General features: G+C 40.0%; 1 long non-coding RNA gene across 1 annotated transcript; it reads right to left on the bottom strand.

The window, feature by feature from the left end:
- Window positions 1–13,961: 13,961 nt before the first annotated feature.
- On the bottom strand, window positions 13,962–48,927 carry LOC136874868 (uncharacterized). Its single transcript, XR_010860314.2, has 3 exons — window positions 48,884–48,927; window positions 30,187–30,336; window positions 13,962–14,164 (listed from the first exon to the last, which is right to left on the bottom strand). It is a non-coding gene; the product is annotated as an uncharacterized lncRNA (long non-coding RNA).
- Between the last annotated feature and the right edge of the window lie 23,162 nt (window positions 48,928–72,089).

Below are 72,089 nucleotides of genomic sequence, written 5' to 3'. Positions count from 1 at the left end.
GTTAGAAATGTTTCATTTTCCTACTTCTTAAGGTGTCATGGTAGACTAGGTACGTGTGAATGAGATTTTGAAATCTATTAGAGTAGACATGTAGGTTGTCTTTGACTGACTTCCCATGCTTAAGGAGCTTAAGTTTAATAATCACTGACCACACGATAAATCTGCTTTATTTGTAATATTGAAAGTTACCGGACGGAAAATTTTGCGTGTACATTTTGAGTGAATAGGGTCGAACCTAGTGTCTTTTAAAATCACTTGTTGTTTTTATGATGAAGTCATCTAATTTTACGACATTCCAGGAGAATCAGTAGATGTAATAATCACTTAAATAATAATAATGTTGATTAAAGATCGGGTAAAACAGAAGTAAACGCTCGTGAGCCATAAAACTACTGTAGAATTCCTAAATGTGAGATAGAATGTGCTCTGTTCATGAAGGGTCTGGAATATGGCCTATCCTGAGGGATATTTGTTGCATAATTGAGTAAATGATGAATTAGTGGTGATATTGATTTATTCTTGTGTATTTGGAGTGCAAGATAGATTATAATTAGTGGAGCACGTGTTTGTGAGTGTATTTCACAGGTAGGAAGTAAAAATAATGCGAGTAAGGCTCACGCTTGCGGAAAATTCAACCTGTAGCCCACATGATGGTAGTGCTTATGGATTTTACTAGAATCTTCCATTATAATCTCATGAATTAGATGAACTTGCGCTGATATGTGAAATGTATTTCTATCAAGTGATACTCATGACTTCGATCACTAGCCACCGTTAATGTAAGAGAATTTCTGTACACGGATTATTTCTGCGAGACATTATGCGTCCCGACCATCGATAAAAATCACAACTAAAATTGCCAAGTCAGGATTCGTTGTAAATAGTGTACATAAAACGTGTTTCCCTAGTGTGAATGTGTGTGTAAATGTGTATATTTCTCTTGTGCCATGTTTATTTCATTTAATTCTGATCTGGTCGCGCACTCGCCGTGACGCGGATCACATTCATCGTTGTGTGTTGCCTTAAGAAATAATTTCATGCCCTTAAGGGAAAGTTTAATTAAATTAAGTCAAGGAAGACTAGGAAGGAATTTAATTTTTATTTTGCGAGATTTAAAAGGAAAGATCATCTCGTTACTTTGTAAAGGCACTCGATTTGTAACAAAATTTATTTAACTAGCTCACACGTTGGTAATGTAAATTTCTAAAAATCTGAAATACTTTAAGATTAATCTGAATAGAAATGAAATGCAAAGATTAAAGGTAGAAATTTTATCAGCCGCATGATTGCTTTGAAACATTGTAAAAATAAGTCATTAATAATTAATCAAAAATCATTACTCTGAAATATTCATGATGAACATTAGATAAATGATGCGGTGGAGAATTGATAAGAACACGATCGTGTTACAATGAAACAGGTTAATTGAATGATAATAATAATAATAATAATAATAATCAAGATAATAATTAATTAATTTGAGAATTTTAGAAACAGTTTTTCTTTGCTACTGAAGTTCACGTTAGTGTCATTAACCATTATTAAATATTGTAAATGACTAATTCAGCTGCGTACATAGTAAATACCACGTGTTGAGGCAACTTTAAATTGGTGAAACTTTGAACACATGTTTATTTAGTTCTTTCAGTCAAATGTTTGGTTTAAAAAGGCAAGTGGCCTAATTACTTCTTTGGTTTCATTTACAGCACAGTAGAGCTGGAGATATGAACACAAGTCGCTCTAAATCGAGGAAGAAACCCGATATTATGAAAGCTCTGTTATGTAAAAAGGAAATATTAGCAAGAATATTTTGTTGTTTAATTGCTTATGTGAATAAATGTCAGAGTGTTGTTTTAATATTTCTTTTTATCCTGCTTGGTCATCAATCCTTACAACCCTTAAATGCCTCTAGAAAGTGATAGCCAACGATCGAACGGTCCACCTTGGGACTCATCGCTCGATGGCTGGGCTTAGCTCGGGAAAAATGGGGGCATTTAAGATGGCTTAATCCAAGCGTGGGGCTCGAGATTGGCTTATCCAAGCTCGAAAATGATCTTGTGCTGTCCAGTGTTTATGACATTGACAAGATCAGATGACCAATTAAATTAGGCTGACTCTGACACATTTATTCGCCCAAATTCTTGTGGCTAACATAAGCACATGTTAAATGTAACTTGTATGAATATTGTTAAAAACAAATTCTTGCTGGTAATTAGAAATTTGAATTTGCTGCGATGATAATTAATTAAAGTTAGACTCATAATTGCGACCGACATTGGTGAAAATTTGGAACTTTCATGATATCGACAAATCGGTGCCTTCACAAATTTGATGGAGTTCGATTCCCAATATTTCAGTAGTCCGGTTAGAATTCTTCCAATACCAGAATAGCCATTTAATGAATAATTGTAACTATGGAGGACTTAAGGCAGATGTTGTTGGCAATGGAGGAGAGGATCAATGCTAACTTAGAGAAAAGCTTAGAGAAGAAACTTAATGAAAATCAGGCTCACTTAGAGGAAAAACTTAGCGGAAATCAGGCCAGCCTAGAGAAAAACTTAGAGAAAGGACTCTTTGAACTCAATAATAGTCAAGCTAACCTAGAGAAAGGACTCTTTGAACTCAATCATAGTCAAGCTAACTTAGAGAAAAACCTAGAGAGAAAACTTAGTGACACTCAGGTACACTTAGAAAAAGGACTTAGTGATCTCAGTGACGCACAAATAAACCTCGAAAAATCTCTCGGGGAAGCTATTGAAGAAAAGTTGACGGACATTAAAAACCAAACTGAAGAAGGTTTAGGAAAAATATGTTCGGACATTAAACTTTTTAACGGCAAGCTAGCCTCAATGCAGAGCGAGCTCGTAATAGTCAAAAATGATTTCGCTACTATGAAAAAGGAGGTAAACGAAAACATTGCCAAGTCTATGGCGGGCATGTCCAATGAATTCAGTGAACGACTGGCGAACGTTCAGCAGGACATATTAACTGGAATCGACAAATACAAGGGCGAAGTTGAACAATCATTCCTGAATATTGAGGAAAAGATTGACACAAATTCAGAGGACCTTAAGGTTACGAAAACGGCTTGGGCGAAGAAATTCATTGGATTAAACGAGAAACTACAACAAGTCGAAAAGGGCATTCTCGACAAAATCGAGACATCCCAAGTCGATACCTCGGAACGGATGGATTATATCCACGAGTCGCTTGAGGATAGTTGGGGCGAAATAAAAACCATCAAAACCACCCTGATGAATGCCATACATAAGGTCACGACTGAGTCAAAAACTGAAACCGAAGGGATTCGAAAGGAGTACACGGATGGAATTAAGGAGCTTGTACATGAGATGCATCTCCTGAAAATCCAGAACGAGAACACTAGCAAGGTCACCAACTCATTGCTAGAGAAGCAGGCATTACTGGAGCAACGTGTAACCGGCACGGGTCTGACGTCAACTCCACTTGCAACTGCAGGGACAGGCGCTGCGAATACAATTGACATTTCTTCAGAGCCGACAGTAAATGCGTCTCAAATGAATACAACCGGCCAGACGCAAATAGTAAATATAATTCGTCTTCACGAAGACCAACCCAAGAAGTTCAATAACGTTAGAGGAAACGTGACTCCGAAAGGCTTTATTCGGGAACTGCAGGATTACTTTCGCGATGCGAAAATTCCACCAGAAAGGCAGTTAAGAGTCACCGAAAAATTCCTGGAAGACTCAGTTCATACCTGGTTTGTCGCATTTCGATTTTCGTTTGACGATTTCGAAAGCTTCAAGAAAGCATTCCTGGAGAAGTACTGGAATAGCGACGTCCAATACAACCTTAGGACGGAGTTATACGCCAGGAAATATGCATCATCTACGCCCACGAGATATGCGGACTTCCTGTCCAGCCAATTAAGAAAATTAAGGGAACTAGACTCACCGCCATCAGAACCTGAGTTGGTTAAGTTGATCACCCGACAGTTACCACCAGATGTGCAGAGGATCATGATAGCCTCAAATACACAATCTGCAATTCAGGCTGAGGCGTTGTTAAGACAATTAGACATGACATCCAAGGAACCAGTTCGTCAGGGACGAAACTCGGAACCTCAGATCCATCAGGTAACTACGAATAAGGAGGAAGAATCGAAATCAGTCAACCAAGGGAGAACGTGGAAACGTAACCCTGGAGGGCAAGATTCACCTCGTGATCGATCGCCCGTACGCAGAAATAGACCCATTAGAAACTGGGAATATTCCAGACGTAACGAGAGGAAGCGTCCATACTCAGATTACCGAAGGAGCTGGAACCGAAACCAGGACTTCCGCCACTCAAGAGGAAGGAGAGACTGGCGAGAAGAAGAAAAGGAAAAATATCTGAAAGACCTTCAAAACTCGACGCAGGAAAACGAACGATGGCGAAGAGCAATCCAAACCCAGGATACCAACCCTGATATCGTGGGAGCGGAAAGCCTTCAATACCAAGAGGCCAAGGCTCGGGGAAGCCAACATAACAACTCGAGTCAGGAGCACAGCCAAGGTGCCATTAAGAAAAGACCTCATCTCCAGTAAGAGGAGATAGCCTGAATCCTGAAGGCAAAATCACTAAACTTCAAGAAGGAAGTGCGATACAGGTCGACGCATGGACTCTACCGAACACCTACACCACTAGCTGACACCGTGTAACCATCTGTTAAAAGGGAAAAATAAGTTACTGAAGATGGAAATAAAACTTGAGGAACACCCTGTATGGAGAGACTAGGCTACTGGATGCCAGGAGCGGAACGAGGAACTCCGAGTCTCACACCTATCGCGAGCTCAACTAAGTTACTACCAGGTGATTCAACAACCAATTTTCCGGAACAATAGTAATGGACACTGTTATGTAATAATTTCATCTACAAATGAAATTATACTCCAACCAAGGGAGAGATGTCCCCGTGAAAATTGGCGATCTTATGAATATTCTAACAAGTGGAAAGCAAAGATTTTATTGTCTGCTTGAAGCTGCAACACATCACTTGGGAACTTGTGGCGAGCCGTGAACGAGTTTTTTTTTTGTCGTTCAGAGGGGTGCGATACGTCACCGGCAGGACTGTGTCAAGGTTATAGCTAACCACGTGACTACCTTCGCACGCGCGACTCAGCCTGTTTCTGGAATAGTCTGCGCAAATTAAAGGTGATCATCAGCCAATTACCGTACTCGCTGAAGAACACGCCTCCCTGGGCTAATTATATAAGGCCTTGCTTCGAGTGAATCGCTCTCTTCTCTTAATGCTTAATGCTCTTCGCTTTACGCTCTTCTTAATGCTTGTTTGCTGTGAGAGACATCACATCATCGGACCACGTGGAAGGAGAAATTTCAAGACAAGTCGACGCCCGTTCTACCAGAATTTAGTCTGACAATTAGTGAATTCTGTGGAATAAAAACGTCTAGGAGCCAAGTTAAGTGTGACAGTGTAGACGAGCTGTTTATATTCTGCGTGTGCTTGTGCAAAATACTTAATTTTGTCATCTCAGTTACAGCTTGTGACCAGCGATCAACGAAGACGTCTTGGAATTGAAGATCTCAAGATGAAGAATTCCGCAACTACCAACATCATTTCATCGAGGGACATCCATCGCAGAGCCTCCATGGAGCTGTAAAAATGTAAGGCGTCTCTGGTAATTGGAAGAAGACTGGCCGGAGTATGCTGAAATAACTGACTGTCGACGGGAATCGAACTCTACAAAAACTTGAGTACCTTTTTAATTTAATTTATCTGTCCTATCTTCTGTACAACTAGAGATCTTTCTTCTTAAGTCGTAGATCTATCAGTTTGCTGTAGTTAGAAATGTTTCATTTTCCTACTTCTTAAGGTGTCATGGTAGACTAGGTACGTGTGAATGAGATTTTGAAATCTATTAGAGTAGACATGTAGGTTGTCTTTGACTGACTTCCCATGCTTAAGGAGCTTAAGTTTAATAATCACTGACCACACGATAAATCTGCTTTATTTGTAATATTGAAAGTTACCGGACGGAAAATTTTGCGTGTACATTTTGAGTGAATAGGGTCGAACCTAGTGTCTTTTAAAATCACTTGTTGTTTTTATGATGAAGTCATCTAATTTTACGACATTCCAGGAGAATCAGTAGATGTAATAATCACTTAAATAATAATAATGTTGATTAAAGATCGGGTAAAACAGAAGTAAACGCTCGTGAGCCATAAAACTACTGTAGAATTCCTAAATGTGAGATAGAATGTGCTCTGTTCATGAAGGGTCTGGAATATGGCCTATCCTGAGGGATATTTGTTGCATAATTGAGTAAATGATGAATTAGTGGTGATATTGATTTATTCTTGTGTATTTGGAGTGCAAGATAGATTATAATTAGTGGAGCACGTGTTTGTGAGTGTATTTCACAGGTAGGAAGTAAAAATAATGCGAGTAAGGCTCACGCTTGCGGAAAATTCAACCTGTAGCCCACATGATGGTAGTGCTTATGGATTTTACTAGAATCTTCCATTATAATCTCATGAATTAGATGAACTTGCGCTGATATGTGAAATGTATTTCTATCAAGTGATACTCATGACTTCGATCACTAGCCACCGTTAATGTAAGAGAATTTCTGTACACGGATTATTTCTGCGAGACATTATGCGTCCCGACCATCGATAAAAATCACAACTAAAATTGCCAAGTCAGGATTCGTTGTAAATAGTGTACATAAAACGTGTTTCCCTAGTGTGAATGTGTGTGTAAATGTGTATATTTCTCTTGTGCCATGTTTATTTCATTTAATTCTGATCTGGTCGCGCACTCGCCGTGACGCGGATCACATTCATCGTTGTGTGTTGCCTTAAGAAATAATTTCATGCCCTTAAGGGAAAGTTTAATTAAATTAAGTCAAGGAAGACTAGGAAGGAATTTAATTTTTATTTTGCGAGATTTAAAAGGAAAGATCATCTCGTTACTTTGTAAAGGCACTCGATTTGTAACAAAATTTATTTAACTAGCTCACACGTTGGTAATGTAAATTTCTAAAAATCTGAAATACTTTAAGATTAATCTGAATAGAAATGAAATGCAAAGATTAAAGGTAGAAATTTTATCAGCCGCATGATTGCTTTGAAACATTGTAAAAATAAGTCATTAATAATTAATCAAAAATCATTACTCTGAAATATTCATGATGAACATTAGATAAATGATGCGGTGGAGAATTGATAAGAACACGATCGTGTTACAATGAAACAGGTTAATTGAATGATAATAATAATAATAATAATCAAGATAATAATTAATTAATTTGAGAATTTTAGAAACAGTTTTTCTTTGCTACTGAAGTTCACGTTAGTGTCATTAACCATTATTAAATATTGTAAATGACTAATTCAGCTGCGTACATAGTAAATACCACGTGTTGAGGCAACTTTAAATTGGTGAAACTTTGAACACATGTTTATTTAGTTCTTTCAGTCAAATGTTTGGTTTAAAAAGGCAAGTGGCCTAATTACTTCTTTGGTTTCATTTACAGCACAGTAGAGCTGGAGATATGAACACAAGTCGCTCTAAATCGAGGAAGAAACCCGATATTATGAAAGCTCTGTTATGTAAAAAGGAAATATTAGCAAGAATATTTTGTTGTTTAATTGCTTATGTGAATAAATGTCAGAGTGTTGTTTTAATATTTCTTTTTATCCTGCTTGGTCATCAATCCTTACAACCCTTAAATGCCTCTAGAAAGTGATAGCCAACGATCGAACGGTCCACCTTGGGACTCATCGCTCGATGGCTGGGCTTAGCTCGGGAAAAATGGGGGCAATACGTTATTAAATCACACGTGGAAAGAGATCGATTTTTCCTTCACTGAGAGCTCTTCTACTGAATTCTACATAGGCCTATCCGTTTTTATTGTTGAGGTAACATTTGTGGCTCAAGCGGCAGAAGAACCACCCAACAATAGCCGAGAAAGCAGTGAACTTCATTTAGAACAACTTATTTATGTGTAAGTAGGTTCTCATATTTGAGCAGTGTGTGTTCAAAAGGTGGTATTTCCACTTCCAAAAAATAAATTAGTATTTCATCCACATGCATTACAATAGTTGAATATTATCGACTGCCATGACCAATACAGACCGGGAAGATGTCATTCCTTAAAATTTGTGCCAAACCCAATCATGGGTTCATCCTTTTATTTTACGTTTCTTACGCATTTCTTACAACTTTCTTAACCTGGAAATAGCACCTTTCGAACAGACTCTGCTCATTTTAAGGGAGGCTGGGACTGAGTTTTCGGTGAAAAAAGTAAAAATTATCGATTTTTCAATTTGTGCATATTTTTGTACGCCGGACTCCTGCGGATCATTTGGCGGTGGTATTTTTCCGGTTCCGCCATTTTTAAAGTACTAGCGTGACATTTAAATGTCCGGTTGAGTCCCCATCCACTAGCTTTTACTTACGAAACTGTGTTTTTTTCATATATACATTTTCAGGTATTTAAAATGTTCCAGCTGAACCAATTTGGTTTCAAATTCCATGAGAATTTCATGGGTTGTTAACACCTGTATTGTCTTGATATTATCAGAAGGAATTTTTTATAATGTTGATACTTTAAAAGATAGTAGCCTTCAAAGCGGTATTTTTTAAGCTTAATTTGAGAAAAACCTGAACACATAAAACACATTTTTTCCTCACATTCATGGACTACATATGCCGGCTTTCTCTCTGTTAAAATTCTTTCCATACCTTGAAGTGCCTCTACACCAGTTTTCAATGTGATATTTGAAGTAACTGTTCAGCTGGAGCTATTTTATGCTTATCGATTTAAAAAAAATTTAAATTGTAAGTGTTAATTTCTCATAAAGTTCTGTTGCTATTTTCCTGAAAATTGGTATATGGCCTTCTTTCACTATTAGGAGACCACAAACCAAATTTTATTTAATTATATCAATAATTACTATTTTTTATAAATTCAGTCCTAACTTCCCTTAAGTACCGGTATTTGAAGTATAAATGTAGAAACTGGCTTTATGGTGAGCCTGACTTTCAGGAACCGGTCTAGATATCAGAAGTCTGATAACAAAGAAGTCGGCTCACCAGCTCATACGTCATGAGTAAAGCCCGGATTTCCATGCAAATGCATGTTTTTAAATAAGCTGGTTACAATTCTCAAACTGTGCAAATATTCGTTTTATAGCCTAACGATTCTCTTTCCGTGCATGTTTGCATGTTTTGGCCTTTTTAGAACAAAATTCATGCATAATGCATATTTTGAAGATTTTGGATTTAATAGCGAATATTTGGACGTTTAATATTGCATAATATGACTTTTCTTGTGACTTTGGCGCATATATAATGCTAACTTACATGATAATGCCTTTTAGGAATGTTGGTTTGCAAAATTTGGGGCCTTTTTTTACGTTATACAGAATGTCTATTACTGAGAAACGGAGAGAATTTATCCCTGGCATCCTACATGACAACCAAAATTAGTACATAATCCAATTAACCAAACACTTTCTTATCTGCTGCTTGAATAAACATTGACGTAAGCCGGAAGGCCCCACGTCGATCTGTGTAAATCTTGCGATTAAATTGTCCCAGTTATACATCGTTATAAATCGAACCATAAATTGTGCATTAATTGACGGCTCATACTTTCGTCTGTGTTAGACGAACAAAATAAAACTTGTATCGCATTTCTGTGATGCCGTGTTACTAAGCTAGCAGCTGGTTTTGCACTGAACCCTCTTCCGTTGTTATCCTGAATTTTCCTACCGGGAACTCTCAGTCGTCACTTTGTTATCGCAGCAGGCAATTGAGGAGATTCAAATGTGTCTGCCATCATCGCGCGAAGTATAGCAGCGGCAGCTAGATATAAGTTGAAAAAAGTGATCGGTTCAAATTCTAAGTTTGATTCGTCAATAAGACGTATTGTAGTGAAAATGCAAAAGACGTACAATTTGACCTCACTTTGTCCCAAATGTCTTCAATTAATTATGCACTGTCACTTCTTGTGACGTAGAGCTTCTGTGCTTAAGAATGTGGTGACAGATAAACGGACGAGCTTAAATCAGGGCAATTTGGAGAAATTAGTTTTTGTACGAATGTTTCAAAAGGAAGTGAATTTTGATTGTGCATATTTCCAGTTTAACGTGCATGTTTTGCTACATGATAGTGCATGAATGCATGCATATTTTGAGATTTGATAGTGCATGGAAATCCGGGCTCTAGTTATGAGATATTTGAACATAGAAACATACCTGAAAGCAAAATTTAAGCTTTAAATTGTTGTATTTTAATACGGTGAAATTAATACAAAATGTAAATTTCATGTTTCCATATTGACAGCTAAACTAATATTCTTTAAATCACTATAACAACGATTTATTGTAGAACAGTATCCTCCTTATTCAGTACCTTATGGTTAATGTGAATTTAAAAAACTTATATTTCAGATTTGTTAATGTTTCTTCTACATAATTATTCTTACTGTTTCATTTGATCTTGGAGGATGGTTGTCGAGTTGTACTTCCTCTTAAAGCAATAATTAATTGTCATTAATCACGAGTCCAGCTTGCTTTCTTAATAAGACTTTTAGCATTCACAATATCATTCTTACTTCAATTTTAAATGTTTCAAACTACACTACGTAATGTCAATTTTAACAATCTACTGAAGATGAACCGATTAGGATCGAAACATGTATAGATGTGACAAATGTGAAGTTTTAAATAAGGAAGATACTTTACAACAATAAATCATTGTTATAGTGGTTTAAAGAATATTAATACGGTGAAATTATGTTAACGTTTACATTTGAAAGAAATGCTTTCATTCCCTACTTCAGAAAATGATAGAAAATCTAAATGAGCACAGAAAGCAAGATGGATTCTTTATTAATGAAACAATAATTACCTATTGTTTTAAGAGGAAGTACATCTCGACAATCATCCATTAAGATCAATGGAAACAGTATAGAATATGTAGAAGACTATTTATATCCCCTTCGTATACATTGATTCCTTACCAGGCAAGACAAAGTGATCCGATAATAATTTCGTGTGGCTATTTCTAACCGAGTGCAGGCCTTGTAAGGCAGACCCTCCGATGAAGGTGGGCGGCATCTGCCATGTGTAGGACCGCATGTTGTTGTGGTGGAGGATAGTGTTATGTGCGGTGTGTGAGTTTCAGGGATGTTGGGAACAGCACAATTACCCAGCCCCCGGGCCGGTGGAATTAACCAATAAAGGTTAAAACCCCCGACCCGCCCTGGAATCGAATCCGGGACCCTCTGTACCTAAGGCCAGTACGCTGACCATTCAGCCAACGAGTCGGTCAGTGATCAGATGGAAAATGGGAAATGCTTGGCGCCAGTATTTGTCACTAATTTGTATCCTTAAAGATGATTTTTCCCATGAACATCAAATGGGGCGTATTCAGCATGTAGTCCTATGTACTGTCTGTTCTTGTATACGGTGCTTAGCCTTGGTCTCTAACGAACAGTTGACTGTCAGAGAAGAATGGAAAGAAATGTCACTGAAGGGCCGTCTACGAAACACTAAAATCAGGCCCAAGACCGGAGCTAACGACGTTGGGAGAGAAATCCGGGCTCAAAAATAGAGTTGGGCAGAACTATAGCAAGATTGAATCCCTTGAAGTGTACACGGGTAATAACTTAATGATAACTCAGGGATGGATAGCGAGGCAGAGGACGCCCTTCAGCTATACTGAAATTCAAGTCAAGAGCTTAGGAAAAGTATCCTTCCGCATGTGAGCACGTCCCCTGTTCCCCCTTCCCGTCTCGTCGCGGTTCTCCATCTCCGCCACAACTAGCTTGTCATTAACGCCGTGCGTCCATCTGACAAGTACAGTAGGGCCTACCTCATTCTGAAATAGTGAAGCATCAAACGAAATCACTACCTTTCACATAGCTGTACTTTGATTACGTACCATACCTATTTATTCCTTTATTGACCATGTAAAACCTAGATTACTGACGAATACCAAGGCAAGAGAAGCAAGGTTTACTTTTACTTCATAATGCAATTTGTGTGAGGCACATGGGGAATTACAACATAAGTATACGATTCCGCTCTCGTCCAACGACTGTCAGTGGCAATTTCTCACAGTTAAAAAAACTGAAAAACCCCCTCGTGAGTGGGATTGCAAAATACAATGCTTCCAGGAATGTTGTAAATATTGTAGTCTCGTCATTCGGAAGGTAAAAACGAACTCATGATCCTCATGACAACATTTCTGCAGGTAGAGGACGGTTACGAATATAAAGTAAAGTACACATTATTATTATTATTATTATTATCATCATCATCATCATCATCGAATACGCCAAGGATCCTGTTCCCATACCGTGTTAAAGCTCTTCCTGTTTTATTTACGGCGAGTGCTGAGGGGACACATCGATCTTTCGCTGGAGATTTGAATTTTCCGTGGAGTTTAAATTCCAAGCGAGCGGCGTAAACACTGAACACAGAAACGCCGATCAGCTGCGCGGTCTTTTTCACGTCTTCCACAGTCCACAATGGATTCTAATCTCGTAGGCTACTGTAAACGTTTAAAACAATTTGGTTTAGATTTCCTACTTAAGTTTTCTCCACTTTTATTAGCTTTAAAGTATTTCACAGGGGACTCAAGCGTCACAGCATCACACACGTCTTGCTCATAGCTGGCAGCCATTATAAACACTGAAGATACTCTTGCAGCCAGTATTGCCAACAGTTTTCTTGGATCCATCTTCAACGTCGCACATATTATACGAACTTACCAACAGCGGAATGAACTCGAACAAACTTACTAAGTACACAGTGCAATAAGATATCAATATCATATTAAATAATTATTATTTTGCTACATACACCACTGAGGACAATAACTATTCATAGCCATCTACGTATGAAATATAAGAGTTGGTAACGAATCCGAATAACATACACCCTGTGATATATTTTCCATATTTAATTCATCAAGTCAGTTCACCAGAACATCTAACCAAACTGAAAAAAGATCCTGACTTCAGGAATAAGTAACAAACCTAGGGAACTATTTGGCGCTGCGGAAGCCTTTTCAACGACCAGAAGTCTGACTAACATCAAAGAGGCCGCTAAGGTCTTGAGTTGACTTTCAGTATAGATGATCGGATGTCTTGAAACAGGTTGTGGGACCAATCTGGATGAGGACTGCACGTGATAGAGATAAATGGAATAAAGTGAGGGAGGCCTTGAAACCAGGAGGGAATTTAATGGACAAAACCAGCTCAGAACTGAGCAGAACAGGTGGTACTTCTGCTTTTAGGGCACTTGTTCAGTGGAACTCAAGGAAAAAAAAGTTTGAAAAACGGTAACTAGACAATACAGAAAGCTACATACGAATATAATATACCCCCTAACTTTAAGGTACACGGGTCGATAATAAAGTAATCCAGGCAACAAGAAGCAATGAGGAGCCTTCTTCGTATTATTAATATTCTTCTTCTATTACTACTACGACCTCTTCTTTACCTGTCTTCTTAAAAATAAACCCAAACGGTAAAATAGAACTTTTTCTCCTAAATAGTTTAAATTCCCTTTCTAAATATACAGAAACCAGTCCAGTTCAAATTTCCTCTCCAGAGATGTTTTTGGTTAATAATTTAATGGCGTATGGCCTCCGGAGAGGTCTGGTGCGGGTCTTTCTCTCGTAGGCGGCCAATTAGGCGACCTGCATGTCTGTGAAGATGAGGGCCCTACCGAAGATGACTTCTAACACTTAATACGCCACACACATCCAGCCCCCGAGCCATTAGAATTAACCAATTAAGGTTAAAATCCCTGACACGGCCGGGAATCGAACCCGGGACCCTCTGAACCGAAGGCCAGTACGCTGACCATTCACCCAACGAGTATGTTTTTGGTGATCAGGAATCAGGGACAAAATAACCAGTGGTAAAGGAAAAATGTGGTTTTATTTCAGATAAATATTGTATTTTTAACAATGAAGTGGTTCACATATTTGTTTATAATGTACAAGTAAATTAATTTCCAGTACTTGGAGATCACTTTTCATTTTTAGCTACCAAATTAGTTAAAGTTATCAGTTCTTTCTTCAAAGAAAAATGTCCAAAGTTGATTTGTGGTTAAACCAGGAGCTGCTAGCAATTTCCTTTTCTCAATAAGATATATCCTGTAAGAAGAAAAGAAATAAATTAGGACATGTTTCAGAATAAACTGTTGGGCAAGACATTTTACCTCCCATCACCCAGAGAAGATATATAGGTAAACAAAATTGTATTTTTGTCTGTAGCCTTCCAAATTTTACCTCATTCTCCGTTCCTTTGAGTACCACCATCTGAAGTACATTCATTTCAATTCTCGTCTTTGTTTTTGTGTGTTTGTTTTTTGTTTGTTACATCACGGGAAAATGGCTTACTCGTAAGAGAATTTCTCACAACTCAATATTTAAGTTCATCGATAGTCTGGCCGTGGATTAAGCTATGTATTATTTAATTAGCATAGGCCTACAGTAGCACAAGAATATGAACGGGTGCAATAAAACATATCAGATTTCCCCGTCAATATTACCTATATCGAAACAGTACATAATGAAAGTTGAATATAATATAATACTAGCAAATGTACCCGTGCTTCGCTACGGTATTCTACATTGGATACGGATATCGACGTAAATACTGTGCGTGCAGCAAATGAGATTGTTTTAAAATTGCATGTCTCTTAGCCTTATCCGAGAAATAGCATGGGGAGATCCACATACGTTGTTTCCAATGTAAAGTGAGGGTTGCGGAGTTGTGATGATAACGCCAGGCTCACTTGCCTACTGCCATTCACAATCGAGTTGGCAAGTTTACATTATAATTGCAGGCCCCAATGCCTACTGCGCGGTCACAATCGATTTGGGGAGTTTTAGTTACAATGGCAGACCCATTTCCTACTTTCAGACAGGTTACAGTTGAGGAGTTTTTATTATAATACCAGGCAACTTCCCTACCACCAGTCAAAATTGAGTTGTGCAGTTATCATTATAATGACAGTCCCTTTTTACTGCTGCTAGCCAGCTTACTGCTAGTCACACAGAATTAGTGAGTTTCCATGAAAATAGCAGGCCACTATGCCTAATGCTAGTCAAATTTTAGATTGGAACATTTGTTTATAATGGCGGGCACCCTGGCCTAGAGCCAAACACAATAGAGTAGGGGACTTTCGAACAAAACTGCATGATCCCTTGCCTTCTGCAAGACAAATCGAAAAGTGAATTATTCATTAAAATGGTAGGCCCTCCTTACTAATGCCAGTTACACAGGAGTTGGAGAAGGTCCCCATTTCTACTGCCAGCAGTCAAAGTCGGTGTAGGGAGTACTGATTACAATAGCAGACACATCCTTTCTCGATCGCTACAAATCGACATCAATGAATATATACAGATGGACATACGAAAGTATATGCATGTTTACAATATTGCAGACCTTCATTTACAGATTAACTGCTGCTAAACGGTACGTCATATCGACAAAGGAATGTACCGTAAGGCGCAGTATTTAGCGATCTAAATGGCTGGTCCTATGATATTTTCTCGCATCTAATCTATTCATGGGTCAGATTGAATCAGAAACGTTAAATAGGTTGAAATTTGTGTAAGAATATCTTACATTGAATTACTTTTCGGATAATTATGTGACATAGCATTTGGCTCACATATGGGTACTGGGTGGGCCAATGTCCATGTAGAGTTTGATCATACTATCTTTCCTGTAAGTGATTGAAATGATGCACATGAGAAGAAAAGGTTTAGAAATTAATTTCCATTAAGGCAGGTAGATTTCCATTAAGTTTGGTTGTGTGTATTTTGAGGGAGTGCAAAATCACGGTTTCGGTTTCGTATAAACCCCCAATTAGTTCAGGGATTTAGAAACAATATTTGCCCTAAAACCTCCCCAAAGGATAGGTGGATTCTAAATATGAAGTTTGGTGGAAATATATCCAGTAGTTTTCAAGTTAGAGAAAGACAAACAGACCAAACAAACAAACAAACAAACAAACAAACAAACAAAGAAACAAACAAAGCAACAAACAAACAAACAAACTAACTAACTAACTAACTAACAGACACCAAGGAAACCTACCCTTGGACAGATGGATGCTATATATAAAATTTGGTTCAAATATCTTGTTAGTTTTCAAGTTGTAAGAAGTACGCTTTACACGCACCCGCTCTTGCGTGAAGTCCGCTGGGATTTGTACCGAAAAACGGTCCGTTAATGATATCTCCCTTACTAAATCCTGTTATCGAAATGATGCACATGAGAAAAAACGGTTTAGAAATTAATTTTCATTAAGGCAGGTTGATTTCCATTAAGTTCGGTTGTGTATACTTTGAGGGAGTGCAAAATAACGGTTTCGGTTTCGTAAAAATCCCCACTCAGTTCAGGGATTTAGAAACGATATTTGCGCTAAAACCTACCCAAGGAGAGGTGGATTCTAAATATGAAGTTTGGTGGAAATACATATTTAGTAGTTTTCAAGTTATAGAATGACAGACAAACAGACAAACAGACAAACAGACAGACAAACAGACACCTAAGCTAAAAATGATGCAGATGGTCATTATTACACCTGAAACGGATAACTGTACGGAAATTTCGCCAAAATAATCAATGTACAGACACACGGTCGTTACGATTTTATTTATATAGATGACGGATAAGCATGAGCACGTTGAAAAGTGCAGACTTCCACTTCGAGATTCATATCTCCTAAACGGTTTATGCTATTAAGAAACGGTTTACGCCATCAGACGCCCCATTTATCGCTCTACATGTATATTTCTAAACCATATCCACGTATCTCCCATATTAAGGGGGTAAATTGAGTTCAAATTTTGAATAGGGTGAAATTTGGGTGCATTTTTTACAATTTACATTACGTTTTGCCTACTTATGTATAAGCTAGAATTATGAAATTTGGTACACATATGTCCCTTAATCGTGCCAATGTGCGCACCTAACGCGATGATCCTATCATTCTTATAAGTGTGTCAAACAATGAAATATACTTGTAAAAATCACCAAATTTACGAACAATCCAGAAATACGGCCAAATTTAACGTATAAGGGAGAGAGATGCAACAAAATGTCACAGGACCAAAGTTGTAGATCACTCCGAATTGAAGTGACGTTGTTCCCTCCGTTTTGTGATACGACTTACCGTTTAGCCAAAAAATAGCTCAAAAAGAATGTCTGCACAGTCATTAAAATTGCCTCCATATTTCGATATCTTTGGGGGTAAAAAGTGAAAAATTTGAACATCTTGGAATTTTCCCGTCGGTTAGGGACCAAAAGCTATAATTTCACCAAATTTCAATTGTCTACCTCGTCTGGCAGGTTGTGCCGCCATCTTGATTTGGGGGGATAGGGGATAAAAATGAGGAAATTCCCGAAAATTTTTAAGCCCACGAAACCTATAGGTTATCGTTTTGGATATACTATACGACTGTGTTCTTATGCTGAGCCCAAAATTTGAGCCCCCCCAGCGTGCCCCCTTCAGGGAATTTTGAGAATTTCCGATTTTTCTAGGGATCCTGGGGTCATCAGTTTCCCTCGTACCAAGTTTCAAATTTCTGACATTTCTGGAAGTGCCTCATTAATTCACGTCTTTTTTCATTTTTAAATATTTATATATACATCGCTCCAGCCCGACTTGCTTTTATATATATAGATAATATAATATAATATAATATAATATAATATAATATAATATAATATAATATAATATAATATAATATAATATAATATAATATAATATAATATAATATAATATAATATAATATAATATAATATAATGATTCCTTTATTGCTAGCGTGCGAGCAAAAATAGCGGATATATCCTCGATTATCACATTTTTCATAAACTCTAGATGTCTCCGGAAATACCCCTAGGTAATACCTTAGTTCTGTGTAAAATGTGTGCATAAGATACATTTTAAAAATTCAATTTACAGTCTTTTATATACGACATATTTTTACAAAATGAGCTCTAGTAATGGAGATTTTCACGATTTTGACTTTTATTACGAAGTCCCAACATCGGCGAGCATTCTTAACATTGTTCAGTCGTGACCTCAACGAACTAATAGGCGATAGTAGTGGTTGCGATGATTGTTTTTATAAGATGCAACACCGTGTGGTCATCAATCCCTGTTGATCGGGCAGATACTGAAGATAACTGTCATCTAGAGAAACGTGAAAGCATGATCAGTGAAAGAATAAGGGAGAAAGTCATTAAGTGTGCATGTGTGTGGGGGGGGGGGGGTGGAGGGTGAGGGCGGGTTTGAAAGCCTGATCACCTACATTGTCTCATGCCCTTTATCAACAATGGCATTATACTAAGTATTGTTGTTAATTGAAGTGTATGTTGACTATCTTCAGCTACCGCTTACTCTGCTAGACAGCATTACTGTTGCAATTACAAATAGCCTACTAACCCGTCTAGGACGGGTGCGCACCAACTAGTATAATGTAACAAATAGCAAAGTAAGGTCATTTCCGAACAGGCTATGAAGGCCCGTGGGGTGGTGGAAGGTAAAGGCTTCCATTATCCGTAACCTCGGCAATTCCCGGTCACTCATTTATTGTGTAGGCTGAGTGAACCTCAGGTCGATGTACACCTCCAGAAATGGAAGTCTCGTTTCTTAATTTTTCGACTTCCTAACGGTGAATTGAACCCTCCTATTTCCGGCTGAACCGGCCTTTATCGCTCGGCCAGGCAGCTTCTACAGCGATCAATATTTACTTCACATATACGAACCACAATGCAACCTTACTCATTCTTAGTTTTTCGTTCTACATTATGAACATTCGTATTTCAAACATCAACTATCATGTATGAAAGACATGATTTATTCATTATAGCATTTAGAACCAGGAAGTTCATTTTGAGGTCAATTGAATAAATCATGGCTACACCTTGCTAACAAGGTCTGCTGACGTTATACGAGAAAATCTTGTTTGGACGCGCATATTTTAAAATGACACTCACTCACACATAAAATCACCTGACACTGTTTAAAAGATTCATAGGCTTTTGGATAACTCTTTACGAGTTTCAAGGTTCTGGAAAGGAGTTATTATATTTCAATTCACTCCCTTGCCAAGAATACTTTCATCGAGAAGCAAATCAAGTCTCTCTCAAGACATTAGACAGTATGTTATACGTGTCTCAAAGATGATAAATATTTCGTTGGCCACATTAAACATTCTTGCATTTTATATTTTATGAGTTGCAGCTTACATCTATCATTTTATATCTAGGGGCTACGTCGTTAGCTGTGAGATCATTTATATTATGTTCTTATAAATCTTAATGCTACGTAAAATCCGTGGCTCGGTTACATCAACAATTAGTTTCTTAACAAGGCGACCAGGATGCTAATTAATAGAAGTGCTTAAGGATTATTGCGAATAGATGATAAGACTACAACACTTATCCAACAAGCACTGATAAACACCTGATCGCAGATTACATTTTTGGGAGAACTGTCAGAACCCGTTGAAATCAAAACAGGTTTAAGACAAGGAGATGGTCTCTCTCCACTCTTGTTCAATTGTTTTTAGAGAAAGTTATCAGGGAATCGCGAAAAGAAATGAGCCAGTCCAACTTTCCAAATTAAACTAGATTAGGTTACGCAAAAACCGGGCTTAAAATTGAATGCCTCCCACTTGCTGATGATGTAGTGTTTTTGCAGAGAACCTAGAAATTGCAACTAAACAGATTGAAGTCCTCAAGGAAACAGCATAAAAGCAGGATTGCAAAATATGTTTTTAAAAGACAGAGTATATGAACATAAATGCCACAGACCCATCCTGGACAATGAAGGCAAAGTAGCCTACGGTGACATCAAGAGAGCTAAGAAATTCAAGTACGTTGGTGATATTCTGACTACAAACATCAGTGAAAAGGCAGCAGTTTAAAAATGGGTGAGAAATATGGGTACGGCAATCAGAGTATGTCAGAACAATTGCGAATTTAAATCACTCTCCTATCAGGCCAAATTCAGGCATTACAGTAATCTAGTCAAACCTGTAAAAGAAAGAAAGTTCCTTACAAGGATTCTTGGACCCAAGAAACCAATATATGAATTCACTTTTCGCTTAAGACCAAACCAAGAACTACACCAAAGATATGAAAATTTCACTACCACAACGAAGAAAAGGAGATTAGGTTAGTGGACATATTAAAAGGTGGGAATCAGGAAGTCTCTTCAACAGGATATTCACTTTCCAGGAGAACTGGAATACGCAAGTTCTATGGGAGTCCATTGGGATCTAGAAAAGTGTGGAATCAGGGCAGGAGACGTACGAAACAGAGAAGTCTGCAGAAGAAAAGTTGTGGAGGTGAAGGATCTGTCCGACGAGGAAACAAGAAAGAACAGAGTATTCTCGGCAGACGAACGATCACGAGTAAACCAACAGATGAACGAGAACTGGCGAAATAGGGAAGACAAAGAGAATTTGAAAACGTGCTGGAAGTTGTGTGAAAATAAGTGATGATTTCTTGTGAAAATGTTTTTTTTTTCTTTCTATATTTTACTTTTCAATCGGACATTTAGTTGAGGTTAAATAAGAAATAAAAGACTCGTTCTTCACTAGTTAACATTGATTCGAAAATGGTGGATACTCGATATGGCGATATGAAGCAGAACGAATCAAAGGAAGAGGAACAAGTAGCGACGGCCTGGGCTGCTCATTTCGTACAGTGAATCATGATTCATTTGTTCACTGCTATGATTCATTCATTCTGAATCAATCGTTCAGAATCTCCCCATCTCTAGTTCATACTAGTCTCGTTACAACATGCGATTAAGGGAGATTCAATATTATTGAAAAAGGCTAAAAGTGTAGAAAAATACGGGTTTAAACTTTGTATGTAGAATATGGAACAGCAAAATATTGTAAGAAAGTTTGTGCCTACAATGTAATTGTACCTAGTGAAGTAAATTATACCTCCGAGTTTTCTTGAAAAATATTTCGTTATGTCGTGTCGACATGACCTGTCCCTTATTGGCATTTCATAAACCTGGCAACCCTATGGCCATAAAAGGTAAGAGATTACAGCCTTTTCTAACCCCTGTAACTACTTTGAACCAAGATCTCATTCTACCATCAGTTCTCACAGTGGCCAGGAAAATCATAGCATGACTATTCCTCTCATAGCATTTTCATTTACTTGATGAAATAGAATGCCACTGAAAATATAATTCTGGATGGAGATAATAAGACTTGCTTGAGCGATGTACTCAGAGTGATGAAAGGTGAAAGAAAGTCAACTGATGACCGTTGCAAAACATAAATCGATCCAGTCTTTCAGGATATATACTGTATACAACATAGAGCCAAAATATACACCGGTTAACTTAAAGTTACGCAGGATGTTCTAATTTAAATTACAAAAATTGACAGGCATATATATTTCTACGTTCTCTGCAAATTGTGTAAATGTAAAAGGAGGATATTTTCATTGATACCCTGTTAAAGACAGAAACATCTTTATCTTGAAAAAGCAGTGAAAATTGAAGGATATGATCGGCAGTGTAGTCAATTTGTAGGTCAGCGTTTTACGTGGTTTAATGATGCCATGCGCTAGACAACACTCACATATTTAACGGTGGTTTATAAAGAAAGTTCCGAATGAAATACGCCATTCCGTATTGATTATAAAAAACAGTTTATTAAAAGGAAATGAACCTACAATATTATCCTTGTACTTAGTCTTAGGCAACAACTTCCAGCACAGAAGTTTTTAGCAGCTACTTCATGACTCGCTGCCAACAACACCCTGTCCTAGAGTTTCAAAGAAGTATTGGATGTTGACGGTGACCATGTGGTACTTGCTTACGTCAGGATACAGTCCTTCAACTTCCCTGTTTGATCGCACTCTCCTATTTCAGAGTCTCTCTGTTAGATAGGCTTGTGTGACCAAGAGTAAATTACCTTAATTCTCAAGCACCTCAATGAAGTATATCTGAACATCTCTGGACATTACCGATCGACCCCTCGACATAGGCGGTAGTTCCCGCGGTATTGCTTCCGTCAAATGCACAAGACATTCATTCGTATGTCCCGATTCAACTCTTTGTGTTCTTTATGAGGTTAATTCTTACTGGAATGTCCATCTATATGGCTAAGTGGTTAGAGTGCTGGCCTGTGGTCACCTGGGCCCCGGGTTCGATTCGGGAATTTTAGCCATCATTGGTTACTTTCGCTGACACGGGGACTGGGTGTATGTGTCGTCTTCATCATCACTTCATCCTCATCACGACGCACAGGTAGCCTACGGGCGTCAAATCAAAAGACCTGCACCTGGCGAGCCGAACATGTCCTCGGACACTCCCGGCACTAAAAGCCATACGCCATTTCATTTCTTACTGGAATATTGCATATAGTATTTAATCTTAATTTGTTCAGTAGGCCTATACACTTTGAACACTACTCTCACGACTTGTTACGATGAACCTCTAGCCAGAGACATATTTGTTAGGTAAACCGGTCATCATTAATAACTGTAGTTGTGATGTGAAACTTGAGTTGCCGGCAGTAACATCTCCATACCACAGTACGCATAATGTGTGTAGTAGCGCATTTTGATTTCCTTCTCCATTCCATTATACAATGTAAGTGCATAATTGGACGTGATAAGGACTGTTGCCGGTCATTCAATACAGTCTATGATTTGTAATATGTAGATAGACTAGTGGAGTGGTTTTCACCACCTTCTACTTGTTCTAAACAGTCAACTTAACCTTCCCATTGAACACTCTTTTGTTGCTGGTGGAGAATCACGCCACTAAATGACCAATGACAAGTCTGTCTCCAGAAGAAAAATCTCAATTTTATTAAAGTCAACATTCTCAGGTTGTCTACCAAAAACCGGTCAAGCATACCATCTTTGAATCAAATGAGACTTCTGGACAGGAGGCTGGTCCTACTAGTGCCGATTTAATCTGTAAGAACTCAACGCTTTCACACCGTTTACATCTTATCCGTGTGGACCTCGACCTTCAATCAGTTTTAAACATATCTTCCGTACCTCGCATGCACAGTATCTCACAAGGAAAGTGCATGAAGTTCCCACTGAAGACCGTGATAAAACTTACAAAAATAAGTCAAGATGAGTATGTTTAAGAAATCCTAAGTTTCGCTACGTCTACAGACGTAAAAATGGTTGTACGAAGAACCTCATGCTGAGATCTGGATGATAGATACAACTTTATGTTTCTGAATAGCAAACTAGACAAATATTGTTTCAGGAGACAATTTTAATTAACTTCGTACTATAGTGTACAGTTACAACTGTATTTGTACTATTTTCCCCTGGGTATGTGATACAGAAATAGATGTGCAAAAATGACAAAATTGTTTCGAAACGTCATAGACTGTAGGGAAAGCTAAATGTTTACTATGTAAACCCAGCATGTGAATCTTTGTGATTTTGTATTTACTATATTATAAACGGAACAGGTTTATTATTGCAGTAATAATAATTCATATCTTGCCTTGCAGACCTCTGTATATTTTAAGTGTGGAGTAGATGATGAACAAGCAATTAACGTCGAAAATGTGTATGAAACTGAAAAATACCGTACTGAATGTTCACTGCATATCCTGATAATGAACTGTGCTGGAAGCAGTTGTTATCCGCACCAAGAACATCAGCAAATTCTCTCTTTTCACATTCTGAAAATAACGTTTTGTACTTACCTATTTAGCAACTGATTTCCAGTACATTTCGAAAGACGTCGTTACTTTTATGTGGCAAAGACCAAACGCTATCATAAATTCCCATTCTCATAGCGGCAGACAAATATAATTGACGGGCTAGATAGCTAACTACTTAGGAAACACGTAAAACCTGTTTCTTAATTTTCTACTTAACTTTAGTTAGGCCTACGATTGCGATACGTGTAACTTCACCCTCGTTTCTAAAACGTATGCCTCTTTCAACTGTCAGTGTTTCGTCAAAATTCTATCCAGAAACTTCATGCACTTTCCTGATCAGACATGCGTCTTACAGGGTATTTATGTAGGAAAAAGAGGTTTTTAATCGGAGTATTACTACTTGATCTATGTATCCATGACTTTTGGTAGTGGCGACCTATTGTACTTAAACGTATTTAATCGATTCGTCCAAAAATGTACAAGAGCACGTCTATACTTGATGAAGTTTCTCTCAATTTATTCAAATATTTGCTATGTTAAATATGAGTTTCATTGATAACGTGATGATAATAATAATGACGTCACTTCAGGAGAGAAGAACAAAATGAAGTATAAAGAGAATGTTGTGTGTAGAGGGGATTAAGAACATTAAAATATTCAGTTCAAATATACACACGTATCATAGGTTTATACCCCAGCTGAATGAGAAAATATGAGAGCTATCGTCGAACAATTGTCCAAGTTGCATTTTAGTAAATAAAAACTATCTTGTCGTTGTATTTGTAAACTGGGTTGTTAGTAGAATTAAAGTCCATGATTCTTGTCTGTTGATTTGTATGCGTAGTTTTAGCTCGTGATAACAGATGGCATCACAATTCAGAAAGTTCTGGATTCTGAACGTCGCAAAGAATATGTGGTACTAGGATTCAACCAAAGTCTATGAGCACAGTGAAAGAAACTTGCTATATTTCCTGCAAAGATTGTGACTTAATATTAAGGTTGCAAAAGCACAAGTGAAATACGAGGAATGCTGGGAAATAAGCAATTCTTATTGTGTACGGGGAGTAAGTGTCTACTACGTTATCATTTATCATGTTTCATATACCTCATCGTAGAATCCTCACTATATATATATGCATGTGTGTGTGGTGGTGGGGGGAGGATCTCAGCAGATGTAAATGTAACAAATATCTTTGTTGGAAATTATATATCGGGGGCCTATGACCTAGATGTTAGGCCCCTTTAAACAAGCATCATCATCATCATCATCACGAAGTTATATCAAAGGCCCAGACTGAGACTCAGAATACTTAATTATCTCTCCAGGGAGTTCTGTCAAAATGAAGAAAAACTGCCTCGCCAGCATATCGACTTAAAAATGAAGTAAGGTGTTTCGAGATCAATGAATTGAGCGATTCAGTCTCTTCCCCTAACACAAAAAATAACTCACTTTTGTAAGGAATTATCAGCGTTAAACGTTGTAAACCACCGAGCTCGATAGCTGCAGTCGCTTAAGTGCGGCCAGTATCCAGTATTCGGGAGATAGTAGGTTCGAACCCCACTGTCGGCAGCCCTGAAGATGGTTTTCCGTGGTTTCCCATTTTCACACCAGGCAAATGCTCTGGGGCTGTACCTTAATTAAGGCCACGGCCGCTTCCTTCCCAGTCCTAGCCCTTTCCTGTCCCATCGTCGCCATAAGACATATCTGAGTTGGTGTGACGTAAAGCAACTGGCAAAAAAAATAAAAATTATGAGAAAGGGCGTGATAGCCAAGTGGCACAGCTTGCAGTTTTTCACCAAGGCTGCCGTGACGGTGAGATAGTGCTCCCAGCAAAGAAAGCCAAGCATAACGGCCGAGATGGTTTGTTGCGCATCACGCATCACCTCGTAATCTGCAGGTCTTCGGTATGAACAGCGCTCGCTTGCTAGGCAAAAGTATATCAGGTCTGTGGTGCCATGGCGTTTTGTTTAGTTTAGGTGTTATAAGATCCTCCTCTATATCACGAAGTAGTACTGAAAGGTGTTACTAAGAACTGCGGCCACTACGTCGCTTGGTCATGTGATAAAATAATACCTAGATAATATCACCACCCCTTAGGTTACATACACCAACATTATAGAGGTGTGCTACATCATCCACAAAAGGTGCTTCTTTGTTTTAAATATGGGAAATCAGCTAGTCCGTGAGTTATAAGCGAGTGTTGCTTGTGTTGCTCCTTTCATAATTGGCCCCCATAAAAACACATGACACAATCCTTCACCCACTTACACGCAGTTAGTATCACATATAGACCCCGTCTTCAGCAGTCCTACAAAGCCTGCATCAGCCGCACGAAAATGTCATTTTTTTTTTACCAATGACTCAGTGCCATCGTCTTATGGCGTTGATGGGATAGGAAAGGACTTGGAGTGGGAAGGAAGCGACCGTGGCCTTAATGAATGTACAGCCTAGTGTGAAAATGGGAAACCATGAAAAACCATCTTCTGGGCTGCCGACAGTAGGGTTCGAACGCACAAATGTAAGCTGACAGCTACGTGCCCTAACCCACATAGTCATTGCTCGGTATTATTATTATTATTATTATTATTATTATTATTATTATTATTGAGAATTCAATATATTGATAGAGGACGAAAACTTTGTTCTTGTTCTGTTCCCATCGACAGAAGTTTATCTTCAGCCTGTTATTATTCATTCCTAGAACCATCCCTTTGATCAAATTCATTGTCTTTAAAACAAGTGTCAATTGTCTTTCATAAGCAGACATTTGTCAGCTACTCTTTGATATCTGCTGTATTAAATTTCCTGTTACGTTCTTTGAACTACCATCATTATACAGATTCTTGATCCATGAAATGACGCTTCGTTCTTGTATCGGAGTATCTGTAAAACGTCTGGTTGACTGAAGTTCTGTAGAATACTAACAGTTCTACGAAATCATTCGTTACAGTTCGCTTTTGTAACAGACAGCAATATTTTCCTTTAACTGTGCACAATATTTTAATTGTGCCGTGTAATATCAAAACGTTAGAGAATCTACATTTTTCCCTTGCTACTTCTTTGACGTCGAACTAACAACTCATCGACGGTTTTCGGTGACAGAAGGATGGGAGGGTAGCAGCCGTGGCTTTATCTAAGGTACTACCTCAGCGTCTGCCTGGTGTAAAAAATGGCAAACCACAGAAAACCTTCTTCCGAGCTGCCGACGATGGGATTCGAACCCACTACCTCCCGAATGCAAGGTCACAGCTGCGTGAACCTAACTGAATGGCCAACTCACTCGTAGTTAGAGAATCAAAAAGAAAATTGATACAGTGGAATAATTTAACGGTAGGCAACTTGTGTGTATTTCAAAATAATCAAGGCACGAACTGAGTGCACTGTAAATACAAATTTCTGAAAACAAAGTGATCGATGTTACCATGTACTCCCTCTACTTTCACGATTTAAGAACTGGGAATATGAACTGGTTTATGTATCATTCCATTTTCGTCTTTGTACTTCCTAATCTAACCCTACGATATGTGTACTATTGCAAAAACAACAGGGCACGTTCTTGTAAATCTAGTCATGTATTCCGTGTTTAGTTTGCATCTGACGCCAGTGACTTGCGCTATCGATTTGAAGAAAGAAATTTAAATTTATTTATTACTTACCAATTTATGGGTTGCCGAAAGTGACAAAGTATAAAGATGATGTACTTCGCATAATAGGTGGCTTCTCATCTCTGCTTTCATAATTATTTATAAAATTAAAAGTCAGACAACATGATTGCTCATTATATTATTTTATAAGTGGCATCCACGACTGGTGTGTATTATAACAGTGAATCTCCAAGCCGTTAACAGTTGGATTAGGGCAAGGAGTTACTGCCCGTTGTATCTGCCATGAACTGTGTCGTAATCTTACTGTTTACTGTGTGTGTTAGCGCTGAGTTTGAAGAGGTAAACGAGCAGACCTGTAATATTATTGTACCGTATGTTTCAAAATAAACTACACTGCATTGTTATTTAATTGCGTTGGTATAGTGTGTTTAAAATGTGTTCCATCACGTGCCGCACATTTTTCATAATGTTTCTGAAGATATTGAACATGTTGAACAAAAGTTGCTGTAAGAACACAAAAAATAAAGAAACGTATAGTGCAGAAGAAATCTGGATTCTCATACGTAATGGACAAGACTAGGATGAAGTATTGTAATCGGCCTCGTTCATCCCTTACTACAAGACGCTCAACAATTTGAATGCGGTATGCAAACCCACCCAGCTCTTTAAACATCCGCCGAACAGACCTATCGCTCAAACCGAGTGGACTACGTTTTGGCGACTGTAACACCTCTAGGAGAAGTCCTTCATGATTCTCGTTTGTGGTGAAGGTTCTTGGGCGCCCTCTTACCCCCTTTCATTCATATAAGACTGATCCCGTATGAAGGAACTCGACAACACAGTTAAGTTTGTCCTGTTACTTGGCATCTCCTCATTAAATCGTTCCTCGTACTGTTAGTTACCCTGAAGCAAACTCGGCCCATTTCGACGCTTCTCTCCGTTTGAGCGGAAATAATGTTCTACTCTGTTGTAAGAAACATAATTGTAGAAATCAACACAACATTGAATTCACAACATATTACGTCCAAATACACTAAATAAATACTTCATTACTAGTGAAACGTGGACAAACAGATGAGCAATCGTTTCAGTGCAGTTTTATACGCTATCTTAACATGGAAAATGAGGTTTCGATATTGTTGACCAGATGTGATCCTTGTCCTTGGCCTTAAGAACAACAAATTGGTGACCCGGGGCAAAGACTTACGCGTTCTTGAACGCTACTGGCTTCTTTCTATCCATATATAACATTTAATTTCAAGTAGATATATTCCATGCAGATACAAACTCATTCTCACAACACCCTCTTCGGACCCAGTGTCCATATATGAGTGCAACTACGTTGTAACCTCTGAACATCAAGGTTTCTGTTTTTTCAAAAATATTTTATTCTCATGCTATTTTCTCATTAGTTTATTCTTATAATCTCATAGACAACAACATTTTGTAATCGATTTATGGACTTTGACTGGGACGATGATAGAATAGTGACAGTGGCTCACATAATTAGTAGTAGAAGTTACATCCTGTTTGTGAGGATGGTGATCTAATTAAAAGCCATAGGATTATTGGCATGGTTAAAGAGATCTTTCTAAGGCTTTCTTATTCATAAGCGACCGAGCTCCATAGCTGCAGTCACTTAAGGGCGGCCAGTATGTAGTATTCGGGAGATAGTGGTTTCGAACCCCACTGTCGGCAGCCCTGAAGATGGTTTTCCGTGGTTTCTAATTTTCACACCAGGCAAATGCTGGGGCTGTGCCTTAATTAACGCCACTGCCGCTTCCTTCCCAGTCCTAGCCCTTTCCTGTCCCATAGTCGCCGTAAGACATATCTGTGTCGGTGCGACGTAAAGCAACTAGCAAATATATATTCATAAGCGTTAAGAAAATCACTATGTATTGCTTGAGTTACCGGTACTTTAAGAAGAATACCGCTAAACGACTTGTTTGTGTGTCTGTTCTTGCCATAGATACAGGTCCAGACCCACAACCTGTTGATGACGAATATGAACAATATCGTCCCTTAAGGAACAATACGGCGTATCTGGCAATGCTCTTCGTATCTATTATGTTCTTTAAGACTGGTCACGCCTCCCAGCCACATATGGATATGCATTCTATCAAAGCAATTTTAGTTGTGCTCATTTTCCTATACAGCCGTATAAAGGAAAACGAACTTTAAATACATTATACTGTAGGAATGCACAAAGACGTCGTGCAAACGGTACGGTACAGTACGGTTCATTTTCCTTTACAGGATGGTATAGGAAAATGAGCATAACTAAAATTGTTCTGATGTTCTGGACTCCATATTCATATGAGCTGGGAGACGTGACCAGACTTAAGAAAAATAATGAACAGGAAGATCATTGTCAGATACGCGGTATCGTCTCTTAGGTGACGATCGATATAACTTCGGCATCATTCTGAATATGACTATTGCATTGTCCTTATAAGTGGATGTTTGGCCACCATTGACTCAGCGCCAAGGATCGCAAATATGGAAATTATATCTGCGAATTCCGTATAGGAAGAAAAGCTAGCTACTACGATAAATAGTCATAATGGCAGTTTTGGAACCTCAGAGGGTTTCGTCAATTGATTAATCCCTAAATATGATCGTCGAGTCTCAAGAATATGTATTAAAATTCAAAAGAACATATCTGGAGCCCCTTCAGAAGCATGGAGTGATGCGCCGCTTAATTGCGCAAGAAGAAAATGGCGTGGCCGTTCGCTTACTGTACGGCTCCCTAGATCTCCTCGGAGTTTCTTTTCATCTCACATTAATATCGTGCTAATGATGTCGCCGCATTTGAACGTCCTAAGTGACAGACTTATTATATTTTTGTAGTCATATTCTACATTAGCATACTCACTGCGCTTGTTGAAACAGTTGAAAGACCTCATGATGCAAATGTTATTAAAGCTCCGAGGTGGGAAGGTACCGTCGAAGCCACAAACTGGTTCCAGGACAGCAGGACAGAAATCATCACAAGCCTTCTGGGACAGCACACTGGACACAATCACTGGAATGAAGATGTATGTTGTTAACAGGACACAGACTGCCGTAAACAAAGACAGGTCACTGAACTCATAACTGCAGCTGATGAACCATTTTATATAAGAGGGAACCTACTTTATTGGATGTATACGCTATATAACCCGTTGCTTTACGTCGCGCCGACTTTTAGCGACGATGGAATAGGAAAGGGCTAGGAGTGGGAAGGAAGCGACTGGGCCTTAGTTAAGGAACATCCGCAGCATTTGCCTAGTGTGAGATCGGGAAACCACGAAAAACCATCTCCAGGGCTGCCGACAGTGGGGTTCGAACCCACTATCTCCCGGATACTAGCTCACAGCTGCGCACTCCTAACCGCACGGCCAACTCGCCCGGTGCAATCACTTGCGAAAATAAGAAAATGCAAATTGGAATATACTGTTTCTCCTTCCGTCCCCTGCTCTACGTCCCAAAATGCGAGTTCAAGGCTCGCTAAAAGAACAAGAGAACCTCAATTTTTGTTACAATCGAGACAGTGACATTTGAGAGGTAGAAATTACCAAATATTCCTACGCCGCATTGCCTTTCGAGGTGGAAATGAGTCGCGTTTAGTGTCCTAGAAATGCACCCTTATTTAACGGCTGTCAAATAAAATGTGCAAATATGGACTGATGACTGAGAATAATGAATAAGTGTCGGATGGGTTTAATGGTCTTATTATACGTCATTGCAAAGAGCTGTTTCGGTTCTCTGGACAGGAAATACCAATCCATAGGGAATTTTATATATTATAAAACAAAACACACAGTGGAAGACCGTGGTTCCAAAGAAAAAGCGGTAAATTTCTCAAACCTAATAGTGCCTGTAACTGTATTTCTGTGCGTGACACGGTGTTAAATATAGCTTTTATCAAAATTGGTGCTCTCGGCAGTTTTTGTTCTATTAAAAATGAAACGTAATCTACTAATGACATGAAAATATGGCAAGAACACTGGATTTTTAAAACAGACCGGTGATTCGAGGCAATTACTAGAACTTACAACACCTTGAAAGAAGACCAGACATTAATGTTGAAATTCCTAGATGAGAAGTATCGTATAGTTTAGCGGAGAATTTGTGCATAATATATAAATAACATTACTGGGAGTTCAACTAAGGAATTATTTCTATGTTGTACCCCAGAAAATAGGATTTTACGGAATAATTTATGCCAGACTATTTCAAGTTCAGTTTGTAACATAAAATGTGAATGTTATGCCCTCAATTCACTATCACTTCCTGTGATAATTCTGGTGAGGAAGTGATTATAAATACATGTAGTTGTTTTGTTTCCCGTGTAAAGTTTTGTTTTTGACAGCAAATGTCATCCTCAAAGTCTCATTTTCTTTGTGAAAGAATTATTTGTTTCACAGAAATTTGTATTATTTTCCTTGTGAAATCTATCATCTATATATTCAGACACCTTAGAACTGAGGCACTAAATCAACATTACTTCTTCGTAATGAAGTGCTATTTAAACAAATTATGTGTTACACAGGACTGACGATGGGACAGTCGCACCGAGCAAATTCGCCTGGCGGTTAGGGTCGAGTAGGGGTCAGCTTGCATTAGGGCGATGCTGGGTTCAAATCCTTGATGATAGTTTTTCGTATTTTCCCATTTTTACACCAGGCGAATTCTAGGGCTGTACCTTAATTAAAGACGTGGCCACTTCCTTCCCATTCCCAACTCTTTCCCATGTTTTTGTCGCCGAAAACCTTCGATGTGTTACTGCGACGTTATAGCACTAGCAAAAGTGTATAATTCGCTTACAACAATTTTGTTTTCTTTTTGATAGGGTTTAACATCGCACAAACTCAGGTAGGTTTCCAGCGACGATGGTTTAGAAATGAGCTAGAATTGGGAAGGAAGCGCAGTGGCCTCAGTTATGGAACATTCCCAACATTTGCTGGGTGTAACAATATGAAACCAACTTCAGAGTTGCCGATACTTGGGTTCGAACTCGCCATCTCACCAATGCAAGCACGCAACCACATGGTCCGTACCACACAGCCAACTTACTCGGTCACGAAGTCTGGTAGCTCACTATAAACTTCATAACTGCTAAAAAATAAAAGTCAATATTTATGACGTGATCAGGGTGACTGGTTCCATACGCTTACACTGTAGTGGACTTGTACAGTACTTACTTATGGAAGCCAATAGTCATATAAACTCTGGCTTCTTGCTCTACAGAACTCATACCTCTCCTCATGTTTACGACATTAACACGAATCCCTGCGCGTTTAATGCATTCACAAGAACAGGTAGCTCCTCCGTTCATCGAGAGCAATCGCTAGTCTGGACCTGATGATCCAATGTTTTTCCTTATAACTCTTTCCCTTTAATTGTAGTTATGGTTGGTTTTTAGCTGACGCAAGTGATTTCTACTGGAGATAGATGGCAGATGGTGCGTTCGAAATCCAACTTCGGCAACCCTCAAGCTAATTTTCATGGTTTCTCATTTTCACACCCATAAATCACGCCAACAGAGCAAGACTGACGGAAGCCGCCGTAGCTCGATCGGGAGAGTATCAGACGCGAAATCTGAGGATTCTGGGTTCGGTTCACTGCGTTGTCCGTTTAGTCTCTTCTTTGTACAATTTGCTTAACGTCGCACCGACAGAGATAGGTTTTATGACGACGATGGGATAGGAAAGGCCTAGGAGTGAAAAGGAAGCTGCAGTGTCCTTAATTAACGTACAGCCCCAGCATTTGCCTGGTGTGAAAATGGGGAACCATAGATATCCATCTTCAGGACTGCCGACAGTGGGGTTCGAACCCACTATCTCCCGGTTGCATGATCATAACTGCACGCCCCTAATGATAGATTATTTCGCCCGGTTAGTCATTTTTATTCAGTACTTATCATCTTTTCGACCATATGCTATATGCTTTCAACATGGCCTAATAAGCTGAAAATCTGTTGCTAGTGAATCAAAAGTCGCACATTTTTCTTCCTATGTTTGGCCGACCGCTGAGAAGCTGCCGGGCGTGTTGAGTATATTACAACACAAAGAGTCAGAATGTTAAAATAAAACACTACATCGTTAATTTCGTAACTTGTTGGCTGTGAAGGGACATTAAACCTAAATCGTCGGCATTTATTTCAGTGGTTGCATCACTGAGGACCCGTTCTGAGCAGACACCGTCTCTAAGCTCTCCGGGCGATGTCTAGCGCTACATTCCTTCCTCCCAGCCGTCGTCCGTCTGTCTAGCACAGAAAGCGATCGACCCTGATCTTGAAAGGAAAGTCTCTGGAGCTTGCTGGGAGGAGAGAACAGGCTTGACAGATTACATTAGCCGATAATATACGTAACTAGATATTCACTGTGAACTGTTATATTCTAGCGTTCAGCGTGCAACAGTTTATGAATGTTCTCACCGCTTTATAACCATCAACGTAAATATTTTGTGGCTAATCCTGTTTGTATACCTTGAAGTCTTTAAAAAATGGACCTTATGTCATCTCTTTGTTCACTCTCTTCTTATCTTATCTTCCACAGTTTTGCTTTCTCATAGTCAACCTACCTTCCTCTCGAAATACACTTTTAATCTATTAAGTCGTGTTTAGTAAATACAGCCTTGTAGACTTACATATTGAAGTGAAGTTATTTCTTTCTTTCTTGATCTGTTTACACTTCAGGGTTGGTTTTTCCCTCGGAATCAGCGAGGGATCCCACCTCTACCGCCTCAAGGGCAGTGTTCTGGAGCGTGAGACTTTGGATCAAGGGATACAATTTGAAGGAGGACCAGTACCTCGCCCAGGCGGCCTCAACTGCGATGCTGAAGGGGCCTTGTAGGGGTGTGGGAAGATTGGAACGGTTAGACGAGGAAAAGGGAAGGTAGCGGCCGTGGCGTTAGGTTAGATACTATCCCGGCATTTGCCTGGAGGAAAAGTGAAAAACTACGCGAAACAACTTCGAGGGTGGCTGAGGTGGGAATCGATACCGGACCTCCGGGGGTGGCAGCTAATCACATTAACCACTACACTACAGAGGCAGACAGTGACGTTATGTACAGGATAAAAACGACCTAAGATCCTATTAGTGTCGGGTTGACCAATTTTGTTACGTACTTAATAACATTTCTTCAATATATGCCGGGCTGAGTAGTTCAGACGGTTGAGGCTTTGGCCTTCTGACCCCAACTTGGCAGTTTCGATCCTGGCTCAGTCCTGTGGTATTTGAAGGTACTCAAATACATCAGTCACGTGTCGGTAGATTTACTGGCACGTGAAATAACTCCTGCGGGACTAAATTCCGGCACCTTGGTGTCTCCGAAAACCGTAAAAGTAGTTAGTGGGACTTAAAGCCAATAACATTATTACGTATTATCTTCGATATGTACCTTATTTACTGAACACACTTAATACGAAGTTTTTTTCTAGTACAGTGTGTGTACCGAGCTCGATAGCTGCAGTCGCTTAAGTGCGGCCAGTATGCAGTAATCGGGAGATAGTGGGTTCGAGCTCCACTGTCGGCAGCCCTGAAGATGGTTTTCCGTGGTTTCCAATTTTCACACCAGGCAAATGCCGGGGCTGTACCTTGATTAAGTCCACGGCCGCTTCTTTCCACTTCCTAGGCCTTTCCTATCCCATCGTCGCCATAAGACATATCTGTGTTGGTGCGACGTAAAGCAAATAGCAAACTAGTAGTACAGTGTGGTCGTGAAAATTAAATATCCGCTATTTTCCTCTGCTTGATCTGTACGAACTTATACTTTCAGCTGTTTCATGCACATACTACTTTTCCATTCTTAACTTAGCCTTTCTTTATTACAAACACTGTTCTGCCAATGTACCCACCTGCATGTACCAGAAAATCACTTTTGCTGCCTTCAAATCAGTTACTTTAAACTAACTGTACCGAGCTCGATAGCCGCAGTCGCTTAAGTGCGGCCAGTATCCAGTATTCGGGAGATAGTAGGTTCGAACCCCACTGTCGGCAGCCCTGAAGATGGTTTTCCGTGGTTTCCCATTTTCACACCAGGCAAATGCTGGGGCTGTACCTTAATTAAGGCCACGGCCGCTTTCTTCCCACTCCTAGGCCTTTCCTGATCCATCGTCGCCATAAGACCTATCTGAGTCGGTGCTACGTAAAGCAACTAGCAAAAAAATTAAAAAATATGATTTCTGAATTCTATCCATAAAACAAAACAATGCTGAAAAATGAATAGCGTAAGGACTTCATCTGCGAAGAAAAATGAATAGCGTAAGGACTTCATCTGCGAACTCACTTCCATCTTTTAAATTTTCGCCTGTCGCAATAGCGGACTCACGGCAGGAGGAGTACCAAATTTATTTTTTTTTTTTACTCACTCGAGCGCCAAAATCGTAGCTTAAAGGGACGGACACACTGAGATGATGTCATGCGCATTACGTCAGCTACCGTGGTCACGTCTTGTGCACTCTAACCTTCTACATTGAAATAATATACAAACTATTCCCATATAAGAAATACTTTATAATCTCTAATCACTTTTTGCATTTCACGAAATGTGTCACATAGGTTTTACTTACGAGGGTACTGACCCCAATTTCAATCACTTTTCTCGTCAAAATGTCTTTAAAAAATGCCACATTCATATCGTATTTAGAGTATGTAAAAATGGCGATTCGGGTGACGTGCGAGTCACTGCCACGTTCTAAAACTTTTCAGAAGTGTCCAACATGGTTTTTAGGAAAACTTATTAATATTGACAAGTTTCATCCAGCAATACTTTCAGTGTTGGAAGCAAAATCAGGTAAAATAAGTAGTTTCATATTGTGTTCACACATACATGCATCTTCATTATAGACTCTTATGCATTTCAGCATTCGGTCTGAAAGCCTCTGTGAATCAACAAACGCCTCCACAATCCTCCATCTGTAACTAGTTCTGTTTCCTCATTTAGTTCCATATCTCTTTCCTTTAAATAATTTGAAACTGACTCTAACCATGGCTGTCTTGGCCTTCCTCTACTTCTCTCACCCACCATGACCGAGTCTGTTATTCTCCTAGGCAACCTGTCCCCTCCATTCGCCTCACATGACCCCACCCCACAGAAGCAGGTTTATGCGAACCGCTTCATCAATGGAGTTCATTCCTAACTTAGTCTTTATCTCCTCCTTCCGAGCACCCTACTGCCATTACTCCCACCTGGTTGTACCAGCGATAATTCTCGCTATTTTCATATATGTTACTTCTAACTTATGAATAAGATATCCTGTTTCACCCAGCCTTCACTCTTGTACAGCAAAGTCGGTCCTAAAATAGACCGATGTATAGTTTCATCCGGGAGCTGATTTCCTTCCTACAGAATACTGTTTATAGCAGCTGCGATCTAACTGCATTAGCTTTGCTGCACTTTCATTCAATCTTATTTACTCCTCTACCACCTTGAGAGAATACACATCCTAAATCATTGAAATTATCTACCTGTTCCATGTTTCTAAACCCAACCTGACATTCAGTTCACGTAGATTCCTTCCCTAATGACATCACTGAAGTCTTGAAGAGGCTAATTTTCTTATCATACTCACTGCAACTAACTTCACGTTCCAAGATATTACTGTAGATTGCCCTCTTTCAGCACAATTTGCCATGAAGACAAAGTCATCGGCATAGGCCAAACTGCTCACTATATTTCCACCGAACCTTTCAGTAGATGATCCATGCAAACTATGATGATGATGATGATGCTTGTTGTTTTAAGGGGCCTAACATCAAAGGTCATCGGCCCGTGCAAACTATGAACAATGAACATGTTGTTCATGTTTTGTTAACTAGCAGTTTTACTTTTCAGTGTAACGTACAACAATCAACTTCTTACTTTTCTACGGTCATATACGAGAGAAGATATAGTGAATGTAAAGCTATTACAAAAACTTTCAAATTCAATTGTGAAATAAATTATCCGCACTCAAGACCTGCTGCAAGACGTAGGTTTCTCAATTTTATGTAAAAGAGATATATTATTAAAATCTATCAACATGTTACGGTATACAAGTTTTAGACATTCTTTTTTAGAAAATAATTTTTTAGAAAATATTTTTTTCTTGATAAAATACCAATATATATAAATTGAAAGGGGACTGGCTGCCTGTCTGTCTGTCTGTCTTTATGTCTACCCTCTCAAACGACGTCATGTCTAAACTGCTGTGCGGAATGTCATACAATTTTGCAAGCATATCCTCAGAGATAACCGTGACATGATGATGTTCTCTTTCAAAATATTGACCTAAAATATAATATTATTTAGGAACTTAATTGAAGAATTTCATATAATTATCTAAAATGAGATAGTTTTTTTTTTCTCGTTCAATCACGCCAAAAATACAAGACCAGTGGAACCGGATTTTCTAATTTTCCTGTAATTGTCTCAAAAACCGAGCAAGTGGCCGTGCGGTTAGGGTCGCGCAGCTGTGAGTTTGCATTCGAGAGATGGTGGGTTCGAACCCCACTGTCGGCAGCCTTGAAGATGGTTTACCGTGGTTTCCCATTTTCACACCAGGCAAATGCTGGGGCTGAACCTTAATGAAGGCCACGGCCGCTACCTTCCCAATCTCCCACACTTCCGTCGCCGAAAACCTTCGATGTGTTAGTGTGACGTTAAACAAATAGAAAAAAAACGTCTCAAAATGGCAGCCATAAATACGTAATTACCGAATATGTGCATGTTTTATCCGCTTAAGTCATAGGTAACTGATTAGTTAAACAAAAAAATTAATCCCAACATAATTCTATTGTCGATAATAATACTTTGAGGAGTTCGTCACGAGCAACGCAGTTCAACTGCTTACTGTTCACTGTTTGAACAGTTTGTCACGAACAATGGAGATGAGTTGTCTACTGTCGGCAGTTAACTTTTAGAGCGTTTTTTATCCGACATATCCGCGCGTGTCTGAACCTTAACTTACACAATCTGAGAGTCCACTCGCATCTCACATTGATCTCAATTATGAATGAAGTCAGAGGTTCACATATCGTATTTGATGATGATTATTGCTTAAATGGCCCTAACATCTACGTCATCGACCTCTATGTATGTGCCTCATCGAACCTAGCTCCTCTCAGGTAGCATATTGTACACGGGAGAGGTGAACACCGTGACCTCTAACAGTCTGTTGTGTTGATTTATCCCTCGAATCAAATGAACCGAACAGGTGCTAATGGGAATGACCTGCTAACTTGTTATTCAGCCCCAGTCATTAAAACATGGTCTAAAAGACACGCTGTCTGTAATCTGGAGATACAGCTGACCGCGAAATGAGCAGGAGAAACACGTTATGAACGACAACCTGTTTGGTCGGATGGTTCAACACTGTAGGAGATCTTCGCCTGAAGTCCTGTAATTTATACACCAAGTTGTGTGAATTTATACACCGAGTTGTGTGTATTGCCTAACGTTCTCGGCGTTGCCTCAGGATTTAATGTGTAGTACTATAAAATTCTAGCATGTTTTTAAGGTGATTGAGGAAAAGTTGGGCGTAAATTAGTGGCTCCAGTTTAGTTCCGGTGGCAAGTTCCTAATATTCAAATAAACCAGTGCGTAGCCTATTTCCATGATGATTTCACCTTTCGTTGCAAACATAGACGTCTAATGCCGAGCTTTGTCGCTTTCCCTTGAGCGTTGAAAATCGATTTCAACCTCTACCATGGAGGACTGAAATCTTGACATAAGATTGAACCACGGAACATTCGATCTTTCTTGTGACGTTGACTAAGACCTGAAGCAGGTTCGAATCTCATCCTTCGACATTGATGATGCAGCATTCCGTAATTTTCCAACATCAACTCGAAACGATGATTGGGTTGGTACCTAACATACAAATTACAGTATCTTATTGTTGTCCCTAGTCTCAGTCACATACAAGTTCATCAATGAAGACAAAATATGTTGCAGAAAAATCTATTTTCAAATTGACTATTTCGCCTTTTCGGTCATACTATCGGAATGGTTCTTTTGAATCCTCATTATTCGATTTGCTAATTGAGAATTATACGCAACTCAACGAACTTACCGCTAGAATACTCAGGTGAGAGAAGTATTTTAATGGATATTTGGCTTCGATGACGCGACTTTTGAAAAATTCACCTAGACTTTCCAATACTTATTTCTGGATACACTACTATAGTTCAGAAGCGAATGTAATAGCCGCGAGACATCCTCCTTTCCTTTTCTTCTACGGGGCTACAGTCTGAAATGAAAATATATACCACTTTGGTTTGGATTCCCCGAAGATCTCTAGTTCCTGTGGCTATGTTCACAATTTAAAGTAAGCTTCATACTTTGTTCTAGAACAGTAAGGTAAATTCGTGTCCTCAGTCCGAGGTGGTCCAGCTTTTTTCAGGCACACCTCCAATGGAGGTGTGATGTACGTACCATTTTAAAGACATACCCGTCCTGTTGCCAATCTTAAATTCCTGCCAGTATCCGGAATAGAATATGGTCCTCCCAGGACGGCGCCCAATAACGCTAGTCGTTACACTTCCGAGGTTCTAGAAAAGTAATGCGGATGAATAACATATCTTAATAAAGATTTGAGTTTTCTTTCTTAATCAGTTTACCCTCCGGGGTTGGTTTTCCCTTCCTGAGGGATCGCACCTCTATCGCATCAAGGGCAGTCTCCTGGAGCGTGAGACTTTGGGTCGCGGGGACAAAACGGGGTAGGAGAATCGGTACCTTGCCCAGGCGGCCTCACCTGCTATGCTGGACAGAGGCCTTGTGTGGGGATGGGAAGATTGGAAGGGACAGGCAAGGAAGCGGCCGTGACCATAAGTTAGGTACCATCCCGGCATCTGCCTGGAGGAGAAGTGGGAAACCACGGAAAACCACTTCGAGGATGGCTGACGTGGGAATCAAACCCCTTTCTTCTCAGCTGACCTCCCGAGGCTGAGTGGACCCCACTCCAGCCCTCATACCACTTTTCAAATTTCGTGGCAGGGCCGGAAAGAACACGGGCCTCCAGGGGGGGGGCAGTTATTACCACTAACCACTAGCCTATATCACAGAGACGGACAATATGAGTTTTACGTTGTAAAATAAGTTAAGTAAGAACTCTTTGCAACACGGTGGTTAGCAATCGTAACCACCCACAAATTATCCGTTAATGCATGGTGGTTAGCGTCAGTGACCACTTCCTACAAGCCTTACAGAGGTGGTAGCTAATACTAACCACCTATTCCTGTTTAGTATTTGTCTTACGTCGCACCGATACAGAGTTGGGATAGGACAGGGCTAGCATTAGAACGGAAGCAACTGTAGCGTTAATTAAAGTGCAGCCTCATAATTTGCCTGGTATGAAAATGGGAAACCATGGAAAACCATCTTCAGGGATGTCAATGGGTTTCGAACCCCTCATCTCCCGAATGCAAACTAACTACTACTTGACAAAACCACGTAACCAACTCGCTTAGTCCTCCCATTCTGGTTGAATTAAACCAACTACAGTCGAGACAATACGCGACACTCTGCGAGATATCGAGGAACAGCGATTAGAGCTCTGTCTAGCGGAGTGACCTGGAGTTAATGATTCTGCCATAAGAGCACGTGCATTTGTTTGTGAAGTTTTTAGCGTTTGCCGTAAGTTTACATAAGTAAATAGTAGCGTGTGTTATTCCTTTATATCTCCTCTCAACATGAGTGGAAAGATATGTGCTGTGTTTGGATGCAATAACTATGAAGTGCAGAAGGATTCGCGGTCTTTCTTCCGTTTCCCTCATGAAAAGAAAATTAAGTAAGTATTGTGTTTGCATATATATTCTTCAAGTGACACGAGATTTTAATAGTACTTCCTAAACTTCTGACCTGCGCGACCCATATTTTAATTGGCTTAAAATATTAAGCTTATTTTATTGTATAGTGCAGCAGTTAACCTTCAATACCGATGTGTTGTTGTAGGTGCGATCTGTGGGTTGTAATGTGTGTGGCTGCTTGTGTTCCAAGTTACCCCATTTGGAATGCCGTAATGCGTTGTCAAGCACTGAAGAAAATATGGGTGACTTAAGAAATGTACATATTTTTCTGAAATAAAATTATGATGAAAATTTGCTTTGCCCTAATGTAATGGCAAGTATTGCTTATAGGGAAATTTTGAATGTTTTTGAGGCTAAATTTATAGATATTCTTTCTGTTAGTTGGCTTCAAGTTAAGAGGAAAATTATCCATCTCTTAAATGTTAATTCATGGAATATTATGTGTAAGGAATGTGCTGATAATTTTGTTGACCAGTGATTTAATGTGATAATGCAATGATTTTTAAATGAGAAAAGAGACAAATCTAGCCGTAAAAGTTCAGACAGGAATGCTAAGGCTAAGAAAGTAATGCATAAATGAAAGATCAAGGCCTTTCACAGCAGTCCATTTCATATCATGATTACGTGTCTAATTTCAGTCTTTAAACAATAATCTGTTAAATAATTCTTCATTCGTTTATCCAGATTTGCTTTACCAACTTAGAAGTTAATATCTTAATAACAATTTTTTTCTAGACGTTATTTATTTATCCATTTCCGTATATGCATTTCCATTGATATTTGAATTTAGCGCGAATTTCCAGGTCATGCCACTAGGAACGCCACTTGCAAATCGTCTCCCATTTTAACAAAGCTAAATCTGGAAGTGCCGCGTATTGTCTGTACTGTATTTAATTAAACTGATATGCGAACGCAAATCAAATAATGTTAACTCTTATGTCACATTTTTATGCAATAATGGACAAGTTGTAATCGACAAGACATCATAGAAACACGCAATAATGAATAAATCCTCCCTCATCGTTTTAGGGTCCAGGCATTAAACTACACTAAATCTATTCGGAATGCCAACGCCAGATTGTTGGGAAAAGGCCAGAAAGAAGAACAATGCACAGACTGTGACGTGCAATTAAGGCAAAAGAATTGAAATTACTCGTTGCATGATAGAACACAGAAGATGGCTAATTTCCATTATGTTAAGAGTTCAATCTACAGGAACAACCCTTAGCATTTTCACTTGATAACTTTCGATAGCTCTTGTTGAATAACATTATAATCTTAATATTTGTCCGCCTCCGTAGCGTAACGGTTTGTGTTATTAGCTGCCGTCCTCGGGGGCCCGTGTTCGATTATCGGTACTACCAGAAATTTAAAAATGGCAGGAGGGTTGGTATGTGGTTGAAATACCATCTGCAGCTCACCTTCATTGGGCGTGTGCATGAAAAGAGCTGCACTGTTTCGGGATGAGGCACAAGGAATTGTGCAGTAAAATAGAGAGCATTACAACAGCTATGAGGAAGAGAAAACTAATGTTCTATGGTCACAGAGTCTGGATGGACAGCCATAGACTCACTTCAAGGATCTTCAACACTATATCTAGAAGGAAAGCTACAAATGCCAAATGGACGAATTTAGTTAGGAAAGACCTACAATACCTAAATATTGATGACACTGACACTTACAACCGAGATAAGTTCAGAAAGTTAATCAAGATATCCGACTCTCTCCAGTCATTAACAGCTAAATCACTGCGTCCAGGAGTAGGAGTGAAATGGACTCAAGAAAGAAATGGCATCCATAGTGCCAGAATGAATACTGTGTTAAGAGGAAGAAAAAACTCACCAGAGTTAAGAACCACGTGGTCCTTCGTAGGCCTAAACGAAGAAGAAGAAGAACAAAAGTGATAGCATTAATAGACCTTGATAAGTAACTTCCGTAATAGTGTATGCTGAAGTTCGGATAAAATTCATTAGCAGTTCAATAAATGGAATTTATGTACAATTATATCATACATCTGGCCCCCTGTGGGTGGGGGTGGTAGAATAACACACACGGTATCCTCTGCCGATCATAAAAAGTAACTTACAGGGGCCTCAGGGGCTCTCAACTTGGGAGCGTGCGTTGGCGACCACGGACCTCTTAGCTGAGTCCTGGCATTGCTTCCACTTTCTCGTGCCAGGCTCCTCACTTTCATCTATCCTATCCGACCTACCTTGGCCAACTCTTGTTCTTTTCCGACCCCGACGGTATTAGGTTCCCGAGGCCTAGGAACTCTTTCATTTTCACTCCCTTCGTGACCCTTGTTTCTTTTTGCCGATAGCTTCATTTTTCGAAGTATCGGATCCCTTCCACTTTCTTCTCTCTGTTTAGTGTTATATAAATAACTAGCTGATGTACCCGTGCTCCGCTACGGAATTCTACACTGTATACAGAATTCTAGGTTAGGTAGTGTACACGTTGTGAGCTGGTTGTATTAAATCGCATACCGGTAGCTCTTAACGTTAGCCCAGGAACGCGACGGGGAATTTGTATGTACGTATGTTCAGTTCGTGAGCGATTCCGCTGGTGGGATCCTCAACAGCTCTGTCATCAGCTGTCATAAATGGCCTAGGCATCTCTGAAGAGGTGTACTAGGGAAATGAGGAGTGAGGTAGTTTCCCGTTGCTCTCCTCACCAAGCGACAGTTGCTATTACATATCAGTCTGCCAAGCCCACTGAAATGCATACACCAACCGACCCTACAAGCAACATTTTTCACACCATTCATAGCAGGGACTGGCTGAATAAAGATTGGCATTACTAGCATCGCTCATACCTCAGTCACTTTCATATTGTCAAAGCCAAGGATAAGACAGAGACAGATCTATGAAAGTAACAAAATTGCTCTAGCCTATACCAGAAGACATAGTGCACTGTAAACACTAGGTCCTGCCAGCAAAGGCATACGGGGAATTTACCAAACTTCTTTTCTCATATGAAGACTGGGTTGGGGAATTTTCATTGCAATGGTAGGCCCACTTGCCTACCATCAGTCACAATCAGGTTGGGGAGTTTTCATTATAATGGCAGCCACCCACTTTCCACCTGCCTTTTTTCATCCTGAGAAAGACTTTCTTAGTGGTTTTCCCAACTGAAATGAACATAGCTCAGTACAATGACACCAGTAGGAATGTCGCCATTAAAAGCAATGTTTTCATATGATATACTCGTTCAAATGAAAAACCACACATTTTCTCACTTTTAACGAACAGTGCTACGCTGCCGATCTAACAGTCCAAAGTTCCAGAACTGGAATGACCAAGCCGAAGACAGCCGTGATCCGTTAACATTCTTCACCTTTCTTCGGCGGGGAAGGGATGGTCAAATAGTGGAGAGTTCTAGGGCAAAAACTATGCCCTTTTACTAATCTATTTCCTGGGAGTACCCGATGAGCCGGAAAATCTCAATTGACTACAGCGGCGGTGGAAAAGTCCATCTGACTTGGAGGCAAATTTTTCCTCCAAGCCAGAGGAGAAACCTCCTCTTCACTGCTAATTTCGTATAAGATGAATGTAGAATTTAATGAAAATGAAGAAGCTTTTCTTAAGAAACGGCCCTTTTTTGGGCTGAATTTAGAGGTGTTTACTGAATTGTGGTGCTATAATTTGGAATAGGCGTAGATTGTATTTCTAGATCAGGTCATACTACTACTACTCAGTGAGCCTCTGCCTTAAGTGTGCACACTGTTCATTCAAGACAGCGCGTCAGAGTAGGGATAGAATAGGTGGCATACTATGATCAACCAGTGTGTTACGTACCAGCAATATCAGAAAATGTAAGAACCAGAGGAATGGCATGCTAAAGAAGAAAGTTTTCGAACTCCCCAGCTATTTCCTGCCAATATTCAATCAGGCTGTTATACTCGGTACGCGGCAGTAATTCCATCTGTCAGAGTTGAGTGGCAGCATAAGAGACAAAGAACATCATAACAAACAAGGGTCAATGTAATGTTATTGTTGATCAATGTTATGCGCTTTCAATAGTGTAGGCTTTCACAGTTAGTTTTCTTCCGACTCTGAAATACCACTCTTATCATAGTCGGTACGGTAAAACTGAATAAACATATGAAAACCTACAACCTATTTTCCAGTCTTTGACCGGGTCAGGGATGTAATGAATGAAATATAGGCTGTTATTACGAAGGGGTCACCACTCCCAAAGTGATTTATATTAATGAGTGATAGATGCTATGAAATGAGAATGGAGGGTGCTGCTGGAATGAAAGATGACAGGGAAAACCGGAGTACCCGGAGAAAAACCTGTCTCGCCTCCGCTTTGTCCAGCACAAATCTCACATGGAGTGGCCGGGATTTGAACCACGGTATCCAGCGGTGAGAGGCCGACGCGCTGCCATCTGAGCCACGGAGGCTCTGAATAAACATACATATTAGGAACTTTGTATTCTCTTTAACGTTTGTTATGTAGTACTTTTCGATAGGACCAATAACACAGGTGTAAATGAAAATGACACAGCGATTACTACTGTAGCTATCCCCACGAAAACTAGGGAACGTGGTAGAACATTTACTTCGTGTGAGTCCCTCATCAATAAAACCTGAAACGAATGCTCATCTTGCCACACAGATCACCCAGAGCCGTTTCTGGGAATTGTATTCCAGGTGAAAGACGAGGACAAAGTAGAAGTTATATTTGATTTTAGCTTCACTTTTCGAAACTGTTGCAAATTGAACACACATAGAAAACAGTGTACATGAAAATATGATGCGTAGAATAGGCGTCTTATGACAATGAAAGGATACAACCACATATTTTACAATTCTTAATTACAACTCCAACACTAACATTGAAACATTTCATTTCAAACTTTTCCTTTAATGTTATATTCCATTATGACGTACGTTACCAATAATGTGCCGAGGAACTTTCACTTATCACAAGTATTAACTACCAAAGGATTAATCTCGGACGATATTATGTTTATTAATATGACATAAATATTTGCTGGGTGTTTATAATTATCACTACTACGGTAATTTATCTCATTAGATAATCATTATTTGCCACCGAAAGAATTGGCCGTGCGGTTAGAATCGTGTAGCTGTGAGTTGGCGTTCGGGAGATGATGCGTTCGAATCCCACCGTCGGCATCCCTCAAGATGGTTTTGCGTGGTTTCATATTTCCAACCAGACAAATATTAGGGATGTACTTTAATTATTAAATCCACCTTACGAGCCCTAGTCCTTTCCTTTCCGTCGCCGAAAACCTTCGATGTATTTGTGCAACGTTAATCCACTAGTAAAATAATAAGTCATTATTTGCCTTAGATGTGTGAAATAGATAAACAAAAGTCTAATATACAAATAGATTTATTTTTTACACTCTGAAGTCGGCTCCTTGGCTAAATGGTGAGTATACTGGCGGTCTAATTAGACGGCCCTGTTTTCAATTCACGGTAGGGTCTGAGAGTTTAACTGCGTATGGTTAATTCGTACAGATCGGGAAACCGGGTGTTCGCGTTTGTCCCAACACATTCCACTTCATATTCACACAATACACCACGCAATAATCCGCCACAGAAACTCGCAGTAGTTAATACATCCCTCCATATACGGTTGACATCAGAAAGAGCATCCGACTGGAAAACTAAGTCCAGTCCACACGTGCGACACAGTTCACAACCGAGACCACACCAGTTTGGGAAAAGTGGTAGAAAAAGAAGAAGTAAATGTGTTCACACTCTGAATCAATACTTAATACTAGTTGGTAATAACATTAAATCAGCAATCAATAAGATAAACAGGCTGCCGGAAATAATGGAGAAAGTAGGAATGCAGATTTCCTTAGCGAAGACAAGATATATGAGGAACATCAATGGTGGACCTGACTGGATGATCACTAAGTATAGGAAGAATAGACAAGTCAAAAATTTCAGATATTTGGGTGAGGGGATCCAATAGAATGGTTTAAAGGAGGAAACTGTCAACGTCAGGATACGGAAGTTACACCGGACCTACCATTCATAAAGAACATATACAAAAAAAGGACAACGTATTTAGGAGTCATGTTTAGGCACTACAACTTCATTGTTAAAAACTGAGGGATTACAAGCACCAGAAACCTTGATCATGAGTAGACAGGAACAGGTGAGTCAACTGGAGAAAACAGTACGTAGGATATTAAGGAAGATCCCCAGTAAGAGGTGGGTCAATGGCAGTAGTGTAGCCAGGATCAGCCGATGAGGTGGGGCTTATAGTTACAAAATTATGATAGAGCATAATGGTGCTTGTGTGTGTGTGTGTGTGTGTGTGTGTGTGGTGCGCGCATGCGTGTGTGTCACAAGGACACTGATACAAGTCATTTATGTTGATATTCAAATTGAAGTACCAGTACACTAAAAAATCTTACATTAAAATATAGAACAAGAACACTACAATCAAGGTGATACTATCTAAAATATAACTTTCGAGGTTTTTTAGAAAATAGGTTCAAGAAATCTGTTGGTTTTACAATTATGTCTCTGTGAATGTTCGAAACAGTCAGCCCCTTGAACCGACTTTCACGTGTTTATTGTCAGATTATGTTTATTTTATTTTGTAAAAATTCCATGGAGGGGGCTCAGTAATCTCCCCTTGGCTTCGGCCCTGGCCAATCGGGAGGTACGATTCAGATATTAAGGAGGTGTACAGAAAGACAGAACCTACATACTAAGGAGCAAATACTGTTACTTTACGGACACATTTTATAATAATAATAATAATAATAATAATAATAATAATAATAATAATAATAATAATAATGGCTTTACGTCCCACTAATTACTTTTTTACGGCTTTCGGAGACGCCGAGATACCGGAATTTAGTCCCGAAGAAGTTCTTTAACGTGCCAGTAAAGCTACCGTCACGAGGCTGACGTATTTGAGCAGCTTCAAATACCACCGGACTGAGTCAGGATCGAACCTGCCTCAACCGTCCGAGCCACTCAGCCCGGCGGACACATTTTTAAGGTGTCAGATGATCGACTAACAAAATGAATATGGAATTTTATATCAAACCTCAATCAACAAGGCGGAGGTGGTTCCGGGTATGTGGAAAGGGCCTGAGATAGATCGGTATCTTAGAATGTAAAATTAATGGCAGGGTCAAATTTACACAGATTAAGAACTATCAAGGTTTTATCATGGAATCAAAACCCTAAAGGAGGAGAGGATTTCTACCGCAAGGCGCTGGCTATAATTGGCTCAAGAAGCACGATAATGGAAGGATTTCAAAGTCGAAGAAGAACAAAATATAGACACTGGAATGAAATTCGTTGTTATCACGCATTCCATAGGTGCTAACTCGATACGCAAAACAAAAATAAACAATAACAACAACAATAACAACTTAATAATGGCTTATGACAAATATGACTACAGTAGAGTACACACATGCACTTTAAAAGAGTAGAAGAGACAACGCAAAATAAAAATGCACAAGCACAAATAACTTGTATAGGTATCGTGATAAATTACAAACATTAATTATATTTATAATGTTATATTCCTGCTACGTAAAAATGAAGTTGTAGAAAAATAAAGCAAACATGGTTTCACGCAGTAAGAATGATCTATACGGTGTGTAGTTGTAAATAGGAAATCCCGGCATGAAGACCTCCTAAGGATTAACTGCCCGAGCTTAAAGTATTGCACGTCACAGAAGAATATATTACGAATAGGAAGAACACGTACAATGGGGCGCCGACAGCTGAACGTGACGTTGCGTGACAAGTTAATTGCTTGTAGAGCGCTTAACCTTACCTAACACCAGGACGAGAAGAACCTTCATGATGCCGAGCTGATTCTTGAGTACGATATTGGGGCTCTTTGTACCAGCTCTTTATATACTGGAACCAACAGCCTTTAACGCCCACATTTCCGTCCGGTACCCTCCACTCCAACCAGGAACATAATACCAATGTCACGGATACAGAATTATACATGCAACTCTCATTTAGAAACATTTGATTTAAATTAACACTTGACCAATAAAACATATTCAAGGATACAATAGAATTCGTCTTATGAAGGCTGAGTTCCTAGTCATCATCCCACAAACAATGAAGATATTTATCCCTCTATAGAATTTATTTTATTTATTTATACTTATTTTGGCCAGCCCCGTGGTGTAGGGGTAGCGAGCCTGCCTCTTACCCGGAGGCCCCGGGTTCGATTCCCGGCCAGGTCAGGGATTTTTACCTGGACCTGAGGGCTGGTTCGAGGTCCACTCAGCCTACGTGATTAGAATTGAGGAGCTATCTGACGGTGAGATAGCGGCCCCGGTCTAGGCCGAGAGGATTCGTCGTACCGACCACAGGACACCTCGTAACCTGCAGGCCTTCGGGCTGAGCAGCGGTTGCTTGGTAGGCCAAGGCCCTTCAAGGGCTGTAGTGCCATGGGGTCTAGTTTGTTTTTTTATACTTATTTTTCTCCTCCTTAATCAGTTTACCCTCCAGGGTTAGTTTTTCCCTCAGACTCAGCGAAGGATCCCACCTCTACCGCCTCAAGGCCAGTGTCCTGGAGCTTCAGACTCTAGGTCGGGGATTACAACTGGGGAGGATAACCAGTACCTCGCCCAGGCGGCCTCACCTGCTATGCTGAACAGGGGCCTTGCGGGGGTATGGGAAGATTGGACGGGATAGTCAAGGAAGTGGGAAGGAAGCGGCCGTAGCCTTATGTTAGGTACCATCCCGGCATTTGCCTGGAGGAGAAGTGGGAAACCACGGAAAAACCACTTCCAGGATGGCTGAGGTGGGAATCGAACCCACCTCTACTCAGTTGACCTCCCGAGGCTGAGTGGACCCCGTTCCAGCCCTCGTACCACTTTTCAAATTTCATGGCAGAGCCGGGAAGCGAACCCCGGCCTCCGGGGATGGCAGCTAATTACGCTAACCACTACACCACAGAGGCGGACTATTTATTTATTTTTTATTTTATTTTATTTATTTATTTATTTATTATGGCATTTTCAAATTGCACAGTTAGAGCACCTAGCCCCCTTTTAGAATTAACCACATCAAAACATCTCATTTTAAAATTATTTTCGTTCTTTGGGTCATCAGTCTATAAACTGTTTTAATGCAGCTCTCCATGTCACACTATCCTTAGCTAATGATTTTCTACGTAACTACTACATCCTACACCTACCCAATCTATACATTCAAGCCTTGGTGTATCCCTACCCTTCTAACCACCTACCGTTCGCTCAAAAACTAACTGAACAAGTCCTGGGTGTCTTAACATGTGTCCTATCATTCTGTCTCTTCTTCTCGTCAAAATTTGCCTAATCGTTCTCCTCTCACCAAGTCGATTCAGTATCTCGTCATTTGTGGTCCTATCTACGCATCTGACTTTCAGCATTCTTCAGTAACACCATACTTCACAAAATTCTATTCTCTTTCTGTCTGTGCTAGTTATTATCCATGTTGCAATTTCATACAGTGCCACACTCCAGGACGAAAGTCTTCAGAAACATTTTCTAATTCCTATATCAATGTTCAAAGTGAGCAAATTTATTTTATAAAGAAAGGCATTCCTTGCTTGTGCTGGTCTGCATTTTATAACCTCCTTACTTCAGCCAGCATTATTTATCCTACCACCTCCTACCACCTCAACTAACAATATGCATCTACTTCCTTTAAGACAGGGCCCCTCAAACGCCCAAACTCTCACGAGTGCAAACTGCGGCGCAGAGTTCCTGTGCACAGTGCATCGGTCTCACTCGGCTCGGCTCGGACCAACGCTTCGTCTCTGGGCTACTCGGCTAAGCTCGGCTCAACTCGGCTCGGATTTGGAGCGCTATGGAGCAAGTGAGGAAGAGGGATACAGGCGGAGCGAGCGAGACAGGCGTGGGGAACAAGAGAGACAGCGCTATTGCTCCAAATCGAGGAGTGGGGGTCTGCACTCTGGTCAACCAAGCGAAGTCGTCTTTTGCACCGTGCACAGTGCATGCACCCTGAGAGGCCCTGCTTTAAGACTTCATTTTCTGCATCACCAGATTTGGTTCGACTGCACTCCATTACTTGCATTTGGACTTATTTATTTTCACCTTGTAGGCCTACTCCTTCTCCAGTAATGTGTCCATAACTTTCAGCATTTTCTCCAGAATTTCTGCAGACTGAGGTAAAATAGCAATTTCATAGGCAAATCTCAGAGATTTGATTTCCACTCCTTGGATTGTGATTCCCTTTCTCAATTCCTCGTCGATATCCTTTACCGCGTGTTCTACATAAACATTGAACAGAAGAGGGGACACCTATTATCTACAAATAATACTTATAACATACGAGAAGAAGAATTATTAGAAAGAAAGATTTTTAGGAAGAAAGTCTGACAAATGGAAGGATTCCAAGGGAGGAAGGAAAAGAAAACAGGCACAAAGTGGACTGAAGACAGGAAAAAGAAGCATAGTGAAACAATGAAAGAATAATGGAAGAAAAGGAAAGAACAACTAAGGAGAATTGAAACTGTAACATACCGGGCGAGTTGGCCGTGCGCGTAGAGGCGCGCGGCTGTGAGCTTGCATCCGGGAGATAGTAGGTTCGAATCCCACTATCGGCAGCCCTGAAAATGGTTTTCCGTGGTTTCCCATTTTCACACCAGGCAAATGCTGGGGCTGTACCTTAATTAAGGCCACGGCCGCTTCCTTCCAACTCCTAGGCATTTCCTATCCCATCGTCGCCATAAGACCTATCTGTGTCGGTGCGACGTAAAGCCCCTAGCAAAAAAAAAAAATTGTAACGTGGTCCTTAGAAGGCCGGAACGCAAGAAGAAGAAGAAGAAGAAGAAGAAGAGCCTGCGTGGTTCAGGCGGCAGCGTGCCGGCCTCTCATCGCTGGGTTCCGTGGTTCAAATCCCGTTCACTCCATGTGAGTTTTGTGTTGGGCAAAGCGTAGACGGGACAGATTTTTCTCCGGGTACTCCGGTTTTCCCTGTCATATTTCACTCCAGAAACACTCTGCAATATCATTTCATTTCATCTGTCATTCATTAATCATTACCCCAAAAGGAGTGCAACAGGCTTCGGCAGCCGGCACAATTCCTATTCTCGCCGCTAGATGGGGCTTCATTCATTCCATCTTCGACCCGGTCAAATGAATGGAAACAGGCTGTGGATTTTCAATACTTTCAATCTAACAGAACTGCACAACACTGTTCATTCAGTATAGAACTGAACTACATCCGACGGAAAAAACAGGTAATAGCGATGAAGGATCTGCCAAGATGCCTATTGCCTGACCAATTAACAACTTGCAGCTATTGAAGTTATGGGCGCTCAGACTGGTGATCTACTGAGCCGATTTGCCTGGCTTTCTTTTCCAAGTTCACCGTCTCCCATATTAGACATTTCCTCTGATCTCCTCACGGGGTTGCGTTGGCACCGTAAGTGCTAACCAAATTCTGAGGACGGCACGTTAATTTTAGGGGTCTTGATCATCGTTTAAGTAAGTAAGTATGTAAATACACAAAGTCTTCAAAATGGAAAACGAATGTTAAATAGCGTAAATGATGTCAGGTGAGGCAGGTCGTTTAATGCTGGATGTAAGGGCTGAGGACGTCAACAACAGTCTGATAGAATTAATGCACGCCAGCGTGAGTAGCTCAGAAGGTTGAAACGCTGACCCTAAAGTTCAAGTTGGCGTTTTCGATCCTGGCCCAGTCCGGTGGTATTTGAAGGTGATCAAATAAGGCAGACTCGTGTCGATATTAATCATTTACCACTGATCTGCGTTTAGAGCTGTCGCACGAAATCCCGCGGGGCACATTTCTAGCATCTCGACGTTTCTAACATTCGTAGAAATAGTTATTTAGTCTTAAAACCAATAACATTACAGTTATTTATGCTACGAACGCTGAAAGTGAGGTTTTCGGTATGAATTGAGATGTTTCAAGTCGAATACGTGAACCACTTTGAGCCTCATAAAGTACATTTTTAAAAATTATAATACGATAACCACATTATGCTCAGTCGTTAGACGTACTGACTCGCCCACATGAGGCAGTATAGCCACATGGTAGGTACAGTATCTATGTAACTGTCTTAGAGCATGAAAATTTTTTGTGATTGTATGTTTTTATGTTGGTAGAAGTTGAGTGCGGTATGTAACTACAATATCGTAAAGTTCCACTTTCCACATTATTTTTAAGTAATTAAAGGTAGGAAATTCGACATAATATGAACTAGCATATAATTAATATGTTGTTGTCTAATGTATCTGCCGACCCCGTGGTGAAGGGGTTGTGTGTCTGCCTGATACCCGCAGGGCCTGGGTTTGATATCCGGCCACGACAGGGATTTTTACCTGGATCTGAGGGCTGGTTCGAGATCCACTCAGCCTGCGTGATTACAATAGACGAGGTATCTGACGGTGAGTTGTCGGCTCCGGTCTAGAAAGCCAATAATAATGACGGAGAGGATTCGTCGTGCCGATCACACGACATCCCGTAATCTGCAGGCTTTCGGGATGAGCAGAGGTCACTTGGTGAGCTATGGCCCATCGGGTCTGTTATGTCATGGAGTTTGGATTAGTCTAATATGTCTACAGTACCTACTGTAATTAACTGGAGATAGGCATAGGACAAAAGTGGCCAGTACAATTTTGAATTGATGTGAAAGAAAACACTAAAGCACGTAGGGGTTTGGGAGGAGAGGTGTTTCCGATTTTCATCCCTTGCAGGATTAAATGGTTTCCGATTTTATTCCCGCATTGTCTTTGAGTATTGTTCTCAACTGATTCCTGCCTAACCTATCCCTGCCTAGATATCATATAAGCATTAAAATCAGAAACATAAGTTATTTTCATAAATCTGTATACGAAAAGTGATTGGAAAAACTTGATTCCGAACTATAAATAATACCTTTATTTTCCTCCAGATCTATACAGACTTGCTCCTACTAGATCTTACAGAAGAAAATATAACAACATTTGAAAATGAAAGGTATAAACGCAAGAAGTCTTCTTCCTCAAGCGTGTGTCAGAGTCGCGGGTAACCTGCAACCTCGAATTATCCATTGAATAACATTGTATTCATATTTTGTTTTGTGTGTGTGTGTGTGTGTGGAGTTTTTTCAATAAAGCAGGTAATTATTAAGAAATTCGAATTAGTTAGGAAATGCCAATATTACACCCTACATATGTATGTATGTATGTATGTATGTATGTATGTATGTATTAATGTATGTATGTATGTATGTATGTATGTATGTATGTATGTATGTATGTATGTATGTATGTATGTATGTATGTATGTATGTATGTATGTTGGGTATTCAGCCCGAAGACTGGTTGTATCCTCAACAGGCTCACCATTAGTTGTCATAGATGGCCTAGGTGTCACTGAAGAGGTACACTAGGGAAATGAGGAGTGAGGTAGTTTCCCGTTGTTTTCCTCACTGATTGGTATGTATACTGAATCTTATTTCAGATAATTCCCGTGCCGAAAGCAACTTCATAGAACAAGAATTGGAAAACCTCACAAACGCCACTGGTACACGCTATGAGTTTTTATCAAATATATTGTTATCAGTATCTGCCACCAGAATAGCGGAATGCTTATCTTCCTTTTATCCGACAGTTGCATGATTTCAGAATTCGTACCGCGTTATATAAGATATATTGTCGAAATGAAATATCCAGTCAGTTTGAAATTGTATTGTTGACAATTTATAACCTAATTATAAACAAATTTACATATATTTAGGAAAAAATTAAATGGCGTATGGCTTTTAGTGCCGGGAGTGTCCGAGGACATGTTCGGCTTGCCAGATGCAGGTCTTTTGAGTTGACACCCTAGGTGACCTGCGCGTCGTGATGAGGATGAAATGATGATGAAGACGACACATACACCCAGGTCCCGTGCCAGCGAAATTAACCAATGATTGTTAAAATTACCGAACCTGCCGGGAACTGAACCCGAGACCCCTGTTACCAAAGGCCAGCACGCTAACCGTTTAGCCATGGAGCCGGACATCTTTAGCAAAAATTCGATGTACAGTACAATGTATTGGACGTAACGTACATGTGGGGCAGCAGATATTCTCGGCTGGGCTCTAGTTATGCGGAATACGCCTCACGTTGCACGGCCGCCTGAAATTAGACCTACCCGGCGGTTGCAAAGTTTGGGCTGGGAAGACTTGGGAGAAAGGAGACGAGCTGCTCGACTAAGTGATATGTTCCGAGCTGTCAGTGGAGAGATGGTGTGGAATGACATTAGTAGACGAATAAGTTTGAGTGGTGTCTTTAAAAGTATGAAGATCAATTTGGAGTTCAAGAGGACAAATTTGGACAAATATTCGTTTTTAGGAAGGGGAGTTACGGACTGAAATAATTTACCAAGGGAGGTGTTCAATAAATTTCCAATTTCTTTGCAATCATTTCAGAAAAGGCTAGGAAAACAACAGATAGGGAATCTTTCACCTGAGCGACTGATTGATCAATTGATTGATTTCTTGATTTTAGAAAACGGATGGATACTGGAATTTTTTCTCCGCAGGAGTTCTTTTATTTGATTGTAATTTTTATCGAAATAAGGCATCGCATTTATGCATCTTCAAATGGCATCGTACGTATTGAGCTGGGATCGATCCCGCCAATTTCTTGGAACCAGACAGTCTGTGTTCTTCTTTCTGAATCACTCAGCACACTGTTAAGATCGTCAGTAGCCGACAGGGTGCCAAAAGTTTACCCTACAGGATATCCTTGATATGCCTGAAGCCAACAACATTTTTTGTAACTCAGTAACCTCGGCACATGGTGGGGTAGAATTATAAGCTCTACGCCCTGACGCCTTTGCCCCCCAAGAATTTACATGTTACTAATTTTTTGTGCAGGTTAAGTGAACCTGAGGGCCATGTGCACCTCCGTAAGTGGAAATCACGTTTCTTAAATTTTTCGACTTCGTGACGAGGAATCGAACCCACGTCCTTCCGGGTAAACCGGACACACCTTTACCACTTCGGCAATGAAGCCCTTAATGCTACGATATAACGAAGTATAATTTAGATGTTTGTATATTCCCCATTTTTTCATTTAAAATGATCAGTCATTAGTTCATCTTGGCAATAATCAAAACCAGTATGCCTCTTCAGTGATACCTAGGCTATCTATGACAGCTGTTGGCGGAGCTGTGGAGGATCAAATCAACCTTGTTTTGAGAAGAAGTACAACTAGGCAATCATCCTCTATATAGCACTAATCAGAGAAAAAAAAATGAAAGGGATCCGACATTTTGAAAATGAAGATATCGGCCATACGAAGATAAGGGCTACGAAAGGCATGAAAATGAAAGACTCCCTAGGCCTCGAGTGCTCCAATACCTTCGGGGTCGGAAAAGAACAAGATTTCACCAAGGGAGGTCGGATAGGATAGATGAAAGTGAGGAGGTGGTGGTGGTGATTATTGTTTTAAGAGGAAGTACAACTAGGCAACCATCCTCTATATAACACTAATCAGAGGAAAAACTTGGAAGGGATCCGACAGTTCGAAAAATGAAGATATCGGCCAAAGGAAGACAAGGGCCACGAAGGGCATGAAAATGAAAGACTCCCTAGCCCTCGCAAACCTAATAGCGTCGGGGTCGGAAAAGAACAAGAGTTGATCAAGGGAGGTCGGATAGGATAGATGAAAGTGAGGAGCCTGGCACAAGTAAGTGGATGCAATGCCAGGACTCGCTAGGGAAATGAGGAGTGAGGTGACTTCCCGTTGCCTTCCTCGCCGAGTCAGAAGTCGCTGTTGCATATCAGTCTTCCAAACCCACTGAAATGCATGCACCAACCGACCCTATCAGCGATATTTTCACACCATTCATAACAGGGACTGGCTGCATAAGGAATAGTATTGCTAGCATCACTCATACCTCGGACACTTTCATATTGTCAAAGCCAAGAATAAGCCTAACAGAGATCAATGAAAGTAACAAAATTGGTCTAGCCCATACCAGAAAACATAGTGCACTGTAAACACTACATCTCGCCAGGAAAGACATTATTTTTTACAAAGTCATCAGAATTCTGTTTGGTCAAATATTTTAGTCATTTTTATTTATTTTAGAGCATTCTTCTATAAATATAAGGGCATTTTATTGATAATTTTCAGGGATTGTCTACATCATCAACACCCGCCCCCTAATATAAGCAAGCAACATGTCGGAGCAATATGTTGCCCAAGTCGAACACCATGCGATCAATTAATTATTCACATCACGGTACTTCTTCTTTATTTTGAGAAAGAGGAGTAAAGGTTAAAGTCAGTGAGTTAAGTTGAGGGTCAATGCCGAGAACCATGTCGTGCTCCTAACATACAGGTAACTAGTCTTCTTCTAAATCCTGTATGCATGACCTTGGTTATTGAAACAATAGAATGAGCTAATAATATGATTACGAAATACGTAAATTATTGCCACTCCTTAACGAGGTTTTAAATACTTCAAACAATGGGACGAAGATCAAACTTTATTTTCTAAATCTAAGAAATAAAATCTTTGCTTGGGAAATTCTAGAGAGTGGGCTGTTCGTCACGATTATTTCTAGAGAAACGTTTCGATCTAGTTGTAGAAAGAATACTTTTCAGTTTTTGTCGAGTATTTCTGGAGTCAACAGGAATATTCTTGGTTATAGCCGGATACCCCACCTGACGCTGTGAAATTCTTCCGGTTCCATGCCGAAAATCGCGCTGTGCATATGTGTAATTTTGCTGAAAGAAGTACTTTACAGGCACATTTACCTACTAGCACGTGTCAAAGGAAATAAAATTTCAAAATTGGGGTGCAGTGAAGATCAAAAGTACGCGGTAGAGAACTTGCCTAGACCAAAAAAATAATGTACTCACTGAAAATTACAACCTGGGATCAAGCATGATTCAAACTTCAGCAATCCGATTGGAATGACGTCTGCACCCGCTCCAAGCATTTAAGATCTATTTGCAATCATGAAATGCCAAATCTGGGATCAATCGGGATTTAAACTTCAGCTATCAGCGCGGAATGATATCTGCACCCAGTTCCGAACTTTAGGATATATTAGCCGGTCATGAAATGCCAAATCTTGCTCATCCTGCCGTTCAACATCAACTCGAGTGACAGTGATAATATTTCAGTTTTAATTACAATGCTTGGCAACACCGTCCCAAGCACATATTCCACCATCAAAGAGGTAAAATGGGTGATGAGGGCTGAAAACAAATATATATTTATTCTTCTGAAACCGATTGACGTATAAAGTTGAAATTTCTCATTGCGGTTCTTGTTTTTTGTTTTTGTGGGGGCTCAAAGGGGAAGAAATTTAGAAATTCAACCTCTAAGGGTATTAGAAAGGGGTTAGAGCTTGAAAATGAAAATTACTCCTTCGTCTAAATCAATTTGACACCTCAGGTAGAATGAAATACGAAATAAATTGTAAAATTGAAACCACAAGAGGATTAGAAAAGTCTTCCACTCCGAAAATCGCGCTGTGCACATGCGTAACTTCGCTGAAAGAGGTACTTTACAGGCATAATTGCCTACTAACACGTGTTAAAGAAATCAACATTTTGGAGTTGAGGTGTAGTGGAGAAAAAAAATATGCAGTGTAACACTTACCTGGACAATAAAGGCCACGTACCACACTAATACCAGTAATTTACTTCCGCGTTACCAGTGCACGGTTTTGCTTCACGTAATTGCATGAAAGCTTGGAAAATGGTTTATGGCACTGGACATTTTGTGTCGACTACTCATAGTTTACTCTATTTCCACAGCGGATGGACCTCACGGACACGTGATGTAATTGTCCTCTTTTCTGGTTACATAATTAAGAAATTGTCGCACTTACGTGTTGGCGAGTGAGCACCCCCCACAGTTGAAGAATCCTCCAGTCAGAAATCAGAACGCAAAATACAGTTTGCAAGTAAATTATGTAAACTTTTGTGGTGGTGGAGATATGACTATGATTGCCTATTGTCCTCGCTGGTTCTTGAAGCATTGATTTCAGTTGTATTGTTAAGGAACGTTTATGCTCTTAAACGGCAGAATGATACCAGGCTGCAAGTTAAATCCCTACATAAACATCTCATAGACGTGGCCACCGTTGCACTTTGGTCAACAAGAAATGTGCATACCATGCATTCCTCTCATCCCACAGGATTGTCAGATTCTGGATTGCATCTTCACTAGGGTAAACGCATAAACGGGATTTTGAATAAAGGTTACATATCTTTTCATATGGTTATGAGGGTATGTAAGGGCTGTAGTAAGGATGTGAAGGAGAACACATAGAAGTCACTGGTAAGATCATAATATAATTCTATTAATACCGGTGATAAAACAACCCAATCAACAATACCCATCTACTTTGCACCGAAGTAATTTTTCATGGCTACCCTCTTGAGCAGGTTTTGGGGTTATTAAACAACCCAAAATTTTAATTAAAAGTAATGTGACTAGTTTTAAGTTCCACTAACTACTTTAACGGTTTGAGGGTTTTCGAAGATTTCTAGGTGCCGGAATTCTGTCCTGCAATACTCCCTTAACATGTGCAACTTCTAACGTTTACAGGTGGACTCCCCAGCCAGTGCTTTTGGCATATTCAGACCGTCGCCTGCGAAATACGATACTATCTGCGTCTGACGAGAAGTCGCGGCAGCTTGAAGGTACGGCACGAGTAACAAATACTACGCTCTTAGCTACAAACATCAGTCGTGACAGACATAGAGTTCTCTGAATCATTGCATATTAATGATCATACTGTTCACTATGCAGAACATTCAGTAAATGTGTAACTAAGGCAGAATATTGCACCGTCGCTTTGACAGTTCACGACAGCTCCCCTTTTGCAAGAGTCACCACGGACGGAACAGATGTTTGTTGTCAGGCCTTGAGACTTGACATAGGCGCATGCGTGGCTGCCATGCTTACCCCGCATCCACGCGACTTCTCGCCAGACACCATTGTAAGGCCGGCAGATAAGCGGCTGACGGTGGGCGGCAAGCTAATAGTTCGACAATAACTCACCAGTTGGTAGATAAGCTCACTACTTTCTCAAGTTGTAAATGCGCGCACTTCGTACTAATGAAGTATTTTTATCCTAAATCCCCTCATAACTCACCCTGATATTTATACATCTTCATCACTACACTATCTTCTGAAATTGAATAAGCAACTTCAATAAGCCAAGGTTTTTCAAAGAAGAAAAAAAATAACATATACCAAATTAAGACTGCATATCTTTCTTGGTTTTTCCGTTAAGATTTCACTGAAGTTTTAAAACCTTCCTGTTGAGAGGCTTCTTGAGTTTTAAAAATCACTCGTACTTCTGTAAATTATTTGTAGCAATGTTACTTAAAAATGGCTTAAGAATTTTTCTGAAAGAAGGTGTGTAAGGGCATCATCACAAGTGTCACATTTTATTTCTATTTTGAATTTGTATTTCAGGAGATTGGAGCAGTTCTTCAGTAATTCTCTTTGAGGAAGGCAAAGCACAGCTGCAAGAAACAAATCAGAGATAATCGTCAGGGGTGATACAGAAGGTTACTTTCGATATCGTAATCCTCCCCGGACTTGAAATATTATGCATAGCGCTGGATTTTGAATTGCAGGACTCAATATGTTTTTCTAAACAACCATCAGAATTTGTTCTTTCTTCTGCTATGCGGACCAAGTATCCTGCTACCATAGCAATTGAAATGTTGGTCATATAACCTGCAGTTTCTGTAACAAAATCTCTCTCTTTCGTAGCGTTTATCCCAAAGTATGGGGTCCGCTGTTTTGCTACATCTCCTCCATTTCATCCTATCGAAAATGTTGGCCTTGATATTGTCAGTCGACCGCTTTAAAGGCCTTCCACGTGGTCTTATTCGTCCCGGATCAACTTGGAGAGCTCTTTCAGCAACTGAACCGTCCTGCTTCCTCATAACGTGACCGTACCAGCGGAGACGCGCTTCCCTCACTTTCTCCACAGTTGGAGCGTCGCCAAGCCTTTGTCGAATAACTTCATTTCTTATGTGGTCACATCGAGTCAGTCCCAGAGTCCATCGAAGCATCTTCATTTCCACTGTATGAAGAGTCTGCTCATGCTTTTTTGTCTTTAACTGACAGTCTGCCCCGTAAATAGCTGCTGGGCCTACCACGGTCTTGTAATTTTTTGCCTTTAGATGGTGAGGTATCTTCTTATCGCAAAGAACTCCGGTGACTTGTCTCCACTTGAGCCAGGCTCCATTTATCCGCTCTCGGGTATCAAAAGTAGCATCACAGTTCGAAGTGACAACTGACCCTAGGTATTTAAAGTGCATGATTGTCTGCAAGTCTTCATTATTGATCCTTACGATCCTACTAGTTTGGGGGCCGCATTCTAGGTATTCAGTTTTCTGGGTGTTGAGGCGTAGACCATTCTCAGCTAATTAAGTTTGTGTCTGGCGTTGGAGTCCAAGGCGTGTTTGTTGGGCAAATAGCACATCATACGCATAAAGGAGGGTCCAGGGATACGATGTCTGTATTTCAGCCGTTGCTGTATGCAAGCAGAGAATAAATAATAATGGTTATAGAGCTGTGCCCTGATGTACACCCACGATGATATCAAAAGGCGGCGAGATTCCAGCTGGACTCCGGACCACACTAGTTGGATTGTGATATATAAGTTGTACCAAGCTTACATAGGCTTCCGGAACTTCAAGACTATGAACAGCTCGCCAGATGAGGTCATGTGGAACTCGGTCAAATGCTTTTTGTAAGTCCAGAAATGCCATGTGTACACTCGTCTGCCTCTCCCTATGTTTTTCCATCAATAGATGTGTGGCATGGATAGCATCGATGGAGCTGCAGCCCTTAACAAATCCACACTGGTTGGATGTTACTGTGACAATGTTTCTGAGCCTGTTGTGCATCACTTGTTCGAATATCTTCAGTGTTTGACAGAGGAGTCGAATAGGGTGGGATGTTGAGCAGTCACTCACGTCTCCTTTACCCGTCCAGATCCTGCAGTTCTCGATGTAAAGCTTGATATTGCGTCGTAGAAGGCAATGATATTTTTAATCGCAGTTCTATATAGAACGGTTGCCTTGTGAGCTCATAGGTTAGTTTCGAAGGAGCGTGTCTTGCCAGACAGGAAACTTAAAAAAAATACATAACCATCACTCTTTCTAGTGTACCTAGGGTATCCTTCGTTAGGTGTTCCCAGATAATGTCTAAGGCGTATGTCATGATGGGGTCTGTTTGCACGCAGACTTTTTTTTTCTCAGCAGCACGTAACTTTTTAGGAACACTCTGCCATCTGTTGAATATATGTGGACGCTGGGAAAGGTTAGAGATTCAAAGAGTATCTAGCAGGGAAAAGTATTCTTCCGTGATCAGAGGAAGTGTATACTCTCTGGCTTGAAAGACAGTAATGAAACCTGCTTGCATGGAATGACATTACAAAGGATGGAAATCACATATATCAGAATATTAATGAAAGTATTACTCGCTTAGCAACCTGCTACAGATGCTACATAATGTATTGCGGGTTAGGGTAAGTCCTCGCTTACAATTCTTGGAGTGATCATTTAATGACTTGATTTTATGATTACTCAACGTTGGCTCAACTTGGAGACCTATCAATGTCTCATCGTTCACCGGTACTTAATTTTGGAGAGAATAAAACAGAAATAAAGAATATCTGACTAGCAGAACGGACGAACGGATTTGCCAAAGCTGTTTTTAGTAATCAGTCCCAAATTATCTTCCGACGTCGAAAAAAAATTTTTGCTGCCTAACAGACTCCTTGGGATTATTTTAAGCCATATTAGAACAAAAATAGTTTTTGATGCCATTGCTTCAAAAGTTATTTTCTTGTCCAATATATTGGACACTTTGTCTGGGATGTGGTAAGACCATGAAATCTGAAGTGAATAAAATGCAGGTTTAAACATACTTTTTATTGCAGAATATGACTAAACATCGTTAATATCAATGATATTTATAAATAAATCACAAAATAATTAAGACTGACTTTTTACTTCAAAAGAAATACTCCCGACAAACAAAATCATTTGGATTGACTTCACATTTTTACATTTCTTCCTAGAAATTAAGCCTGTTTGCTGTCTTTATACCTGTAAAAGAAAGGTACCGGTTTTTCTCTTTGGGAAAATCAAATGATCATAAATATGTCTTTCAATGAAATGTGCATTGTGATGTTACCTAGCAACTGTGCAGGCTGTGATGTGACGTATTGATGGATGGCCATGACATAGAGCTCTATGGACTGTGTAGCTCCCTTTATACATCTCCATGAGTTATTTCCTACAGCTCTGTGGCATTTTACTGGCATTGGTACTTTTGAAATTTGTTTTACCGGACTACAGGGCAGAAATATTTGTGTATTTTGCAAAATTTTCAAAATCATCATCTGTGTTATACTTGCTGAATAAATCAATAGGATACTCTTGTAAACCTTGAACATCACTAAAATCATGTTGGAGACAAATAAAAGAAGAGAAAGAGCGATGCATGTATTGAATTTCAGCGTTTTTTATTTTTTGTGTATTTTTTCAGCAAGATAAGCCTACGGGTGGCCAACGTTTGTTACACTTGTCTCACCAGTCCCTAACTGTGTAAGTAAACCTACAGCTTCTTCCCCACCTTCTCCCATTAGTTCATCTGTCACAACACGTTCACATCCAATATCATCTGCCAATCCTGTGAATCCCATTTGGGTTTCATGTCTTCCTTGACTGAAATATTTGTATATCCTATCCTGACGCCTTGGCCAACAGCAGCTGGAATATCTTCAAAATAATCCTTTTCATCTGAAATATCAGTATCAAGCAGATCTCCGTCTTCCAGCATGTCCGGGATCCCCTTGGCATGAGTTTCATTCACTACTCTGATTTTTTCCTGCATCCGAGAAGTAAAACAACATATTACATAATTTCTATAATAATAATAATGTTATTTGTTTTAAGTCCGACTATCTACTCTTTTACGGTTTTCGGAGACGCCGAGGTGCCGGAATTTAGTCCCACAGGAGTTCTTTTACGTGCCAGTAAATCTACCGACAAGAGGCTGACGTATTTGAGCACCTTCAAATACCACCAGACTGAGCCAGGATCGAACCTGCCAAGTTGGGGTCAGAAGGCCAGCGCCTTAACCGTCTGAGCCACTCAGCCCGGCTACATAATTTCTAAAAATAACCTTACACTTTTAGTGTTGAAGGGCAAAACCTAATTATTACACATTTTGGAAGAATTATTGTATAATTTATGCCTGTAATACTTTGCAAAAGATTCACAAGTTGCGAACTCTCATCAGCATCCATGTCATGAACTTCAGATGAAGTACTACCATTGTGACCTGATGTCCAAAATTTTGGACATTGAATTCCATCACTTAGGCAGCTCAAGTAAACTCGTTTTTTCAGTTATCATATTATAAAACTGAAACTTACGTTACTCTCTTCCACACACATAATTTTCTGAAGTCATATGAAGCAAACTGTTCAAGTAATTAATGACAAACTGGGGCAAATATTCATTTATAGGAAGGGGAGTTAGGGATTGGAATAACTTACCAAGAGAGATGTTCAATAAATTTCCAATTTCTTTGAAATCATTTAGGAAAAGGCTAGGAAAACAACAAATAGGGAATCTGCCACCTGGGCGGCTGCCCTAAATGCAGATCAGTATTGATTGATTGATTGATTGATTGATTGATTGATTGATTGATTGATTGATTGATTGATTGATTGATTGATTGATTGATTGATTGATTGATTGATTGATTGAGTCTGCCATTTTGCATGTTTTCATGTTTACTTCGAAACTCTATCAACAGAGGGCAGTGATATTCGATGCCTTGCACTAGCCAAACGTCCAAAATAATGATCACAAGGTTTGAATGGTAGTTGAGACAGTTTACTGCGTTTAAAATAGGATAAAAGCTAGTGTCCAATATATTGGACATCAGGTCTGAGGGGGTTTTAATGTATAGATTAAAAAGCACATTGATAGAACTAGAAACATTGGTAAATAAAACTCGCTTTGAAATTTACCATCAAAAACAGTTCAAAAGACATTTAGGAAAGGCAGAAAATCTACACCTAAAGACACCCTCACGTTGTACAACGATCCATTAATCGTAGTGAATCTGGGTATAACGCTCCAGACTTCAGCATGATTATTCAGCTATCATACACAACAGAGGTCAGCGAATGCTATCAGAGCCATCTATAAGATCAAAAATCTAACATCCCTCTACCTCTCACTACAGTTTTGACACTATTGCAACGTCCATCACACCCATTGTGATATATGGTATAGAAATACACTGACTGACAGAGCAAATGCAACACCAAGGAGGAGTGGTTCGAAAGGGATGAAAGTTGGGGAAAAAACAGAGACGGCACGGACGAATAATTGATGTTTATTTCAAACCGATATGCAGGTTACACAATGCGCACGGCATCGACTCAGTAGGATGTAGGACCACCGCGAGCGGCGATGCACGCAGAAACACGTCGTGGTACAGAGTCAATAAGAGTGCGGATGGTGTCCTGAGGGATGGTTCTCCATTCTCTGTCAACCATTTCCCACAGTTGGTCGTCCGTACGAGGCTGGGGCAGAGTTTGCAAACGGCGTCCAATGAGATCCCACACGTGTTCGATTGGTGAGAGATCCGGAGAGTACGCTGGCCACGGAAGCATCTGTACACCTCGTAGAGCCTGTTGGGAGATGCGAGCAGTGTGTGGGCGGGCATTATCCTGCTGAAACAGAGCATTGGGCAGCCCCTGAAGGTACGGGAGTGCCACCGGCCGCAGCACATGCTGCACGTAGCGGTGGGCATTTAACGTGCCTTGAATACGCGCTAGAGGTGACGTGGAATCATACGCAATAGCGCCCCAAACCATGATGCCGCGTTGTCTAGCGGTAGGGCGCTCCACAGTTACTGCCGGATTTGACCTTTCTCAACGCCGACGCCACACTCGTCTGCGGTGACTATCACTGACAGAACAGAAGCGTGACTCATCGGAGAACACGACGTTCCGCCATTCCCTCATCCAAGTCACTCTAGCCCGGCACCATGCCAGGCGTGCACGTCTATGCTGTGGAGTCAATGGTAGTCTTCTGAGCGGACGCCGGGAGTGCAGGCCTCCTTCAACCAATCGACGGGAGATTGTTCTGGTCGATATTGGAACAGCCAGGGTGTCTTGCACATGCTGAAGAATGGCGGTTGACGTGGCGTGCGGGGCTGCCACCGCTTGGCGGCCGATGCGCCGATCCTCGCGTGCTGACGTCACTCGGGCTGCGCCTGGACCCCTCGCACGTGCCACATGTCCCTGCGCCAACCATCTTCGCCACAGGCGCTGCACCGTGGACACATCCCTATGGGTATCGGCTGCGATTTGACGAAGCGACCAACCTGCCCTTCTCAGCCCGATCACCATACCCCTCGTAAAGTCGTCTGTCTGCTGGAAATGCCTCCGTTGACGGCGGCCTGGCATTCTTAGCTATACACGTGTCCTGTGGCACACGACAACACGTTCTACAATGACTGTCGGCTGAGAAATCACGGTACGAAGTGGGCCATTCGCCAACGCCGTGTCCCATTTATCGTTCGCTACGTGCGCAGCACAGCGGCGCATTTCACATCATGAGCATACCTCAGTGACGTCAGTCTACCCTGCAATTGGCATAAAGTTCTGACCACTCCTTCTTGGTGTTGCATTTGCTCTGTCAGTCAGTGTAATATGGGATCACCTCACAATCAATGATCTCGAAAGAAAAGAGAGTGTCAAGTCGCATTTCTTAAAATGTGCCCTTAGAGTTGGAAAAGTGGCCCCTACAAGGTCAATTTTCCAGCTAGCGAAAGAATCCTTCTACAAAGAGAACCTTAGGATGAAATTTTCATTGCTAGCTACAGGATCATGTGCACACCTAATTAGAGTGTAGACAAACAAAGAGCAGAGAGATCGATCAAGACTTTTATATTACTGACGCCATGATGGACAGAACGTGGACCAATGAGAATCAAGATCACAGGCACATAATAACCAGACTCGCCAATCATGGTTTCCACCATAAGACATGTTCAGTCAGAAGATTTCACAGCCCGAGTGACAAATATGTATATGTACTATGTTATCAGAGGTGTACCAAGTATCAGCTAACGACGTGCCACAAAAGAACAACATCTTTTAGTGAAAATAATAAAAATGAATGCCCATTGAGGCGATCCTGTGTCAGTTTTTCCTTTGGGAACATCAACTGATCATAAATAACTTTTTCAATAAATGAAACTCAAATTGATAAGGATTAATTGATTTCATGTAACGAATCGTTTTTCAGAGACATGTGAATGGAATTTGGTGTCGACAAGTGTAGGATTCAGTGCAATGAAAGGGATAAAATAACTCAGGGCTTATAAAACGACCACGAATGAAATAATCAGTTCTGTAGGGCATGACGAGATGAGGCCTGACATTCTCTGTCACTCAGTCATGGCCACCCATCAATACATCACGTCAGAGTCTGCAAGATCCTATCGTCCGCCTGTACTCTAACGCCCCTCTTTGATAATAAGTCTGCCGGTGGATGGAAGAACGACTCCATTTTAGTGGACGGAAATGTTTTTTTGTAAAATATAGATTTTGGACGTATTAAACTTATAAAGACAGGGAGCCTAAAAACATATTCATTCTTCAATATTTCTCTGTGTAGTTGAGAAAAGAGTAACTTATTCTTGTAAATGAGTGTATAAATCGCATTTATTTATTTTACCAAACCGGTATTCCTGTTTGCTTTCATATCTGTTCTATCTATCGAGTGAAGTTTTAATGCTTCTTCGTTGTAAATTGTTTGTTTTCCATATTCGATTCTTATCACATGATTTAGCAAATTGAAATGGCTGCCATTCCTTCAAATTAATTCAACTGATTCAACCTGGTGTCATCACAGATCTTCCTGGCTGTTTATCAATTGTATATGGTAGACACTTCATGAATACTGAGCCCAGGTTTACGGCCAGGTACTTTTCCTGACCTAAAATCTATATGGAGACGCGTTTTCACTATTTCATGATTCTGTAGTGGTTTGTAATGGGGTACGTTCTATTTATATGGAGACGTGTAATAATATTAACACAGACGCCAGACCTGTGACCCGGAGGAATTAAACAAACACGGTTAAAATCACGACCCGGCCGGGAATCGAACCCATGGCCTTCTGAACCGACGGGCACTACACCGATCAATCAGCCGAGGAGCTGGGTGGTGAAACATCCACTAATTTGATTGTTAAATCCTCCTACAATTTTATTTACAATGTTTAAGGAAGGCTTTTACTTTAATTTCCCAGTAGAGTCAAGGAATTAGATTAATTTTAAGGATGTTTTTAATCTTCGTTGGCCACTAATGCCAATGTTAGGGGAGTTTATCAAAAGACATCTGATAAGAACGGTGAAGGACCGAAATAGGTACAAACAAATCGAAGATCTATAGCTCTCAGCTCAGGACCCTGACTTGACATTTGCTTTTAAATGATAGAGCCTGAAGAAAATGTTTGTTGAAGGTAATTACATAATTTTAATAATTTTTTCTTCGCTTCCGAGTTAAAACAGTTTTTCATACCATGAATACTCATTTTACATTCGTTATCCTCTGAAGCCTTGCCTATTCCTCTTTCTCCTAAAAGTCTGATATTCTTGTTTAGGAATTTACCTCTACTAATGTCGAAGGTACAATATCTTGTTCCTAATCATTACGATACTTCCACCGTAAGATGTTTATTCTGGTATTAAGCTAGAAGGAAATGAGCAAAACGTGGTGGAAAGACCTCATACTGTACGGCAAGTTACCTAAGTACCACCTTCGACAAGCACTGTGAAACCCCAGTATAGAAACTCATTTTAGTCAGTGACGCCATAAGTCTTACATACTATTTCTTTGAGCATTCGTGACTGTTATTTGCTGACCTGCTATAACCATGTTAGTTCTGAACGTAAAGAACCCAGGAATAATTTGTTGCACATTCTGTTGCTAAAGGGTAATAAATGTAGGTAGTCATTCAACTGAGGCGAGGAGTCAAGACCCTACTAGTGTAGTGACCGGGACCAACGACCTCTTAAAACACCTGTCTCCATCAATAATGCCGAAACCCATCTTTTCTACAAACTAATCCATGATTTATTTCATTCTCGTTTATTTTTTAGGAGTCATGAGCAGCAGCGTGCCTCTCTCTACGAAGATCAACAGTTCTTCGACCAACGAGAAGGACGTCTCAATGCGTTTAAAGTGATGTTACTCGAATACGCACTTATTTTAATATTTGAATACAGAATAAAACCTCGTTGATGAATTATTTAATTGAAATTAAAGATACATAAGGAGTAAAGGTCATATGTTTGTGTTTACCTACTCTGGAGTAGATTACTTCAAAAATGAATCTGTAAAGGGATACCGTATGTTCTTAGCATGAACAACAAATAATAAAAACGTAATATTTGTCCCTAAATTTACAATATTCACACCGCCTTCAAGCTCTCCATCTTGATTTATTCAACGTCCTATTTTGAATCTAAACTAACGGAATTTATTCCTTTCATAATTGTAGAGCACATTTTTATTATCCTTGCCTTAAAAATACGTTTTAAATTTCAAGCATATAAATCCATGTTTCCTTAGTATTTTCGTTTTCTTGCATTTTTCTAGAGACGTTTTTAAATTTCATGTCAACTCGAGACCATATCAGAGGTTTCTAGTTTTCGTGTCCGTCGTTTTGTTTGTTTGTTTATTTGTTTGTTTGTTTCACTGTCGCGCGGAAATGGCTGAATACATTTCGATCGAAATTAGTACTTAAGAGTCTAACCATCGAGGAGGTGTTAAAATACACGTAATTTCAAAATCACCTAATGGACTGGAGACTCATAGAAAGATCAGAAGTGTTATTTAATATTTTCTCATTTACTATTGACTTTTTATAAAATTCTACCTATTCTTGATTAAACTTGCGTTTATTTGAAACACATTTTGTCCAGTATCAAATTTTGCCTACTCCAGAAATAACGGAGGAAAATGGTGTTTCATGTTCCACAGATCTTTCATCTGCCTATAACTTCACATATGACGCGTTGCACTATTTTCGTCATTATTTGTCAACAACAGGTTTACACTAAGAGAAAAAATTAGCGAACGAAAGTTAAGCAAGGAGTTTCATTTGGGCGATATCGTAATATTCATGAGTGTATAGCATTTGGGTGAGCTTTTGGTAGTTTCCTAACCCGGTTGGTATGAACTGAGAGGAGGGAGGAGGTGGCGTGGATCATCAGAGAATATTTTTTCTCTCCCTGTTGCATAACAGTTATATCCCATATATTTGATATATCGCATATAAAGCAATTCTTCATATTTATTGCACAATGTCAGTGATTCTTCTGTTCCTTTCTGTGTTTTCAGTTTCGTTTTAATTATTAGATATATATTTATGGAGTCGACTTTTACAAATGTTTCAGTTTGAACTTCTTTAATAACATGTAGAATACTGTGTATGTTACGATGTCTTTAATAAAATTGTTTGCTAAAATCGCTGTTGAACGATTCAACCCCGTCTCATTATTAAATAATCAAAGCTGTTACTAGTCACAATTGTTATTAATCAGTATTCCACAATGCGTTCCACATTCTAAGCTCCATCGTCACGTGGCGTGTGACGAAATTATGAAATATAATTGTTGCTTTCTTTGATACACAATTATTTTCCAAGAATATCATACTATTTCATTGAAGAGTAGGGACCATTTGCATTATGAATTCATTACAGCTGTGTTGAGTCAGCTGTATGTGTGTGTCATCTCAGAAGTATATATTTGCTGCAAAAGTTTTATATTATTGTTACATATTCATTTTCAATTTTATCATTTAGTATATTTATTATTTATTTAGCGTATGGTTTATACCGACAATATCAGTAATATATATATTTACAGCTGAGAAACAAAGTAATTTGTGCTTCACAATTGAATATCAAGTTTTTCAATCCAACGTATAGCATCTGGAGATATCAGCATGAAGTCATCTTCATCACCGTGATAGGCTCGAATCTTGCATTCCCTGACGATATGATGAATAGTCTGGTGTGGAGCTCCGCAGTCACAGTCTGGATTAGGTAATATTTTCCACTTATGGAGAGCGGCTCTGCACCGGCCATGTCCTGTTCTGATTCTATTCAGGGCAGTCCAAGTCTTGCGTGGTAGGTGGGATCCACTTGGAAGTCTGAGACCTGAGAAGAAGGTATGAAGGCGCACATCCGTTGCTGCTTCCCATCTACCTTTCCACTCATCAAGAGATTTAAAATCCTTAGCATTCATGTTAGCAGCATCACGCAGAGTTGGATGGCGTGATTTTAGTCTATTAAGATTCAGAAATGGCAGGTCACTATTCACGGGTAGACTAGGATTTCTCGAGATCTTGTGGAATTCCTTCATAAGGCCATTAGATCGGCGTAGATCAGGTGGCATTATACCAGTTAGCAGTGGAAGCCAATGAACTGGAGTAGATGTGATTGCGCCAGATATGATGCGCATTGTGGTATTAAGCTGGGTGTCAACAAGCCTTGTATGATGACTGTTCATCCAAACAGGTGCACAACACTCAGCACATTAATACACCAAACCCAAAGCTGAAGATTACAAAGTGGTTGCTGAAGTTCCCTAGGTAGTTCCACACAGTTTATGAAGGATGTTATTTCGAGTCTTCCACTTTTGTGCTAAGTTCAGGAGGTGTTGTTTGAAGGATAGTGTACGGTCCAACATGACACCAAGGTATTTTGGGTTCCAGTTATGACGAAGAATTCTCCCTCTAAAACTAACATTCAGTTTCACGTTCGCCCAACGATTATTTAAGTGGAAGCAAGACACTTCTGGGATGAAGTCTCCAAATTTTGAAGTAATTTTCCAGTAAAGGCAGGTCTTTGGTCAGAATATCTTTGGTCGTCTCCATTACCTGATCTTATACAGCTAGAGCCAAGTCGTCG

This window comes from Anabrus simplex, chromosome 5 (genome assembly GCF_040414725.1).
Source record: "Anabrus simplex isolate iqAnaSimp1 chromosome 5, ASM4041472v1, whole genome shotgun sequence".
Taxonomy (NCBI): Eukaryota; Metazoa; Arthropoda; class Insecta; order Orthoptera; family Tettigoniidae; genus Anabrus; species Anabrus simplex.
The sequence above is the reverse complement of the archived record's forward strand: the minus strand, read 5'-3'. Positions and strand labels throughout refer to the sequence as shown.